This window comes from Amphiprion ocellaris, chromosome 11 (assembly GCF_022539595.1).
Source record: "Amphiprion ocellaris isolate individual 3 ecotype Okinawa chromosome 11, ASM2253959v1, whole genome shotgun sequence".
NCBI lineage: Eukaryota > Metazoa > Chordata > Actinopteri > Pomacentridae > Amphiprion > Amphiprion ocellaris.
The window spans coordinates 10,785,568-10,856,855 of record NC_072776.1 but is presented as its reverse complement, the minus strand read 5'-3'; the positions used below and the strand labels follow the sequence as shown (position 1 = coordinate 10,856,855).

At 39.1% G+C, this 71,288-nt stretch overlaps 4 protein-coding genes and 1 long non-coding RNA gene across 6 annotated transcripts; 2 read left to right on the top strand and 3 right to left on the bottom strand.

The window, feature by feature from the left end:
* The first annotated feature begins 24,493 nt into the window (after positions 1 to 24,493).
* Positions 24,494 to 32,727, top strand: LOC111573307 (polypeptide N-acetylgalactosaminyltransferase 5). The gene is made up of 10 exons (XM_023277400.3): positions 24,494 to 25,845; positions 25,919 to 26,085; positions 27,875 to 27,994; positions 28,976 to 29,111; positions 29,234 to 29,353; positions 29,449 to 29,566; positions 29,659 to 29,988; positions 30,989 to 31,069; positions 31,540 to 31,692; positions 31,884 to 32,727. Exons 1-10 carry the CDS (start codon positions 24,884 to 24,886, stop codon positions 32,019 to 32,021), a joined length of 2,325 nt encoding a protein of 774 aa, XP_023133168.2. The 5' UTR covers positions 24,494 to 24,883; the 3' UTR covers positions 32,022 to 32,727.
* LOC111573321 (uncharacterized) lies at positions 32,725 to 34,553 on the bottom strand. The gene is made up of 2 exons (XM_023277421.3): positions 33,684 to 34,553; positions 32,725 to 33,592 (listed from the first exon to the last, which is right to left on the bottom strand). Exons 1-2 carry the CDS (start codon positions 34,231 to 34,233, stop codon positions 33,192 to 33,194), a joined length of 951 nt encoding a protein of 316 aa, XP_023133189.2. The 5' UTR covers positions 34,234 to 34,553; the 3' UTR covers positions 32,725 to 33,191.
* A 1,675-nt stretch (positions 34,554 to 36,228) lies between these two features.
* On the bottom strand, positions 36,229 to 39,837 carry cytip (cytohesin 1 interacting protein). Its single transcript, XM_023277413.3, has 8 exons — positions 39,255 to 39,837; positions 38,920 to 38,969; positions 38,670 to 38,724; positions 38,432 to 38,534; positions 38,114 to 38,207; positions 37,954 to 38,020; positions 37,630 to 37,696; positions 36,229 to 37,429 (listed from the first exon to the last, which is right to left on the bottom strand). The coding sequence occupies exons 1-8, from the start codon at positions 39,420 to 39,422 to the stop codon at positions 36,951 to 36,953; spliced, it is 1,083 nt and encodes a 360-aa protein (XP_023133181.1). The 5' UTR covers positions 39,423 to 39,837; the 3' UTR covers positions 36,229 to 36,950.
* A 2,798-nt stretch (positions 39,838 to 42,635) lies between these two features.
* On the bottom strand, positions 42,636 to 58,297 carry LOC111573304 (activin receptor type-1C). Its single transcript, XM_023277396.3, has 9 exons — positions 58,036 to 58,297; positions 52,346 to 52,576; positions 48,332 to 48,574; positions 47,977 to 48,207; positions 47,707 to 47,874; positions 47,060 to 47,216; positions 46,385 to 46,509; positions 46,033 to 46,163; positions 42,636 to 45,906 (listed from the first exon to the last, which is right to left on the bottom strand). Exons 1-9 carry the CDS (start codon positions 58,103 to 58,105, stop codon positions 45,781 to 45,783), a joined length of 1,482 nt encoding a protein of 493 aa, XP_023133164.1. The 5' UTR covers positions 58,106 to 58,297; the 3' UTR covers positions 42,636 to 45,780.
* A 1,446-nt stretch (positions 58,298 to 59,743) lies between these two features.
* Positions 59,744 to 64,917, top strand: LOC129349965 (uncharacterized). Of its 2 annotated transcripts, XR_008603139.1 has the most exons (4): positions 59,744 to 59,833; positions 60,737 to 60,837; positions 62,679 to 62,779; positions 64,513 to 64,917. It is a non-coding gene; the product is annotated as an uncharacterized LOC129349965 (long non-coding RNA). The 2 variants fall into 2 exon arrangements; XR_008603138.1 differs by having other exon boundaries at positions 62,679 to 64,917.
* The last annotated feature ends 6,371 nt before the right edge of the window (positions 64,918 to 71,288 follow it).

Genomic DNA, 71,288 nt, shown 5'->3' with positions numbered 1-71,288 from the left:
TTGAACATCTACCTAGCACACTTTCACTTTAATGCAACAGCCAATAAACAACCATTGCCCAAGGCAAAGAGGCTACCTGACTGAGGCTCAACTGGCATTCAGCTCCTGTGTTCTTGGTATGTACTGACCTTATGCAGTGAAACAGCCACAACCTATTGTACAATGCAGTTTATTTATGAAGGAACAAAGCAGCTCTAAACAGGGGAATATCTGCCTTATATTATCACAGACATAAAAAAGCTGAAGAAATGTCATAAAAATACACCCGAAGAAAACCTTGGTTTTGATAATTAAGTGTTTAAGTTGACTTTGACACCTCTTCCTTAGAATATCGTCAATGTCGGAGGAGGTGTTTTATGAGTAAATCTGTAAAATAAGTAGTGTGACAGTACATTGCGTGCGACATGACACAGTAGCAGTGTGCAACAGAGCTCAGCAGCCAGAGCCAGCCGAGCTCTCTGGAGTCCCAGAAGACAATCCCCTGAGAGAAGAAATGCTCAGAGTGGTGACAGCTTAAAGGCAATAAGCCAATAATAAAGACCAGCAAAGTGGCCATGAGAGAGCGTTCTATTCCTGCTACCTTGAAAACAACAGAGCAAACAAGTGTCACTCAAGAGCCTGCAACCAGGTGTACAAAGTTAAAATGGAGTTTTTAAGGTTTCTTTATCTTTGCGACATCTCTGTAATTAATGGAAATGCTGTGTCTTCTCAATTGTGGGAATTTTTTTTTCCTCGTAAATCTCCTTTCATGAGCACGTATGAAGGATGTAATTTTGTCGAGAGTGGCAAACTGACAATTTGTTTTCAGCAGGCCAGCTCTGTTAACCCTTTCAGTATAGGACATAAGTTCATAATGCATTTACGGAGGCACATTGCCAGTATTTTAGAGCTATAATAGCTGTACAATTGCTGCCCTGCTGGGTGTCTATTTGGCTGCATCAAATGCATTGAAATGCCTTCCTACTGTCAGAAACACTCAAAAGGAAATCTTCAGATAGAAAATTGCTCTTAATCTTGCCAAACTTTACTTTATAATGTATGTACCTGGTACAGAAGGTGAAGGTGAATTTATTTCAAAGAAAGCATCGAAAAGGACAAAATAGTGACTTTAATCACAATTATAGAAAATTCTATGTGTGTGACAGAACAAAATGCAATTAGAATAAATAAAAATGTAAAATTCTGCTAAAACATTTATTAAAAACCATGAGGTATTCTCATCTTCCTTGGAAACGCCGTGAAAGAGTGGACAAAGGTAGAAGAAAATGCACTGTAGCCCAATTCCCTCAACCCATCACACCGAACTTTGTCTTTTCATTTGCGTTCTGTGCAATCAACTTTTCTGGTAGAACTTTAGTGGTCGACTCTCACGTTATTCCTGCACTTCAGTGCAGTTGTACACCGGGCTAGTTTGGAGAGAAGAGTGCTGCAGAGGACGGCAGTGGCCAGTCTGCGATGGGGGGGCCAAGCTGTAGGAAACTCATTTGGAATTCAGCACTGCAACATTGCCATCTTTTGGCCAGACTGTATACTCTAAAATCCCCCGCATACGCCATCTCCAGACCCATACTGAGATTCTTAGGTATCTTGACACAAAGGTAGGTAATGGATTTATTCTTTTGCTACAGAGAAAGGGAGCATTATCTTTTGCATGATAATACAAGAAAATAAACCTTCCACATGTTTGTTCTTTCTGGATGTTCTGAGCAAACTTCCAGTCATGCTTTTATTTTGTTTCTTTAAACTACAAGATTATAATCTTTTATAAATTGAATTTTCTCTTTCAAGACCAGCAACCTTAAAATAATTTGAAACACTGTATTCTGCAGCCATGGTGCAACAAAAATCAGAAATTAGACATCACCTTTGGCGCTATTAAGTATTTTAAATATTACACTGACTAATTCAATGTGATGCCTTTAAAAAAACACAAATCTACACAATTTGAATATTCATCCGTCATGTACTCTTCTCATAACAGTAAATTTACTAACACGCCGTGAACAGGAAAGCTTGAGTGGGTCTGCTTATCCTCTACCTGAATAAATATTTGTGTGATGTGGCCGTGCTGTCCTGTTTTCCCACGGTGGTGTATGGGACATCATGGATAAGAGAGAGGATGGGCTCTGACAGAGAGTGACAATTCATCCCTTCATCCCCCCTAACTGACATGTCACATTCTCTGATGACTTTATTGTGCTCCCTGTCACTGCACTTAATCTGTGTGTCAGTCAAGCCGGAGCAGCCCACACCATCACCTCCAGACGGCAAAGCTAATACCCACCCTTTTAATGACATTAGATTTGGAGTAATGCCATTCAGTATAGCACTGATATTATCTTCTATTTGCATCATTCAGCCCAGCGACACAGCCAGAGCTCGGCCGATAGAGAGCTGGTCATTTCCCCATCCATTTCCACTCGGATGACAGATGTCAAGATGGAAACTGACTATTATTTACTGTAGCCATGTTTTTATCACAGACAGACATGATGTCTCACTTTACTCCAGGCTGTCAGCCAATGCATCAAAACCTGTCTTTTTTTTTGTGATATTTGGACTAGAGCCGTGCAAAGTGTACATTAAATTTGATTCTTGTTTTAAAATAAATTATTCATTATGTTATCTCTAACTGTGTCAAATAGCACTGATTGCCTAAATCAGTATTTCCATGACATAATATCTTGTGATAAGCCTTTAAAGCAACAAAGATTGATGATGATATGTTAGTTTTCGCATCTTTCTTGCAGTCTCCCTGTAGGTGAATTAATAATACCTGCTTACACATGCCAAACACCGCTTAGGAAAATATTCCTCCTCTCAATAAACATCTGTACTATCCTCTTCAGGTGCTATGATGACATTGTAATGAACATGCCACAAATGATTTTGAGTGATTCAGATTCCATCTACAGTGTGTTTGGTGCTCCTGTCATTTAGAATGAGTAAGCAGCATTACCAGCCTATCAGCATTAGAGGTAACAAAATCTTTTCTTTTTTTTCTCTCTCTTTACTGACAGTGCATTCTCTTTCCCATCAGAGCTCCCGGTGCCTAATTAAATGTATTTAGCATCATAAATATTCCAGGGGGACAGGTTGACACAATGAATTAATGTCTCGCCTCAATACCAGAGCCTCTCTATTGGCTGTGGAGAGAAAGTTAGCCCGATGCCAGGTAAATGCTGTTGCTTGCATGTCTTGTTATAAATCAGCAGTGCATTTGTTTTCTAATACAGTGAGACCGAAAATACATTGATGCTGATTAAGTATCACTGCTCAGTTGTGGGAGAGGAGCTACTTTTGGATTAACTGCAAGGAGCAGCAGCTGGTTTTGAATTTTTAGGCAATTAAATATTAGCTGTTTGTACTGTTGTGGCAATCCAGTTGAGATTTTTCTTTCCAAATTACTTGTTTTATAGTGCAGGAAAAGGAAAATACATAGGTCACACTTTCTGACATTTTAGGAAATCCTCCTTTTCTCATTTTCAGTTTTGAATTCCACTCTAATATTTGTACTTTTCCATCATTTCCGGTTGTTGTGCTCAACTGAGCTAACTGTTCACTGGCTACAGTTTTATATTTGCTGCAGAAATGCGAGAATAGTGTCAGTCTTTTCATTTAATAGTTGGGAAGAAAGCAAATAAATGCATCTTCCAGTATATTTAAGAGTTATACAAATAAACTTAGCTCCACTGTTCATACTAACAAAGCATGCACAACTGCTTACACAGAAAGTAATTGTGGTATTTCTGGAGATAACAGATGCTGAATGGATTACAAATTAGAAAGAACAAGATTGTATGTTGATTATTGGAATTCTGGCCCCTACAGCTTACAGTTTCATGGTCTTTTCCTGGTGAGCTGCTGAGGCAGAGGGCACCAGCCAAAAGCTGAGGGGGTGTTGGGGTGGTACAGCCCCACCTCACCTTGCTGCTAAATTCACCAGCGTCTTCCGCTCAACAATGCCCTCCACAAATCCTCTAAGCAGACTTGGGGGAATTTTGGACAGCATTCTTGGGGTTTGAAGCTCATTCCAAGCCTTCACCTCTGAAGAGGGAAATGCTTCACAGCTTATTTGCTGCACTTTTTCTTTTACATGAGAAAAAAGGAGGTGGTGTCCTCGTCTGTTAAGCCATGCACCGCAACAAACAGATGTAGCTGCCAAAACTGGGCTGAGGGGGTTGGAGAGGATAGAATTACATGTTATTATGTTCATTTTTAAATGTAGATATTTTTCCTAATTTTCTCACATTTTCTCTTGCCGGTGAAAATGCATAGGCATCACTTTTCTCGCCTCAACACGTGTAATTGCAATTTGCAAGAGCTAAACTAATTTTACGACACAGGAACACCTGTATTCATCTCCATATTAATAGAAAACAGGAAGTATAAATCCCAATTTTCCAACAGCCAGTGTCAGTGAAGATGTTCCTTGAGGGAGAAGGCTGTCTCCTCTCCATTAAAATATTGGTGCTCTCCTCTCGCTTTCTCTCTGGAGCATCCGCTTTATCCTAAATCAGATATCATAATTATGAATGGCACCCAATCTACATCACTGGGCTTGACACTTCTAATATCCATATATGCCAATGCACTTTTAAGTTTCCACTGTTGGGGTGTTCTCTGGGTTGAGTTATAGTGCTGTGTGGCGCCGCTTTAGAATACAGGCCCCTGTGAGTCTCATTTAGCTGTGGAAAAGGGAGGTTTGACTGATAGGCTCATTTGGTTAAAGCACAAGTGCACTGCCCTGAAACATGTTTTAGAAAAGAGGAGAATAAACTTTTACACTACTCTTGAAGCCACTAAAAATCCGTCTCCACCATCCACCTCAGTTGTTAACAAAGGAGCATCAACTAACAGAATGCTAAAGACATTAATGTTTTCCTAATACACATGTCAGTGTTGTCTTGGGGGGTTTTTTTTGTTTGTTTTGTTTAGTTTTTTTTAAGTCTAATGATAATTCAATTTAGAAATGTAACTATTAATGAGTGTGAGCCTCACTTAGGGCTGTATCTGTGTTCCTGCATCCCTCTGTGTGTAAGTCATTACACCGTAGACAGGAAAGCACAGGAGCCTTTGTCAGGTCAGGCTCTACAAAGCTACGGCTGATGTAGGTGGCCCACGTTACCTCATTAGGAACAACGCGTACGGTGGTCTAATGAACTTAAGACAATGCTAATTAATGGAAGAGAACAAAGGCTTAACATTTTTTATAAAGTGTGAAGCACCGCATCTGCTTGTATGACAGCATCTAAGCCACCTTAATCCGCTTGTGATGCAGTGCATGGTGCCTCGACCGCACAGCGCCAGGGCAGGTCAGAGGGAGCAGCTCCATACCTCAGCAGATATAGTCACCTGTGACAATCCTTTATGGGCTGATAAAGTAAGGGAAGTCTCTCAAGGAACAGTGCACTGACTTGGCGGAGGGTCTCCCCGGGGAGCAGGTGTCAGGGTTGTCTATCAGAAGGCTGAAAGGAGAAAAGGGACGTGTTACCGGGCTCTATTGTATCCCGGTTGTCATTGACTGATCGGGTCCATTTAGCTGGCTTTCACTGTGAATGAAACCACCTGAATAGATGAAAGCGAGACAGCCTTCCCGACAAACAAGGAGCCCTGGAATATTCATGGAGGATCTGTGAGGAAAAGATTAATGTATTAGAAATTAAAATGGGGCCCGGACGTATGATCTTGCTCTAACACTTGGCCAGACCTGTGTCACCCACCGCTAGCGCCTGAAGTCGGCACATGCCGCTGCCAAGGTGGAGAGGAATCATTAAACACCCTGCCATTGTGTGAGCAGAATAATCAAACTTCACCCCCTCCCCTCCATTCTTTCCCGCAGCACTGACAATGAATAATTCTGGAGCCATTTGCAATGTTAACGGCACCTATCTGGGCCATCCATGCCTTTATGATAAGAGCACCAAATATGCATTTCAACAGTCTGAACAGAAGCTGCTTCAGCGGCATTTCAAAGGACACCTGTCAGTCATCTGAAAGAGCTGTCAGTCTCTGTCACGCAACGGTGCCAGTGAAATGGCCCAAAAGATAATCTTTACTCTCTCTCTTTCTCTCTCTCCACCTCTCTCTTTCAGATCAGAGCAGTCGCATTTGCAATAGAGTGACAAGTGATTTACACTGGAAAATGGATTGTGTTTAAACTGAAAAAAGGGGGTTTATTCTTTTAGGCTGTGTTATTCTTCGCTAGTGTACAGCTGTATCAAATATGCTATCATAAATGTGATCTGGGCTATACTGAATGTCATTATGTGTGATATCATGAGCACTAGATGGGCTACCGAGCTCAAAGGTGACTTTGATAAACCCTATCTCTCTAAACAGAGCGATGAGCAGTAGGAGCGAGATGGGTGGGATCAAACAGGTTTGTGTTTCCAAAAAGTTTGTTTTTAACTGGAAAGTGTCTTCAAATAAGACCATTTCTCTGTGATTTATCTACAATGCTGGACAAAGCTGCCTGGCCACCTCTTATTGATTTTTGCCTAAATCCAACTTTTCCCAGCACTGACGCTTTGACCAGAAATGCTTCTAACATTTCTTTATTTATTTCCGTGAACTAGTTTGTTTCACATTGTGTATGGCCACATGGTTGACATGGAAAGCAAGAAAAGCCCCTTGCCCCTCCACATGTAAGCCAGGAATTAGTTTAAGCACGACTAACTTGCGTGCCACCAGCTGGTGGTGATATTTACAGCTGAGTGCGGAGGATGCGTTTGGACCGAGGCTTGCCGGTTCCGGGGCAACACTAGATCCAGTCCCACTGCCCTCACAGCCTCTCCAGGGGCAAGGACAGCCATCACTCACAGCACAGACCATGATACCATGAAATCACCATACAGAGGTGCACAGAATGACACGAAACTCAATTTTACATGCCCAGAACAGCTTGCTGGCTCAGCAGGGTGGAGACTATGCCATGTGCTTGGAATACACAGAGAGAGAGACCTTTATGACAAGGGATCCTCTCCAAAATCTCCTCTGTCGCCCTCCAATATGTTCTATCCAATAAAGTAAAGAAGACCCTTAGTACGGACGGCCCAGTTGTTTCCCTGCAGTACACCACCCTCTCAATCATAAAGAGATCACAGCTAAATTATGGAACATTATATCATGCATGCAAGGCATCAGTAGCACATTTCCATCACTGAAGTCCACTACAACTGCCTGAAACTGTCTTCAATGTGCTCCTGGGAACTCTGCCAAGAGCCAGAGTCACTTTAGTTCATCCAGCACAAGCCAATACAAAGCTCTGTAGAAACCCTTATGCTTACCCATTCAAAATTCTTTGTTGTTTTCCAGCGAATCAGGCCTTTTCCACACAGAACAACTAGCAATTTGAGAAGCAATTTGAATTTTGGGCACTCCTCTTTGTCACATAGTTTCCATGCCATGTCCAAACCTCCAACAATCTGTGCATTGTGGCTCAGGGAGGACATGGTTCAAGGAGTGAGTCACTCGATGAATGTTCACGTTCATTTGAGAGTGCAGTAGGATGGCATAATCCCTGATACTGAACCCTGACTCACCAGGTCTTTTTGGGATCTACTGTTCTGTCCTTCTTCCATTGTGAAAAAAAGCACTTGCACTTGCAGTTTCGACTGGATAAAGTTCAGCCACACGCTCGCGAAGGGAAATTACGTGTGTCAGAAAGACAACACGGCCGTTGTGAACACAAACATTACAAGGAAAGCCATGGAAGACAAATGAGCGCACGTTCAAATAATTCACGAGTGAATGAAATGTTAAGAGTTAATCAAATGAAGTGAATAAAGGAACAAAAGAGAGTAGTTATCGTCCACCCCCCCTCCCCCATTTTGAAATCCTCACACAAATGAATGTCAATAGATATGCTTGTACAACAGCTTTCTTACAAATTATTCAGTGACTACAATTTTGCAGTTGAAAAAGTCACACATAGGAAGCCATTTACCTGAGTCACAAATGAGTATGTAATTGAGTCCTTAGGGAAAATAACTCAGCTTAACTACTGGAAATAATGTGTAAATTCAATACACTTCCTAATGAGCTCATTGGAGTTTGCCGCAATTATATTTGCTAGTCTAGGTGCAGATAGGATTCTGCAGCTGAGTTGAGGTGAATAAAAACCACATGTCCCTTGAATTCATTAAAATTAGCATATGGACCTGTCAACACTTCTCAGAGGCGCGTTGTAACAATGCCATTTAGTCCTGCATCAAGCAATGCCAATGAATGAATGAATGCATGCGGTGGGTAAATGCCTCCCCACCCCTAGCGACAAGGGTGGAATAGGACTGGCAGTGCTGGCTCTGACGCACAAAAGAGGCTGCGTTTTAACAGCCAGGCCCTGGCCTCTGACCAGGGGCCATCCACATCAACACAGCTTACACTCCACCATACCTCCCAGCTACCAGCCCAGCCAACCAGCTCTGTGCACACACAGGGAGAGGAGCAAGGAAGGAGGAATGAAGACCACCAATGTGTGAGCATGTGTGTGTGTGTTTATGTGGAGGTGGGCAGATAGTGATGGGAGCAAGGAGCAAAGAGGAAAAATCAGAAATAAATACAGATATGTCTCGAAGTGAGTCTTTGTATTCAAAAGCTGTCATTTGATCTTCCTTGATTTTTGTTTATCTAAATAACAAAGCTAGAACTTAAAACATGAATATTCCCTGTACCAAACCCAGAGTATATCTCTGGATAAACTTTAAAAAATATTCTTATCAAAAGGTTCCAGGAATGAGAGGCCCGTGAAAAGAAAGAGCTCCTTTATTGTTGTTTGTCATCGTTACAGTGAAGCTGCCAGTGAGAGAAGGTATTGTTGCTCAGTGGAGCACACAAGGCCCTAGTTGCATTGTTGTGCCAGGATTTTAAAACAGGTGCGACTTATCAATAGACCACAGACTATTCGACTCACTCAGCTGTGCCTCTCGATACACTTCAGAACCTCGCGCTGAACAGCCAGCCACCATCTCACACAATTGGGCCGTTTTACCGGCAAACACTTTGTTTCCAGATGAATCCAGCTTTATGTCTAATGGATAGACAGTGCTATCATTTCAAAGCCCTCAGCTTCTTCTTTAAGCACATATTCATTATGACCATTATCACTTCAATTAATGAAATCTAATTAGCCTTTTACAGTAATAGTAGTTGCAGTGGATTAAGAGAGAAATAACTTTGCAGTTTGCTTGTGAGGGCAGGAATGGACTTAGTGAATTCAGCCCCGTGAAAGTGGACAGGGAAATAAAAACAGGCTAAGGAGAAGACAAGGCCTCAGCTGTGCTCCGCACTGATCTGCACACTGTGATTACCTGGAGCAGAAAACCGAATGTAAAGGCCTTGGGCTGGCTTTGATATTTCCATCGTTCGTTCGTCTGCTATGACCTGGACTACATCTAACAGACCTAGACTGGAGGTCAGTAGGAATCAAGAGAGAGGAGAGGACAGGAGAGGAGAAGGAGAAGGAGAAGGAGAGGAGGAGGAGAGGAGAGGAGAAGGAAAAGGAGAAGGAGAAGGAGAAGGAGAGGAGAGGAGAGGAGAGGAGAGGAGAGGAGAGGAGAGGAGAGGAGAGGAGAGGAGAGGAGAGGAGAGGAGAGGAGAGGAGAGGAGAGGAGAGGAGAGGAGAGGAGAGGATAAAAAAATCTGAAAAAGGGACAAAAGTGAATATTTCTATTTTCTCTCACATACCAACACTCATTAGGGTGCCATTCCCTCCCCAGCACTAAAAGAACTGAGACCAGCTTTGCTCTGTCAGACTGCTTATTAAAACATTACATATTCACACTTCTGTAGAACAGAGTCTTAATGAGGATGGAGGAAAACTCCTACAGTTTGTCCTCACCTTATGACAAACTATAGGATATAAGGTGTAGCTGAAATAAAAAGGTACCCTATAGTCTGTGCTTAAATTCTCAAGAGACAAGCTTTTGGTGCAGAAAAAAAATAGGATATTGGATTTTAAATACAGCATAATGTGACAAAATACAGAATAAAGATGTCTTTTTTCCTTGATTCTCGTAAACTACACTATGGCCTGGCAGATGGGTTGTTGTTGTAATCACTAGTTCCAGTTTCTCATTTTTTGTCTTGCTTGATGAAAAGTTGAAATTCTACTGTTGGATATCAAAATCAATTTGTTAACAATACTGAAGCCTCTGGAAGATAGTTGTGGCTATTTTCAGTGCTTTATACTTCAGTTTTAGTGTGTTTACAGTTTAAGTGAAAACTTATCAGATAACAGTCAAATCTTTTTAAAAAGTGCCTTACTTCACATCAAAAACAAACATACACACCTTACCAACATTCCCACCAGTAAAGAAAAGTCTGGTGGGTTGTTAGTGTAATTACATCTAAATGAGCTTATCTCATGACAGCTGAACCAACTAGAGATGGAAAGCTGCTTCACAAACAACACAGGGAAAGTGATGACATGAGATCTGTAAAAATCTGCCGCACTGATTCATCAATTGGAGAAAGCAGCTAAGAAGAAGTTAAACAAATGCCCTATTGCAAAAAAACAAAAAGTGATAAAGTTAATGTTAAAATGTAGATAGTTAGGCAGATAAATCGATCTGAATAGACAGATCTTGTTGCTAATGTGCATAATATTTAACTTATGGACTAATTTGTGTAAAGGAACAAATGCAGGGTGATAAAATAAAGAAATGCACTCTAATTGAAACTTGTATAAACGCTATTTAAGCCCCCAAACAAGTGTAGAAAGTTAGTTGATGGATAAAGCTTGGCCACTGCATGGGAATTTAACTGCATTTTAAATGTGCTATAGCTTCCAAAGACAGCTCACAACTGTTTCTCAAAACATGTTTTTGTGTGTAGAGTAATACAGCCAAGCTCAAATTTCTCTCGTCCCTTCAAGCGCAAAATACAAAAGGCCTGGGCTGCCACTACCTGATTCAATCAAGTGTGTTACATTGTATACCCATGGGCAACAAGGCGACTTGTATTTTAATTAATAATGTAATACCCTGGTCTCAAAGGCCTGGCCCTTGGCATTCTTGCTGCTTTTTTTTTTTGTAAATACTCAAAAGATCCCAGCATAGATGCTGGGAGCCTTTTTCTGCACATTCAAACTCATGCAACTGGATTTTGATACATTGTGCTTGAAACAAACACTCCAGCATTTTCAAGCATTATGTGAGTAAAAAGAAACATGTTTTGTTGCATTAGGTGATAGCTCAGGAACCAAGGAAAGTACCCTGTGGCACATGTCATCATTTAGGTATATATGAATAAGAAGAAAAGTGTAAAATTGATCATAAAAAGCAAATGAGAAATAAGTAGAGATGAGACGGGAATAAGAAAATCCTATGTAAGCAGAGTACATGGTATAAATGAAAGTTAATGTTAAGGGCTATGAAAACAGAGACATGGCCGTGGGTGCTATGTTGTGAGGAATAACAAGCACAGTCAAGGGTAAACTCACGCTTCTTTGGAGATTCTGGACCGGAAAGAAGCCTGAGGGAGCTCAAGGGGCTTGTAGGATACAGGCTGTGTTCAACCTTTCTTTGCAGAGACACACACACCAGAACAACAGGGAATGATGGCACTTTTACAGTATCCCATGGGAATTACTGACTCATTTGTTCACACATAAGAAAAATGTTAACTAAACCGATAAAAGAATGCCCTGCCTTTCTCACATTTAGTCAGGGAAAACATCAGAAGAGACTGATGTGCAGCAGTAACGTGTGCTATGTTTTTAGCCACAGTGGTTAAAGATTTCATTTTGATCTAACAGATGTAACTTAAGACAGCAAATATATTTTCATATGCAAGAAAACTCCAAAGGCAAGTCAGTAATCTTCGTCAGCATTTTACCTGTTGTTTTCTTATTTTAATTGTCATATTGTTATGCTATAACAGTTAAGATATTAAAGAAATAACTCTAAAATATATTTTCTTCAATCACAAATGGAATGTTTCTAATAACAAATGTTTTAATTAGCTAACATGAGCACAGCCACAAGTAAATCTAAAGTGATTATTCCTGCCCTCAGAGAAAGGCTGTCTCCCTGTGCTCTGTCAAAAGGTCAATTATGGCCCCAAACCGGCATGCAGTGACAGTGACCTGGAAGCGCTACTGATGACCCCACATCCAGGGGCCCAAAAGAGTTGATCATCTAACATGCAGGCTGCCTGGAGCCATGGAAATCTGACATTTGTCCTTATTCAAATGAACACAAACAATATGCATTTCATGCCTCTACCTAACCTGTGCCAAATCTAAGGCATAGGGACCAGCAGTCTTAATGCATTGTCCTCCAGTCTAAGTTTATGCCCTTCCTTGTGAATCCAGCCGCACAGCAATCACACACAGAGCCTGCAGTAAGAGCAGGCAGCAAAAAGGCACCATCTTCACTGGCAACACTGGTCATTATAGTGGTAGTCTACAGTGCCGGGGTCACAAATTGAAATGAGGTCATACAGAAAAGCAAAATGTTAAGGGTAAGAAGAATTCAAGTCGTTTGCACTGCAAAATAAGTCACGACAATCTTTTCGACATTCTTCAGTTGATTCCAACTGTCACTGAAATTTTTTAATAAATAGAAATCTTTTAAGTGGCTGCAGTCGATATTTTTTATAATAACAAGGGATCAAATGACTATGTGTAATGTTAAAGGGGTCACTTGTAGATATGGACCCACAGAAAATGATAATTCAACTCTTCCAGGAGCCCTCAGCTCTGCAGTGCTTTATAATGTCATTCAGCTCATTGTTTAGATTTTCTACCCCACAGCTTTACTGCTGTGATCCATTCTCACAATGTCTTTTTCAGACAAAGGAGCAGGGAATTGTTTTTAACAAAAAAAGCATTAAAAATGCACCATACACTGCTTTACCAGCACCATATAGGCAGATAAAGCAAGCAACAAGCCAGAGAGCTCATCCAATAAATGCACATTTTTGCTCCCTGGCAGTAGGATACATAAATAGGTAACTGTTAGAAAACTTCACAGTGTCAGAAACTAAGTTTAAGGGTTTAACTGTGATGATTTTCTATTTTTTTCTTACTATGAAGCAATACAATGATAAGACCAACAACTAAAGATGCATTAGCCTCACTTTACTTTCCAACATTCCTTGAAAACTCCTTAGATCTTCAAAAATTAACCACCAAAAATATACATTATAACTGTATAATATCATTTGGAGTTCTAGTGTAGATTTGCAGCACTAGGATAGTTTATGTGATCCTTTCAAAATAAACTGCAGTGCCCATGTTCACACAGCAATGAAGAACCATGTCAAGTGTTGTTGTGGTATGGCTCATTCATGAACAGTTTTTAGACAATAGGGGCGTATTTATAGTGCAGAGGAATAAGCTTTATACCAAGGTTTTTGGACACACTATTCGTATTTGTTGGCTTTAGTGTTTTCACGGGATTTTTGAGAAGAAAATGCAATGGAAAAAGTCACCAGATTCGTAAAATACAAAGAATATCTTTATCCATATATGTATCCTTTTGTGCTGAGTCCAACATGAGTCCATTTACTACACTCAAGTAAAAAGCTTTGCAAAAACACCTCTATAAGAAGGTTATTGCCGTAACACCGGTGTATACACAGTAAATTCCCCCTGAATAGCACTTGCCTGGAGCAACACCTACTGTAGTAAATGTTTATCCATGTGGACTTCCCATCTCATGCTGTTTTGTCTGTGTGTGCAGAAGGTAGTGGCCTGGCCTGGAACTGTATGACACCGAGCAAGGGCTCGCATGTCTTCAGGGTGTTCCACAGAGCATGATCATGAAAAGCAGAAACATGAAGAAAACTGCAAAAGGTTGAGCCGTGGAAACGTCTTTCTTCTGCACGTCAGTTAATTTCCTCTTTTTCCCTTTGGTTCCACATCACTTTTCTATTATGTTTTGAACACAGTGAAAACATAATACAAATCATGCTGCTGGAAGAAATCTAATCATTACACCCTCAAATGAAAAAATGGATACCAGTGAAAAATGTACGGGAATTGTTATTTTTCACATTCTAATTCACATCACAAGGAACCGAAAAGAAACACGTGCTGTATATCAGATTGGTTTGGTGCCTTTTGCCCCAAGCCATGCAGCACACACTGATATTAGTTTTAAATACAGATTGCTGGCAATAATAGAACAGAAGAGTCCATGCCTGCCACATGGGCCTGGTCTGGAAGTGCTTCACATTGCCAGCTTACCAAGACAGCTTCAATCAAAAAGCACAAATAAATGTAGTTCTTTGGGCTCTGTCAACTGTAAACTGTTATTGATCCCAACAAATGAAATTTGTTCACGTTGATCGATCAAACATATTATCTGTGTTTTCCAGTCTATTACCAGCAAGTGGAAACTCAGGAGGCATCAATAAATAGAGTTGGGTCACCCCGGGTAGATTCCTTTCAAGCTAGAAGCGCTGTAAAAACAGGCGACCAAACATAAGTACTTGTACTTAAAGGTAATGGACCTGCATCATGACTAAACGCTAAGTGCCTGGGGTGTCTAGATGTGGAAAGCACTTCTGTAGCACCTTCAAGGTCTAGAGGCACTTGTGTATGTACTGTATACTTGCCCTCATCTCTTCTGCCCCTGCTAATACCCCCCCATCCTCACTCCTCTACATACAAAAGCCTTCCAGCTGGCACCCAATGCCTGTACTTGGCAGGTCGGAGGGAACATGAGAATTAAACCTATATCGCCCCAGTTACCAGTTCTCAAATATCAGTGGAGTCCAGCACTTCACCAGGGACTAGTGAAAGGAAAGCATGTCAGTGGAACAAAAAGCTCCTTCTGGCAATGCTCCACTCAAATGTGCTCACTGCCATTACAGGAGTAAAGTTTTTATGAGGAATTACAGTAGGTACAAACGATCACATGGAGAAGGGATCCGTCTGAAAGTTGGATCATAAAGCAGTGTGCCTTAGATTTGTGTGAGATGCTGTTTCATGGACAACATGTACCTGGAAGGGAAGCAGACAGACATAATCCAGCTGCCTTGCTATTTATTGTTTTTCTGCTGAATTCTGCAGAATTGGTTATGAGAAATGCAGAGAGCTAGTCTTTATCCACTGCACATGAGGAAATGCACTCAAAGTGTATTTAAATAAACTAATGCAACAGGCCTACAATAAATCCAACATTTATGGATGCTATGATGTTTAGTTCAAAATGCTTTCAAGAGGTGCTGAATGAACTTTTTGGCAATGTGGGAGGCTATACTTTGTGGAGTTGCACTGTGTTATTGTGAACAGCTGATAAAAACTGTGAATAAAATCCTAAAAATACACTTCATCATTTATGTCTGTGCAGATTCTCATCATCCAGGTCATGGGAATTGTAGGAGCTTCAGGTAAAGCAACTGGACTTCTCTTTTAGATGGTTTCAGAGCTGAACTAAAAGAGAAGTCCAGTTGATCTTTACTGAAACTCCTAGTGCCTCATCATGGACTTGGAACATGTGTTGGAGTCTTTCCAAAATACCTAACATGAATTGACCTTTTAACCTTAAAGTTACACTCAGTCTTGTAGATATTTTTGGCAAAGACTGTACACATCCTCTTGCTGTTGTGCTGCAGTGAAAATGTGTAAGATCAGGGAAACAACGTGTTTATTCAATCAATACATCTCATAAAACCACTGGTATTTTATATAGGAAATATAATGACATGTGAGATTTCTCTGTTTTCTGAGTTATTATGCTCTATTGTTCCTGTGTGAGATTCAGACACCTGGGCCAAACTTAACAAAACCATTCCCCTCTGTTCTTTCACATTTCTTCAGACTAACAGGAGAGTGACAGCTTGTGCACAAACCAAGGGCAGCCTTACCAGGAATCAGAATATCCACCCCTCTACAGTGATAGAGCAGCTCTGATAGCTCCTTTATTATGGAAAATTATTTTAAACAGCATAAAACGGCGGAGGCTCATTTTTTCCATGTTTCTGCCACTATCACTCCAGCTATTGATAAGATGTCTAAATTTATTGCAGAATAATTCTGCAGGAAAAGAGATAAAAGGTTGCTGAATAAAATATGAGGCGAAGGCTGTAAATTGTAGCAATGCATATCATTTCATTCAAATGTAGGACGCAATTACCATCTGCTACACTCATCAGTCCCCTCCTTTATGACTTAATTATATGTTTAATGCTATCAGATCAAGGAAAGGGCAAAACAGATGAATGAGAGAGAAAGAGAAAAGATTCCGCAACAAGACAAAAGGCAGATGAAAAGTAACATAAAAGGATGGAATTGATTTCATTCACCAGGAAATAGAAAAAGTTAATTTAGATACAATGTTCTCTCATCTCCTGTGCCTTTGTAAGATAATAAACCCCGTGTGTTGCCAATTGGTCCCATACCAGTCAAACAAAAGAAGTCAAGTTCCTCAAAACTGAAAGTCTTCCTGTGTTAATTTGAGAAGATAGCAACTTGGTGGATCATTCAAGTTGTTATATGGTCATTACAATAATTTCATCCCATACAGTTCTCTCCATGACATCGGTGCATTATCTGAGTCATATCAGTCAAGACTGTAGCAGGTTGAGGCTGGTGAGTCATAAAGGCTACATCATAAAACGATGCGTATCACTAGTAACTTCTGTGCTCAAATTTACCATGGAAGATGGAGAGGTTTATGACATTTGCACATTTTATTTACTCTTTCCTTTTGTATTTTATGCAATTCACACTCCTTTGTTTTACCGCAGTAACACTAAACACACCATATTCTTCATTCTGTGTGAGTCCATTGCCGGGGTTAGAATGAAACTTCATAATACTGAAACTTTTTGTTTGGATGCAAATCATGTACGGCAGTGTTCACAAAGAAAACTGGGGTTGTCCAAATGGCTGTGGGGTAAAAAGCTAGCCAGTGGGCATCCCAGGTGCCAGCGGGCACTGTCCTAACTGTGTACCTTTGGCCAGAACTCATTATAGGGTGACATTTAGGACTGCTGCTGTCCATGCCAAGTCAGCCCTCTGGATTGAGACAAATTATGTAGTTATTTTTTATGTCAGACATTAAGCTATATCCAGTGGGAGCCAAATCAGTATCACCTTCATGTCACCTGGAAAAAAAAAATGACAAAGGCTGTGGACTTCTTAAACAGGGACATTATTCAATTTGGTGAAATATTCTGGCTTTACAAATCAAGATTGTAATGGATTATAGCCTGACTTGTAGACCTAAACATCAAACTCACAAAATAGATGATAAAGTGCGAATCAGCTTGATTTTTTTTAATTCAAAATTCTTCTTATGATATTTATTTGTTACTTCTTGAAGACATACTGTGGCTTGAGCAAAATAAAAGTCCCCTTCAGCTGTTTCCAGCCCATTTCTCTTTCTTTGGATCCAAGCAAGACACAGACCTTTAAAAAGCAAATTGTTCACCTCTATGCTCCGGAAGATACCAGTTTTGTCTTTTTACTTTGAGACACTGTCTCTAATTTACCACGGAGAAAAAAAACATTGTGTTTAGAAAATTGCCCAAAAATTACTATAAATTCATTACTAATGGATCACAAGGGCTTTAACAACAAGGACTATACAGGTATCATTGCGATACTTTTCATATTTATCATAATTTAAGAAAAAAAATCAAGACATCTTTTAGAAATAAATACTATTTAGAGGGTGCATGGCAGTACTTTATAGGCTAGATTTGTTTGTGTGTTTATTTCTACTTGTATATGTTCGGAAAAATGAAAACTACAACTAGAGTCCTTGTAGATTCTTTCCTGAAGTCTAGAGGATCATAAGCCCACCACATTGTGCACAACATGAGCAGAACTAAAGCTCCATCTTGTGGGCTAAAACAAGTACAGCAAAAGCACAGTCAAGTGGTTTCCAGGTTTTCCATTTATAGCTTTGACTGTACTTACATTTACATCAACCCTAGAAATAATCAAATACATGAAATATATTTAATGTCAAATAAGACATTCATTAAGTCAGTGAGTAGAATGATACATGTCCTGTCTGAGGAAAATCTAGTAAAGCAATCAGTAAAGGTTTTATGATACTCTCATTTAGTGGCAGAAACAGTAATAATTTGAGAATCCTGTGAATATATCAAACAGCTAAACACAACAATTAAACACAGATGAAGCATACAAAGCATGAAATATATCAAAGATGTTTACCTGCTTTATATTATCAGGCAAATTATGGCTAATTTCTCGTTTGATGTATTGAGAGTAAAGCTTTCCTATGATGCATAAGCCGGGGGTATTTTCCACACAAACTTCAAGATGTAACAAACAGAAATAAACGGGATATAATTGATTATAAGTTAATTGTGCAAAGGTCTCACTGATGGGAACCATCTGTCAAAAAAAGCTGTACATCCACTAATTCTAATCATAATTAATTAAATGGGGAACAAATTACATACATCATAGTTAGTACAGGGGGGAAACTACCGCAGGAACTGTTATGAAACAAATTAGCTTTAACAATGAAAGAAAATTACATCACATAACTAAATATTATACTCGTTTCCGCAAGCCATATTTCTTAATGAATTCTCTAATTAATTTAATTCACACAATGTGCATAATTTGGAGCTGAAAATGTCAGTGGGTCAGACTTAACCATATTGTTGCTGGCTGTCTATTTCAACGAGTGCCATATTAGCACAACATGACCTCTATGGAAATTACACAGACCAACTGTTGTAATTTTAATTCCAGGGTCTAATTAACATGTTCCAAAGATATCATACAAGTACATTTAGCTCATTTTACACATGCCGGTGTCAATGTAAGATTTCCATTTGCCTTAATTTTGTGTAATCCCTTTGATGGGAAACGTCATGTCAGCTTATGCTACAGATGTCAGTTATGACAAAAAGGCTATTATTTTTTCATGCTTCTTCTATTAAGTGCTGAACTTTCTTGTCAGGGTGACTCACCGCTCTCAAAACTCTGGACTGGTGGAGATGCGAGCGTTCACAGACACCATGACTGAGCTCATTCAGCGAGCACTTACATGTAAATTACAACGCTGTTTCTAACAGAGGCGGGCATTTTTAGCTTCCGCTTAGATTTTTCATCCCAATTACTCACTCTGTTGTATTGAGGTCAACAGGCACAATCAAAGTTAGAGTATGTCAACTCTAGAGTGAAAGAATATCCCATAGTTCAACATTAATGATCTTAAGCAGTGGAGGACTGCGGCTGGGATCATTTTCAAGAGGGGTTTTCACTCTGTAAAGAATATTTTTTACCCTCAGAGACCCTCTGAAGGACCATCTGCTTTAGGGTGCAGGGGCAACACAAAATATATCAACTCAATGCAGTGAATGTTTAAGCTACAGATATGAAATTAAATAGAAATTATCACTTACAAAGGCTTAACTGTTGAGAATTAGGGCTTCAATTAGTGCCAACTTTCATTATTAATTAATTTGCTGATAATCTTCTCAACTCATTAATTAACTGTTGGTCTAAATGTCTGATAATATTGAAAAAGTCAACCACAGTTTGTTTTTCTGACCCACAAACACACAGCCAATCCTCATATTTGAAAGGCTTCAATGAGAGAGCAGCATTTGTGCTTCTAATTGTATTTGAAACAGCTGATAAATTATCAGAATTCTTGTAGGTTTTCTGTCCACTGATCAATTCGTGGACTGCTCTGCTGTGTGTTTTACATGCGAGACACACACAGACCTGTTTGTGTGCCTATTGTTTCACTACAGGTACTGTCTATCACCTCTATATTGCTAGTGCTTCCTATTTAGTTCAGATGAAATACAATCAAATTTACCAAATGATGCCATCGTGAGTGTGACTGCAGAAATCGGTGCATAAATGAATAAATTGCCCAGTGGAGGGAGCATATAAGCTTGCACATGCATTGCAAGGCTCGGGGGCTATCCTGAGGCCAATCATTTAGCTAACACGCTAATGAAAGTGTGTGTAGTGTGGCTAAGGGCAGCCACCATGGGAGGTACCACTCCCCTCCCTGCTCATGTTGGGGACTGTTAATAGGCTGGATGGAGCCAATGGTACTCCCAAGAGAGGCCTGCTGATGAAGAGGAAAACCTGTCGTTGCCTCCACTAATCACTGCCTAATGGCCGCAGGAACACAGGTTTAACAAATGTGATTGCACATGTGTGTGCCGGCACACCGCGGAAATACTGCAGTTTTAGGGTATTGGTAGTCTCAATAAAATGTTCACTGGGGAATGTATTCAGTTTCTGTTCTGTTCTTTGCGGCCAATGATATTTGGCAAAATTGAAATTTGTTTGTTTGCTTTTTTCCATGTCTTTAAGGTACAATCTATAATCTAAATGTAAATTGAACTGGAATCTGCTGTCACTCTCAGGCTAAATGTCTTGTTTTTAGGCCTGCCTGAACAAAAAAAAACTTCAAAACCTTGTGAACTGCTTTGATAATCGGTTTATAATTTCAGTGATTCTTTGAGCAAAACTGCCAACAATTTCCCTGGTTCTAGCTTTTCCAATTCTGCTTTTTGTTGTTTCATATCCCAGTGCTGAATATGTTTTAGTTATGACCTGTTGGCAGCGCAAAGGCATTGGTTTATTTTCATCAAATAAACCAATAATGAAAAAACTTTTAGAGCCCTAAAATAGATGCAGCATGTAATATTTTATGAAATTCTATTTGTCCTTCCTAACACAGGGATTGAATAAGTACTTGTTACTCCAACACACAGCATCTTTACAACAGAATGGACATTATAAAGCAACCGAGTAGGCTACATACAGTATTGAAAATGATGATGGGCAGATGGAGAATGCGATCATAGACCAGAAACCCCAACCTAGTCTCTCAACCAAGTCACATATCTGCAATGCATAGAGTTACTGAGGTTGTCGATGCTTGTGGACAGTTGCCTCACTCTTCCTGAAGGTTTTGGCAAAGTTTAGGGGACGGGATCACATTATTGGACACGTCCACGTCCTTTCTACAGCCTTAACTGACATGCCAACATCATCATCTTCACCATCATCAGTGGCATTATGTCATTTTAAGCTGAATTTAAAGGCAGCCTTTTGTCCTCACTGATCACATCACTGTGTGTCTGTGTACTGGTCACTGTGAGATCACTGTCCTCTAAAGCCACACCTGATCAGGGTGTGGATAAACTCAACTGTGGTTGAGAGTTGGTCACCAGCTGGACAACACAAAAAAATGTTGTTTTGTTGTCTTGTCTCATCATGATGACAGAAAGGGAAGAGGAAAAAGGAGTTTGCATGATCAGTGCGAATGTTTTAATTTTCCTTTAGTGGTCATGCAATAAATATATAATAATATATATAATAATGCTTCAATTATGTCAATTCAAAACAACTTTTTATTAAAAGAACAACAACCTGGAGTTAGCGTATGAATTGAACAAGTCAACTTTGGGTTCAGTGACCAAACAGTGTAAAGAGAATTTATGAGAGGTAGGCTCTAACTATCACCACTGACGTTGTCTTAAATAATTTATCACGATGCGTATTGTAAAAAATAAGCTCTATATTCATGGATCATCTAAACTGAATACAAGCTTGGCCACAGTAGGAATGTTGTTTGACAACAGCGCCTGTACACTTGAGATTAAACGCAGTAGTAAATCCCGTTCTGCATTTTAAGGTGTGTCACACAAGACATACCTGCTTTTGATAGTGGAACTTCAATAGCGCATGATCTTAGACCAGTCCTCTCAATAAAAGGTTAAAAAAAAAAAACTATGATGTAAGAACCACAACTAAGTCAATGTCAAACTGCACATTCATTTTATCCTGTAGGTTCCACTGATTGTTCTGTTTGGTTGTAATTTTCAAGTGTAAAGTGAATATGTAACCCAGAGTTACATATTCTGAGTTATCTGTTTAAGACCTCCTAGTTCTTCTTAAAGATATTTTGATGCAATAATCAAACTGAAGTCTTCACTCTGAAGACATGTCCAAAACAAAAGTCAAATAAAGGTATGCTCAGTTGCTTTTGACATAAAATGTTTATTCACATCACACGGTCCTCGTACACACATTGCTTCAGTTGCCATGGAAATGTGGCTGGTTGAACTTTCCATGACCTTGGACTTTATTTTCATCTAATTCTGGAGCTTTTCAGAACTCTTGGCCTTGGAAACAACAGCTGATACGGAAATTTAGAGCCTTTAGCCGTATCACACTGTACCAAACAGCAGGATGTCTCCAGAATGATATCTAATAAGGAAACAACTTGAACTAAATGTACTCAGAATCAAGTTTGAATGTCTGTTTCCATGGCAGTCTACAAATATGGAACGTGTAATTTGTTCAAAAACTCCAGAGGAGTGTGTGGGCCTTAAGCTGAGATTGTGTTTCCAGAAACTTCGAAACAGCGGTTAAAAAACAAACTCACAGCAAGGTTCCTTTAGTAGCTGTTCTGGATCTATTGCAGATGTTCCAATGAAAGAAACAATCAATATGTATAGTATGCATATTAGTAGCCATTACATGGGTAAACCTATTTCAATGTGATGCATATTACTTTACATATACTGGAATTACAATAACTGATGCATCTTAATATTGCAGCTGCTAAAGCTGGGGTTTTGTTGCTTTATTTACTGCTGGGATTATATCCTAGGGATCAATAAATAAATAAAGCCCAACCTTAGCATATAATGATACATCATCATTTATTTATTGATCTAATTAATATTATAATCTCAGTCTTTTAAGTAAAGTTACCATAGACTATGAAAGTTACCAGAAAATGGTAGTAGAGTAAAATGTAGCTATAATATGTAGTTGAAAATTTACCCACTGACCAAAACAGACTGTTTGGGACGTGGACACCGGAGCTGTAGAGGAGATAGTGGCAGTGGATCCTTTGGGTTCTGTAGGATGCTGAGATTGGGGCCTAGACAGTGCACTGGGATCTTGTTCATGTTCCTTGAGCTGTCCCTGAGCAGATTTTGGAAAAACCAGCACCTTCGATTGTAAGCATTGCCATAGGAGGACTTGCTCAGCTTGCTATAGTTTGTAGATGGGTGTTCAAAGTAACAGCAAAACATTGCAGTAAAAGGAAATGATCAATGTTATTCTTTTTACCTGTCAGTGGTTTTTAATACTGTGGCTCTTTGGTGTATATTCAAGTAAAGTACCTAAAAGTTGTAAACACAGTAGCTTACTTGAATACATCAGAATCAGATCAGAACTAGTTTTAGCCCCGAGTTGATTTTTTACAAGCTTTGCTGCATAACAGTAAACACTAGCATATAGTAAAACTTTTTGAAGAAGGATAAAACATAAAAAGGAAGTGTAACTCTTACTGTTTACCGAAAATAGACAGTAAGAGCTGCACAACCAAAAGGAGCAAGTGTACCAAATCTAAGCACTTAAAAAAAGTAATAAAAAGTATTTGAAATATTTCCAGTGTGCAGGAATATGTAAATTATTCACCTGAGAACAATAGTAAAATGTACTTTGTGGATACAGCTAAAATAGAAAAAGCACAAAAAATAGCATATCATGTTAAAGAAAAAGAAGATGTAAAATAAAAAATAGAGGGTAAAACCATAAAAACAAGGTCAATAATAATAACAACAAAAATAATTTAAAAAGTAAATAAAAACAATAAATTAATAAAATAAATAAGTAATTAAATAGGGGTAAATAACAGAGAATAAAACAGGTGAATTAAGTATGCTATCACATCGAAGCATGAAATAAAATAAATCAATATAACAAGCACCAATGGATACAGAAAAACTGGCAAAAGCACAAAAAATTCCATATCAAAATAAAGAAAAAGAACAAGTAGAATGAAAGAAAATAGAGGACAAAACCATAAAACAAGATTAACTATAATAATAATAATAATAATAATAATAATAATAATAATAATAATAATAATAATAATAATAATAATAATAATAATAATAATATATTAATAATAATAAGTAATAGTAAATCAATGAAACAAATAAAAAATAAAGGTAAAGAAGAGAAAATAAAACAGACAAATTAAATAGACAATATCCCATAGAAGCAATAAATAAAATAAATTTGTATAACAAGCACCAATGGATACAAATAAAATAGCAAAAGCACCAAAAATGCCTTATCATATTTTTTAAAAAGTGCAAAAAAAGAAATTTGAGGGTAAAATTATTTTAAAAATATTACTAATATCATAAATAATAATAACAAGAAGTAATAGTAAATCAGCTAAATAAATAAGGGTAAAACAGAATAAAATTGAGAATTAAACAGACACATAACAGCAAGTAATAAAAATGGGTTTTAAAAAGTGAACGTACAACAACGCATTTTTTAACTCTTACTGTAATTTTCCGCTACATCCTGCTGTTCAATGTGAGAAAACGATTAAAACTAGAATTTTTTTGTTATTCTGTATCAACCTAAAACTTTACCTGATCCGCCTCTACCTCCACGCCTCCTCCTCCTCCTCCTCCTCCTCCTCCTCCTCCTCCATGTGTCGTCTCGTGTACTTCTTCCTGTCCGTCCGTCCAATCAGCTGCCGGCCTGACTGGAAGTCTCTTGCTACGTCCTCAAACCAAACCGTGTCAGTCAGAGTTAAAGTTGTGGCGTGGACGGTTCCTGTGACGACGCTGACAACTTTTGGCTAAACTTTCTTCCTTTTCTCTTACCGAGGAGGGAATTCTTCGACAGACGTGATGTCTCCGGGCGGCTGGACGTGACCCGGTATGGAAACATTGTCCTGTGCTTCTGCGGAGCTCCACGGGACCCCGCTGTGGCTCTGATTGACACCGACTACCACCGCTGCTGCCCCGGGTAGTATCTGTAGCATGCCACGCAGGCAGCTAACTTCTCTAGAAGCTAGAAAAGTTTGCCTGCAGCTGAAAAGTATGACTCTTTGAGGTGTTTTTATGGGTTTGTTGTTGTAAAAAGGTGAGAATGATGAAGGTTAGAAGATACTTGAGGGGCAGTGGGAGGGTCCTGGCGTTTGTGTTCGTCGCCTCTGTCATCTGGCTGCTGTTTGACATGGCCGCACTCCGGCTGTCAATAAACGACGTGAACAGCCAGCTGCTCAAGGAGCGAGTCATAAGGGAAAGAGAGGTGCTCAAGCAGGAGTCCAAAGTGACACACCTCATGAAGAGGGGCTTCAGACACCCTGTGCAGAGGGTGGACTGGACGGTCGCACAGGATGGGAAAGAAGCCCTCAACTCCAGCATCAAACTGGCCCAAGTGTACAGACACAAAGGCAGAAACTCTGCCAAAGAACAAAGAGCAGTTTCTAAACCTACTCATGCCCTAAATCATAGTGTCACGCCAAAGCAGGCCGCTCCTGCTAAGAAAAAAGCAGTAAACCTGGATCTAAATGTAACCCAAGTGCCACCAGGTGTTCAGGAAAACAAAGCAACCTCAAAGATTGGACTCCATAAAATTGCTCTGGACAGAAAGGATTTAACGATAAAAGACGAAGGTGAACCTGCCAAGAATGGAACAAAAGTGAGCCAGCTTCAGGCCGAGGAGTCACGCCCTGTTAAAACAATGCCTCACCAATCTCCCAACAAGGATGTGAACATAAAGAAGGAAAAAATAGACAAGGGGCAGGTCAGGATGACTGACAACAGTAATCTGAATGCACAGAGGGATTCCCTGAAGCCTACAATCAGTGCCAAAGCAGGGAATAACTCCTCCGCTGTCAGGGAACCAGGTGTCCACAAAGTGCTTTCTCTGGATGTGACTTGGGCTCCTAGAGATGCTAACGCTGTGGGCCAGTTTGGTCAGGCAGCGCTGGTTAATAGCAACGAAGACGCAGAGGTGAGGAGGAGATGGGACGAAGGCCATTTTAACGTCTACCTCAGCGACCAGATCCCGGTGGACCGAGCCATCCCAGACACCAGGCCGGAGATGTGAGTCTTCTCCCTGCATGTTTCATCTCAAGCCGCTCTGAACGCAACGCTGAGCTGTACTTGTGTTTTCCAGGTGTGCGCAGAATATGGTCCACGATGACTTACCTTCCACCAGCGTGATTTTCTGTTTTGTGGATGAGGTGTGGTCGACGCTGCTGCGCTCCGTACACAGCGTGCTCAACAGATCTCCTCCACACCTCCTCAAAGAGATCATTCTGGTGGATGACTTCAGCACTAAAGGTAACAGTGTTCTGAAGGCTTCATATGGAAATGGGGTCAACACGAGGTGAAAAACTGTCTTGACGCTGATTGTCACGAATTCGCATCATACCACTTTCATTCAGACTGCAGCTGAGATAGCGCATGCCTTCTCCAGGTTTGTGCATATTCAATACATACCTTGGAACATTTTACAAGCACTGGTTTCTCATAGGACTGGTTGGAGCAAGTATTATATATCTGTTATTATTGTTATATATCTGTTCAATATGTAATAGACAAATTAACAATACCCACTTAATTTAGCATCAGCTGGAAAGCAAAAGCACATAAAATTATATTTTTTATATAATTGTAAATAAATTCGTGCGTAAAGGCGTTAATGACCAACCAACTGAATGACCTGTCTTTTTATTTATATTAGTCGTATTCGGTATGCCAAAATTTGATCAAAACTACCAGCATAATCTGCAAAATGATCCTCCAATTCATCATTCAACCTAAACACAGAAGCCAAATTACTGTAGTGTTATTCATAACTGGCTAGTAATTACAATTCTGTCTTTTTGTGATGAGCTGTTTCTGCAAACTGTTAGGAAGTTTTTGTTAAATCGATGCTTTATATCCATAATGAATAATGAATCATTGATGATTCAATTATATATCGAATAGAATAGAATAGAATAGAATAATACTTTATTAATTCTTTACAGGAAATGACTTTGTTACAGCAACATGTTAACACACAGACAGCCCACAAACCTGACAGAACACCATCAGTATGACCATATACATAGTATATAAGTTAGAAAAAATTCACAAAGTTAAAACATATGCACAGCATTTAAATCATAGGTTAAAATATTAATATGAATTGGAAAGCCTGAGTGCATCTGGTAAGAAGGACTTCCTGCTGCACTCAGACCTGCACTGAAGGGGGATGAGTCTGTGGCTGAATGTACTCAGCTAAAACACCTCCAGACTGTTTAGTGGGTGAGAAGCATCGCTCATAATAGAGTTCAGTTTCCTGAGCATTCTCACCCCAACCACCTGTTGTTAACAACTGGTAACATTGTTAGCTTCCAATCGTCCATATTAGGTTCTATTTGGTATCTTAAAACTGGTTTCTGGTACTGCAGCTCAGATTTCTTGTAATTGATTTATCTGTTAAATACTCCTCTGATTAAGCAACAAACTGTTTAGTGCATGACATAGTACAATTGAACAGTGCTGAAGTCAAAGACACTGCAGAGAAATGTAAAATACAAGATGTCTACTTACACTTATCATCGGGACAGAGTGAGATTTGAACAACTCCAGCACAAATTTACATTTTACTTATGTCAAATCCAAATTAAATAGTAGCTGCAACTCTACCAAATTAAATGCAACACAAAAGAAGCACAACAGAAAGTAAAATGCAACAAATGCGATGTTTTTTTAATCATAGTAGTACCAGGTGGTCTCTTTATTGAATACATTACACAAGGTGCACTAGTCTTGTTTATACAGATACAGCATGGTCATGGCAAGCTCCTCTGGGGTGGAAGAGGATATTATTGGTAAAATCATTGATTCATTTACTGTAATTAATCGATAATTCCTCCGGTTGTTTCAGCTCTACTGAACACACACACAAGCTATTATCAGAGATCCTCTCATTATTTGAAACTTGGTACTTGACACAAATGTAGCCTCCATGTTAATGCTGATTATTATATTCACTCCTATGCGTTATTCTTTTAACCATTTCTCTGCTAACAGTGAAACTCGCTTGCAGTAGTTTTAATACTTGCTTTCATTTTGGCAGATTATCTGAAGGAGCAGCTGGATAAATACATGTCCCAGTTTCCAAAAGTGCGAATCATCCGTCTCAAGGAACGTCAGGGTCTGATCAGGGCCAGGCTGGCTGGAGCTGCTGTTGCCAAAGGTAAGCACAGTCAAGCTGTGTCTCGAGTATGTATAAAGGTAAAAAATAAAAAAAGGACATGAATGAAAGGATGTGTCCCACAAGAAAGACAGATGTAGACAATAACAAAATTGATACGACTATGGCAAAACTTGCGTACTACACTGTAAAGAACTGCTCATTATTTATATTTATGTACATTCCTATATGTCCATACACAGGGTTAATAAACTACATACCTGGGTTCAAATGTCAATAGCTAAAAGAGGCTGATACTGTAAAACTGAGTCACTTAAAGGCAGATATATTCATTGTATATCCATCTGGTATCTCCTTGTGAGTTGTCGGCTGTATGTAGAGGAACATGCAGTTTATGGGCTATGTTTGTTCAGCTTTTGTACTTCCAGATGAGCCAATGACATAAGTCGTATGTAAATATCTAAGTTGAAGAATTATTTACAGACCTCTAGATGGAGAAGAGTCGTGTGGGCTAGAAATAATGAAATAAAAGCAGAGTAGCATTGTCACGTCAACATCCATTCGCTATGAAGTTAAAACATGTTCCGTCACGCTGTAGAAATGTATGTTTATATTTGGGTTGTTATCTCAGTTGTCACATTTTCTGAAATTCAAGATTGGCACCATTAAATGCATAAAATAGGTCAAAAGTACATGAAGTCTATGATCCAATCTCTGTATCTGCTAGCGAGGTTGTTACAGCTACATTTTCAACACCTGTTATTAGACAATTGACGGATTCTTAAAGTACATATATGTCATAACCTGCCTTATAGCATATAAACTGCTGAAGCATGAGAAAAATAACACTACCTACCCATTCTTAAATGTGCACCTGTTCATTCTTTTTGTGTAGGCTCTTTACAAAATCAACAAACATGCCCTTCAGCTAGCTCTTTTAGAGTCATGAAGGGTTGCACTGCTAATTTACAGATGTGGTTATTGGTTTAACTGCAACAGGATGTTTGCTTTCCTGTAATGTAGGCAAGGTTCTCACCTTCCTCGATTCCCATGTTGAATGTAATGTGGGATGGCTGGAGCCGCTCCTAGAGAGGGTCTATCTGGATCGCAAGAAGGTGCCCTGTCCAGTTATTGACGTTATCAGTGATAAGGACATGAGGTGACTGAGTAATACTGTTTTTAAATAACAGATACGCCAAATATTTTGAATAATGCCGAATATTAAAAATCAGCAAATACCATTTTGACATCGTTTGTTGTGTTTTGGGTTATTGTTGTCAGTTACATGCTGGTTGACAACTTCCAAAGAGGTATTTTCAAATGGCCTTTGGTGTTTGGCTGGAGTGCAGTACCAGAAGAGTACATTAAGAAGAACAACATGACCATTGCAGATCCAATCAGGTACTCTCTTCACCACCACCTTTTATATTCATTTTACCTCTTTATCTAAACTCATGGTTGATGCTTATTTTTAATATATTTTTTGAATCTTGCAGATGTCCAGTTATGGCAGGAGGCCTTTTCTCCATAGACAGAAAGTACTTCTTTGAGCTTGGGTCCTATGATCCTGGTCTGGATGTGTGGGGTGGAGAGAACATGGAGATTTCATTTAAGGTATATCGCTCATCTAATTCATTGCTGGGTACTTGCCAACTTCCCAGAGCTGTTTTTCATATGACTGCTAATACACGTTGCCCTTTGAGCAGATTTGGATGTGTGGAGGAGAAATCGAGATCATGCCCTGCTCTCGAGTGGGTCACATTTTCCGAGGGCAGAATCCCTACAAGTTCCCCAAGGACAGGCAGAAGACGGTGGAGCGTAACCTGGCGAGGGTGGCCGAAGTGTGGCTGGATGAGTACAAGGACCTTTTCTATGGCCACGGCTACCACCACCTGCTCAATAAAAAGGTCACTGACATTGGCAACCTCACAGAGCAGATTGAGCTGAGGAAGAGGCTCAAGTGCAGGAGCTTCAGGTGGTACCTGGACAACGTGTATCCGGACATGGATGCTCCTTTAGTCAAAGCTGAGGGCCTGGTATGTAGATGTTTTAACTGATTACCTCTAGTATGTGTTTTTCTCTTGCAACTCACTATGTTCTTGTGTTCACTTTAACCATCTGATTCCCAAGCAGTCTCTCTGTCACATTTTTACTCACTGTGTCACTGTGAACTCATTTTTCAAAACGATATGAAGTGCTGCACTTCTGTGGAAACAACGCAACCATGGCTAGAAGTAGGGAGAGCTCAAGAATATCTTTTGTGCAGTATGACACACTTAAAGTTTCATTAATCATAAAAAGAAAAAAACAAGTGTTAAAGCCCTTTGATTATATATTTAAAAACAAAAACATTCATTCAGATGTCAAGAGTTGTTACAATACTAGAAAGAAATATTTTTTACTATAAATATTTTTAATTTGCCTCCATAATTGTCTTCTATTTGCTCTGTGTAAACACAGTCTGCAGTTTAGCTGAAAACGTGTGAATTTTTTTCTTTCTTACATAATCTGTTTTGTGCAAACCATCTATTTGAAGAATAAAGTGATTAAGATGAAATACCGTGATTATAAACTCAAATATGGTCATGTTTTCTGATGAAACTGAATGTGACAGATTGCCTTGTGGACCCTCAGAAAGCTGAAACTTCTGTTTTAACAGATCTGGCTTTGATAAATGGTGTAATGTTAACTTCCAAGCCTGCCAGCTGGTTTTGGGGTCCAGAGGGTTAAACACTGTGTACATTTTCCTAAATGATAGGTTAAAATGAGAGCTTGTTATGCTTTTCCACTATGAAGCTATTGTTTCTTTACTGAAACCCTCCAAACAAAATCTTCCCAAACACAGGCTCTAGTTGTGCTCTTCTATAACAAAGAATCGCTGTTCATTAAAGTTGGTGACAGCACTCTGTCAGGATCCATTACAACAAGGACCATTTCATGTGCTAAATCAGCTAACCAATGTTTGCTACATTGCAGTTTCACTTGTAAATTTTCCTTTTTTGGATTTTTAAAAAAATCATTTTATGTTTTTTGTAGGTCTTCAATCGTGGTTTAAGAAAATGCCTCGCTGTGCAGAAAGGTTCTTTGTCCTTTGAGAGATGTGATCTGAGCAAGCAGGTAGGTTCTATTTTATTTTATTGGACAATAAAACTAAACTAATTGTTTGCAAAAGTTCTATTTTATTTTATATATATATATATATATATATATATATATATATATATATATATATATATATATATATATATATTTTTTTTTTTTTTTTTTTTTTTTTTTTTTTTTTTTTAAAGTCTTCCCAAAGAAAATACGCAGATAATCTGCAAGTTTGTGGCCATGACTGTGGTAATTATCGGGGGGGTGTAACAAAAATATCCAGAAATAGATCTACACCAGTGCAACTGCAGCCTGAGACAGGACCCAAGCCACAATAAACAAGGGTGGAGTTCAAGACGCCAAGTCTTTGGAAATGTGGTGTTTTTGGATTAAGATCAGCCCCACTGATGGCTTCCTTTAAAATCTTATCTTGTTCGTGACATGCAGCATAATTACATGCTGGTTGCTCTCTCCCTCTTCTCTCTGGCATTCAGAGTCAGCACTTTAATTACACCTGGATGAGGCATGTTAGGCAGCAGGACCTGTGTGTTGCTCCTCAAGGCAAGGGCAGCAGCTTTGCCTTACTATCATGTGACAACACCAAGCCCGAGCTCCGCTGGTTCCACAAATCCTCCACCTCCGCTTTAGTAAGTTGACTCTGGGTGTGCCGTTTGCTTTGTGTAATAACTTTGTGCTTCACTCCCTTGACTGTCATAAATCTGTCATTTCATAAATTAAAATGACCTGTAAGACATCCTTTTAAAAACGAGTGTAGTGGAATCAAGGAGTGTTTAGATGCTAAAGCTCGGTTCATTAATTATGTTTTGTCTTTGTCAAGGCGGAGCACCTCATAGCAGAGTTTGTTTCCCACCACATGTGCCTGGAGGCAGAACCTCAGAGTGACACACTTCGTCTCAACCCATGTGAACCTAGCAACACCTTCCAAAAGTGGCAGTTCACGCACTACAACATTTAGTGAAGAGACTAAATTGAGTTTTTTATGTTAAACATGCACTACAGAAACCTCCAGTGGCCTCACACTACACTGTGGTCTGCGGTCTCACCCCGAAACACGCCTGTCCAGAGGAAGAAGGGAAGGCTTTGGTGGCAGTAGCGTGTGTCATATAAAGTAGACTATGTCGAACTGTGTGCCAGAGGAATATTTATCTATTCAAGAGGACTTTGTAATTGTAGAAAATATCATCTGCGCTGGCATTTGAGGAAAAGTGCCTGAGACGACTGTTTAAGAACTGGAATTCAGATGGATGTCTAAAGAAGAACACTCCATCTGATGAGTTTAGTCTAACATATGCAAAGATTAAAGGTTTAACGGTATGGGACCTATTGGGAGTGAATGAGTTAAACTGCATGTAGTGTCATTTTGTTTAAAACATGTCGCATATTTTCGGTGAGACGTTCCTTTTTCAAGATGCATTTTTATGTTTGACGTGCCACTTTGGGTAAAACGGCTGCTTCTGTGGTTTTAAATGCTGCATTCTTTCGGTCGGGGTTTTGTTGTGAAAGTGATCCCTTTGGTATGATTTTCTTTTTGTCACTAGAGGGAAGTGTTGTTTCAAAACACTCGATAAACCTGTGCTGTGATTTCATGACTTTTTTTCATCAAACCTTTTAAAGAGAAACTGATGAACATGCAGTAAAAAGAAATAAAATAATGAAGGTAACGATTGATTTCTTTATTTTTTCCTCATCAACTACTCATTCGGCGTTGTAAGTATGTATGTTTAGATAATCTCTTGAAAATACTTAACTCTAACAGTTTAGCTTCTTATAATCTATCCAGAGGTTAAGCTACTGAAGCTCTAATACTAAACAACATCGTAGTTATTATAGCTAATAACATTACAAAGCATTGAGCTTCACATTTGCTTACTCTGTTGCACAAATGCCTGTTTTCATTCCAAAATCATCAAATTAAAAGTACCAAGTACTTCTTAGATGTGAAATACAATGCAAATACAAACCAACCTTTCATTCAGATATATTGTATGTGAGGTTTATGTGACCCTGGAAGATACATCAGAGATTCAATCCTAGTGAAAGGTAGATTTTAGAACAAACAAATGTGTGAACTGCACAGATGACATAGATGTTTTGTGAGTTATGCCCACAAACAGGACCATGAAGCCTACTTATTCATCATCATGTACTCAAACTCCTTTATCTTCTGGCGAGTGTTGCCCCTGCAGATCTTGCGATAGGACACGGTGCTGTATTTGGAAGAAGTGAGGTGGTCGAAGGGGTTCTGCTGGGTGGCGCTGCTGCCAGGTTTCTTCAACAGAGGCAGGGTGAAGGAACCTGGACTGGGTTTTTGATGAAATCCAGCGTTAAAGCTGTGGTCCCGCTCAGCTTTCCGGTCAACGTCAGGCTGCCTGTCGCCTGATATCTGGCGTCCAGCACTAGACAGCTGTTTTGGGACTTTTGCCTCCCCGTTCACCCTCGTATAACTCTCATTAAATACTTCAAAGGGGTCGGGGTTTGGTGTCTGAGCCTCTAGGGTCACTTCTTCCTGCTTACTTTGTCGATTTGCTGAAAAGGAAAGGAAACAATCTGTTTTGCACGCTGTCAACAAAGGCCTCTTTTAATATCTCACTACACAATAATACTAAATTCATCTTACCTGGTTCTGTTGATATTTTTTGCTCAGATTGAGTTTGCATGTCCACAGTTGTGCTGGTTGATTGCAGAAGTTCTCCACAAGTTCTCACTAAGTCTTCTGGAGTTAGAGCAGACTCTGGGTCTGGTTTTCTGGGGTTCGATGAATGCATTTGTTCAGTTTTTGGTGTCTGGAGCTTTTGGCATTCCTCTTCAGTCCAAATGACCTGCTGGCTTGTTTTCATCTCCATCTCTGAATTCTGTTCGTTAATAATGACTTTTTCTCCTGGATCATCCTCCCTCTGCTGACTAGGCTCAACAGCTGCCTCGCTGTTGACTCGCTGTTTGCACTTGTTGGCATCTGTTTTGCCCTGGTGAGGTTGCTCCTCATCACTGTAAAACACAGAGTCATCTCCCTCCTCCATTGACCACAAATCTCTCTCATCAGGCCCCTCCAGAGTCTTTAAGGCCTCGAGAGTGATCCCACCAATGATCTCCAGGACCTGGGATGCCATTGCATCTTCATCTTCTGATCTGAGTGTTGGAGTATTTGGATGCATCGTGCTCGTCTCCATTTGTCTTGTTTTCTTCCTCTGTGATCCTGAGGAAAGTACAAATGGTTGTATAGTGATGCTCTTGGCTGGTTCTCTGTAGCATCAAAAGCTAAGGCTTGTCACATCGTCTGCACTACTGCTCCAGCTGCGTTGTTCATATACTTCGCTGTCAAAGCTCGATGAAAGAATCCATCCTGCTTTTCCAGTCAGTAGTGCAAAATCAGCTTCAGTAGTGTGCTTTCTAGCGGTGGTACCATGTAAATCTGTGTGTGTGTTGAGTCCCTGAAGAACAGTGGTTTTGTTGTGGGCCCAACAAAGCTTCATTGTCACTCTGGCATCTGCATATGAAGTGATTGTACTCATGTTTTAAATCTCTGCTCGGCGTCCACCTTCTTTCTGTAGCATTTTCAGTCTGGATTAACATTCTCCTATAGGTTTTCTCTCTGTTGTTTTACTTCCTGAACCAGCAATGGTTTTGCACATGGAGCGGAGCAAAGCCCTGTTATGTCTTGAGGATTAAGACCATAAAGACTTTAAGGTCTTTAAGATACCTGAGCTGCTGATATAACATTCTGAAAACTTACAGTATACGCAACAAAATCACTTCTGGGGTTCTCTCCATGCGGTGGTAGAAAGTACAGTTTTTAGGTACTCGAAGATTGAATATGTCATGTTATATGAATATGTTTTATAACACATGGTTTATTTTCAGTGGGAAATTTTGCATTGAAACATCATCACAAGCTCATAATTGTCAAAAATTAAACCAGTGGTTTTTAGCTTTATGGGCCTGTGATCTCTAGTTAACCCTTTGATGCACAATATGGGTCAAAAGTGACCCAAATCCAATAGAAAATGGGTGTCTCCTGACTCACAGTGTGCATCAAAGGGTTAAAATATATTATTTAAAAAAAAAAAAAATTTAAACTATGGCTAATTTGGTGATAGTTTAGTTTTTGAGGCACAAAGAGTCCAAAATTAGAAACAAATCTAGTCTAACAAAAGCAAATGTTGAAAGAATCATATTATATATATTATATTAAAGATTTGTGGCAAAGAACTTCTTTCATTTCCTACCAGTGATCACAGTTCCTCAGATTCATCTTGTGATCCTATGGAGGAACCTGACCTCAGTGTTATAAACCACTGCGCTGTGCTTCTTAACTTTATACATATAAAGTAGCTGGAAGTAGCTACAAATTAACCAAATACAGCAGTAAAAAAGCTGTAAAACTAGTCAAAAGTTTGGACACACCTTCTCATTCAATGCTTTTTATTTAATTATTTTGTACACTGTAGATTAATACTGAAGACATCAAAACTATAAAAGAATGCTTATGGAATTATTTTGTAAACAAAGAATTGATAATCTTTAGTATTAATCTACAATGTAGAAAATAATACAAATAAATAAAAAACACTGAATGAGAAAGTGTGTCCAAACTTTTGACTGGTTGTGTACATATAGTCATATATCTAGAAGCATATTTTAGAAATAAAGTATTTTTCCATAGTTAAAGGATGTCAATGCTGTCTACATGTAGAGCAACTTGTTTTTATAAATTATCTCCTTTAAAGAATATTATCGTCTTATTGCAAAATGATAAAGAACACTGGTATATCTTTAAATGACCTCATCATGAATTTTAATTACTATTTGCAGGAAAATTCGGTTTACATTATTAAAATTTCATTGTGCCTAGTTGTCGTGAGTAGGTGTCTTTATGTTTAGCAGCAGCAGGAAACCACAGAAGTCAGACTTTTTCCAGGAAATAGGTGAGGTCTCTATACTCTACTTATGTTTATCTTAAAACTTTATTTTTGCAACACCCTGTGCTTTTCTCAACATAACAGTAACATCTATTTATGAGTAAACAGACACGGAATGTGTAATATCTGCATCATCAACAGAAATCTTCAGTGTACGTCACTCAGATGTTTCATCATTCTGTTGAAGTTAGAACTTTGAGTGTGCATTAATCACTGGGATCTGAAGGAAAACACCTGAAGGGTGTATAACAGTTTACAAGTTTATTTTTTTTTCATTTCAAAGCTTTTTGTACATATAATTTTGATTTAATTTGCAGAAGCTAAGGCATAGATCAAAAAACACAATCTTTGCAAAGTTGCGTTTTCTTCCCACTGAAAGTAAAACATGCAATTTTCAGCACATTCAGAATCTACAAGAAACTGTTTCAGTGTTTCTGAACACTGAAACTAAGCTGCATATAGTCTGAAGGTAATTTTGGAAATGAAATAAACATTTAAGTAGTATGTCAAAGCCACATCCTGTTTTGAGCTGAGCAGACATCTATATGGTTTAGAGGTTTGGTTTTGGTTTTGAGCACCTGAGAATCATAAGTGCTGCTTCAATGTTAATCTCACTAAAATATATATGATTTTAATGTAATTTACATCACAGTGGTCTTAAGTGCTACGTCAACACTGAATCTGCCCTGATTAATGCTAGTCATGCTCTGCGTTTAGGGCATGGGGAAAAACAGTTTTATTCAAGTTAGTAGGATACACATTTCTTCTGTTACTTTACAATCTGTTATCTGTACATTCATTCAACTGTTGTTCATCTTCATAATGCTTTTGTGCATTAAGCCAAACAGTGAGCCAGGCTCACCCAAAGGCTCAGGAACCATCTCTAAATGTCTGTCTTCCCATGAAGCGGTAAATCCTTTCAGCGTCTATTTCTTTCTGCCACCTGTTTGGAGCATATGGACATTAAGTCACTGAGTGTTCGTTCCAGTCTCCTCCTCTTCAACTGATCGCTGGAGTCCAGGGATTAACTTGAAGATGTGTTTGCGAACACTGGCTCTCCTGCCTTTCCTGGGCAGCGTCCCAAACAAGGATGAGATCCTGGTCTCCTCCCAGGAAGGAGAGAGGGAGCTGCTGCTGCCGGCCAGGCTGGAGCTGCTGGAGCGGCTGAGGGCTTGGTGCTGCCGGCTGGAGCTCAGTGAGAACCTGCCCGAGCTGTCCTGTGAAGGAAAGTCTCTGGAGAAGAAGCAGCTTTCATCTGTGGTGCTGGCTGCACTGAAGGGACTGGGGGAGCTCAGATCCCCAAACACACTGGCCAGGTCACTGTCATCTGACACCCCACTCCTGTAGCTACTGTCACTGGAAAAACGCCGGCCACAGCGGCCCACTGGGGAGTTCAGAACTTCTGAGGAATCCATCGAGAGGTGGAGACTGCTATCGTTTAAGTTACCTGAAAACACAACAAAGCCCCAGTTGGTAGAAGTCGCAGCTGGCAAGAAATTTGCAACAGGAAGTTCGTCAGCAGCTTCCAGTGAATGTTCGTTTCTCTGGGGATTACGCTTCAATTCACATCACAAAGGGTGCTGCTTTAGAGAAAATATAATGGCTGAGAAAGGAAGTGCTGTGGTCTGACAGCTGAGCAAAACTCACCTCGCATTAGACGTTTTTCCTGTAATGTGAGCGCTTGCAGCTCCACCAATTTCTCACGTAGTGATTGCTGTATGGGCAGAAAATATCACGTATGCTTTCAGTAAAGTGTCATGCACTGAGAGCAGTTTCCTACAAAGACAGTATCTTGTAGTATGACAGCAAATACCGTCTCAAGTGTGGTTTCAGTTGAGTAATGCAGCAGAATAGGCATTTTTCAGATCAACCTGCTATCAACTACAATGTGGCAGTTTTGTGCTTCCACTATTATGGATAGATCTGCATGCTACCTGCTGCAGCTTCAGTATTGCAAACCAAGACACACACCTTAAGTTGGTTCATCTTCTTCTCCAACTCAATCTTCTTTACAATGTTTCCACATACAGTCTCCATCCTGGAACGACAGAATAACACATAATTACACACTTTTACTCCAAAAAAGTGTTATTTTTCCATCATCATGTGTAATTTTATTGCTGTAACTCACATTAGACTGTTGGTTGATTCTCTTATAAGATCAAGTACCCGTTGATGAGATGATCCTTCAATGCTGGCCCCATTTATGGTGAGGATAACATCGCCTATTACAAATGAGGATGCAAAAAAAACAGGAACTAGTAAGTTACGAGAAGACAAGATGGGTAAACATTGCATTTCTGCATTATTGTTTAGGTGTGTGGGCGTTCATGGGTGGTAAGCGATAACTGTCACATTTTATCTAACAGAAAGGTGGAACAAGGTCACTTCTGTGAAGCATATATGAAAGTGTGGAGACTATAGGGTGGAGAGGATGTGGGTGGTTCACCTGCGGTCAGGCCAGCACTCTCAGCTGCGCTGTCCTCCTGCACCTTGCACACAAACGTGCACATCTCCACTGCAGAGCTGTTTTTCAGCTGCAGGCCATAAGTCTGCAGCAAGAGACGGGTTTGTCACAAAACTTGGCAAAACAGTACTTTTCTACAACACATTATCTTGGACATGAAGCGGATCTCAAAACCACTCTTACGTGCTTCATTTTGATGTGAAAATGCAATGTGGCTCACCTGAATTTCAAAACCGAATGTTTCATTGTCTTGCTTTTCCAGTACAATTGTGGTCCTGTGCAAAGGAAAAGCAGCAAAAAAGACAGATAGTTAAACATTAAAGGAAGGCTTTAAAAACAACAACAAAAAAAAAACAAGCCTAGTTCTTTTTTAGCAGACTATTAGTTGAGATAAAATATAGTAACATATAGTAATGCTAAAGGTAAAACGTGTTCTATGGGAAATAGCACATCAGTTCTGCCATATTTACCTTTGTGGGTCAGTGTAATCAACCAGTGAGTTGGAGTTGGTTTGCTTGAGCTGCAAAAGGAGAAATGCAATCAGTTCCCCTTTAAAACAATTTAACCTTAAGCTTTGAAACTCTCAGGAACCTATATATGCAGTTTAAGTAAAAACATGTTGATCCTGTAATGTTGCATAACCTCAGAGATTTAAATAGTTTAAAGGCTTTTGTCCAGTGGCAAGGAGCTGCTGCATTTTTGTTACACAGTTGGCAATAAATCAGTGAACTTTGACTTCATTTGCAGAAGTGTAAGCATTTATGCTTTATTGTGCCTATTTGTTGCACTTGAGTTATTGTCTCACCTTGCGTACTCTGGGCAGAGAGCCTGTGTTCTGCCGGTGCCGGTCACTGCTCCCCCTCAGCGAACGCCGGTACCACAGAGAGCTCTTCTTCTTCTGAGTATTATCCAGAATGTAATTGTCTTGGCTGGCCTGGCGTTGAAGTCCAGTGAAATTCATGGTGGACTGCATGGTAGAGTAGTCCTTTAAAGCACCATCATGTCCTGCAGCTGCAGCTCTTCAGTGATTGTGTGGCCCTGCCCTGCCGTGCAGCTAAATGCAAAATGTGTCAAAGCGGAAATCCACGTCATGTGATGTTGTGGTGGACCTGCATCTGCAGATCACAGCCTCGTATACCTAATTTCCTGTTATCCCCCTTTAACTTTTTCTTTTTGTTCTCTTTCTTGAGAAGTGCTGGTCTGCTGTTCTCAAAAGAAAAGAAAGGAGAATGCTGAAGTTTTTTTGTATAATTCCCCTCCGAACAGTCCCTTTCCTTTTTGCAGTCTTAGCAATTCGATTTATGGTCTGTCAGAAATCAGCAATGCATGAAAAACTGCCACCTCACTCCTCCACCAGCACCTGCTTCCAGCCTCTCTCACTCTCAGTTTCTCAATGGACTAAGCTTCAGTCTGAGTCCTGTGTTCTGCCAAGCAGGGAGACTTGTCTTATGAGGACAGACAAAAGGCTGATTTAGCTCGAGGCCAGTGTCACGCTCCCCAAACAGACAGCACGGGTCATTGGGCTGAAGGCATCAGACATGGTTGGATCAAAAGAAAAATCACACACACGGGCAGTCTAAGCCATTGGGGAGACAATAGCTGACGGGATAAAGAAAACTGAACCACAAACTCTCTCCCACTGCAACACACGTGCCTTCAGAGTGCACAGTGTTGACCTGGTAAAAAGAGAATATCATCTTTTACAATATGCAAAAACTTAATTCTTTCACACTCTTGTAGAATCAGAAAATCCTTCCAGTACAGTACAGTCTATAAACGCAGTGGAAAGATTCCTTTACTAACAGATTGCTTCACAGCAATCCACTCTGCCCCACTGACCCCCAGCAGCTCCATTGGCCAACTAACCACGGGACCGTCTGGAACACAGATATCCCATTTCAGCAGACATTGCAAATCCCCATCCACGTTTTTGTACAACGTGTACACAACATTTTCAGATGCTTACAAGTTTTCCACATTTTTTTATGATTCATTCTCATTTTAAATGAGAATTAAGTCCATTTTTAAATCATCAATCTACACGCAATGCTCCACAATGACCAAGTAACAACAGGGTTTTGGAGTGTTTTGTAAATTTATTGAAAATAAAAGTCCAGAAGATTCCATTTATGTGAGCATTCAGTCTGTTCACTTAGTATTTGTTTAAAGCAACTTCAGCAGCAATGACAACCTCAGCTGTTCTTGGGAATTATCCTGCAAGCTTGAGTTTCTAACATTCTTCTTTGTCAAATCATTCAAGCTCTAATAGGTTGGATAGGGAGCGTTATTTCACAGCTGATATCAGATCTTTCCAAAGATTCTCTACTGGGTTCAGGTCTGGACTCTGGTTGAAGCAGTCCTGAATTTTCACAGAGGTTTCCCAAAGCCACTTCTATGTTTCTTGGCGGTATGTTTCACATTGTCATCTTTCTGAAATATAAAGCTTTGCCACAATCTGAGATCCAAAACACTCATGATTGCTTAATATTTTCGTCATCCATCTTTCCTCTATCCTGATGTGTCTCTCTGTTCCTACAACATGATGCTGCCACCAGGAGGTGATGTTCGGTGTCCAGTTTCATCAATGTGCCATTGGGAATTGTGGCCAGATAATTCTGTCTTGGTTTTATCAGACCAGAGGATTTTGCTTCTCTTGGTCTGAGAGTCATTCAAGTGCTGTTTGACAAACTCCTAGCTGGATGTCATGCACTATTAAGTGAGAAATAGCTTCCGTCTGGCCACTCAGTCATTCTTAGTGACTATTGGGTCACCAGGCCCATCTTCCATTTGTACTCAGTATGGCAGACATAGAAAGACAGCTGGTGGTTTGAAAAATCCTGTCTGGCAGGTCTGTGGACAGTTCTCTCTACTTCATGGCTCAGTTCTCACTCTGACATACATCATTAACTTTGTAGCCTTATATAGACAGGTATATAATAAGTTAAAATACTCGCAGGTGAACTCTACTCAAGTTCTTATAGGTATCTCAAGGAACACTGATAGTGTAGCTTTCACCAGAGGAGCTTTTCATTATGCTAGCTTGTCTCCTCGCTTTCCCCACTCATCTCTCTTCTTTGCATCCTCGTTCCTCCCAGCGAGGATGTAAAACGAAAGGATATAGCTCTGTTTTCTCATTCTAAGCTCCTCCAAAAGCTTCCTCTTTCCTCACTCTCCATCTCCTGCCATCTCCAGCAGCATTAATGGGACTGAAAGATCCTCCTCAACAGTGAAGGGAAATGATTTCCAGGTCAAGGGGGGAATGTGGACATGAGGAAGCATAAGTAGCAGGTTAAAAAGCGTTTCAGAGCGCCACTGTGAGTGTCATAACTGAGTCTGAATACTTATGTAGATGTGATATTTCAGAGATTATTTTATAGTAAACAAATCATAACAAAAAAGCACTCCCAAAACCAGTTTTTACTTTGTCAAGCAAGGTGTATTGCATCCAGTTTAAGATGAATCTGAAATCTAAAAATGTGGAAATTCTATATGTGGTGTACAGAAAAGTATTCATCTGACAACCACCCATTCGGTCCCAGATTAAAATATAGAAACAAAACAACAGTATTAGGGAGTATAATGTATAAAAATGGGAAAAATAGAAATTTTAAATACATTTTAAAATGCTACTACATGAACAGTATTGTTTATGCACTCAGAGTTATGGTCTTAATCCTAGCACAAAAGTAAAAATACTTCCACAGTTGAAATAATGTGAGAATTTTTGCTGGAGTACATCTTTTTAAAGTGGATGAAATACTTTATTAGAAAGGCGAAAACTTAAATAATTCTGCCTTTTTAATGTGTCTCATAAATCTCAACCAAGTGACACTATGTAACCTTCTTCTGTGTGACAAGCATCACGTTAAAATCAGTTAAAGCACCTGAAAGCGCAACGTTGAGGCATTGACTCATCTGTGAAGTACTGATGGCTTCAGGGTTACAGCTTTATTTCCTCTGTCTAACGGACACTGACAGCATCAGCGCAAAGAGAGCGGCTGAAAGCGGAGATGAGTCAAGTCAGTTGAAGTAGTGCTCAGTGTGACGGGGGAGATAAAAGTTACTTGATAAGTTGTTTCGGGAAATTCTGACCTACATGCAGTAACCAGCACAGCTCTGCACAGTCAGTGCTTTCAGAACTACTACTGCAAGATAGCACATTTTGTACCAAAAAAAAAAAAAATAGTCCTTGAAAAACAGTTTATTGACCCACTGATATCACATTTCTACACAGAATAAATAGTGCAAGACAAAAGATACCATGCAGTTGAATGAAATCCACATCTGAGCAACAACACAAAACAGTGTTACGGAAAACAAATGTGTGAAACTAAATGAGTGGAGGGTTTGAAAATCAGATGGAGGTCCTATTATATGAAAGCTGTATCACGTTTGTGTATATTCAATCATATCATATACAATATATTAAAAAAGACACCAGTCAGAAATTGCACATGGTGATCACTCCTCTTTGGAATGACTGATAAGTCTTTCACATGCTTTGCTCACAGCTTTCACCACGTCATTCTTCTGATTCTTGAAGAAGCAGAAATGACACAATCGACCACATTGGCTCAGCACAGATGCGACTTCAGATAAACAACTAACATACCTATATTATAGGTATTTTTCAATGGACAGAGGCAGGGCCAGTCAGTTTGATGAACCATTTTAAACATTTCCTATCTTTATTCTCTGCAACACAGTCAGATAATAATCATCTCACAGAATAAAATACATGAAGACTTCCAAAATTAACCCTCCTGTCGTCATGCGGGACAAATTGACCCGTTTTAAAGTTTTAAAATGTGGGACAAAATATCTATTTTCACAGTGACAACTTCCACATTTTCAACATTTTGGGGAAATTTTTGAACATTTTTTGGTGGAAAAAAATGTTTTAAAAAAAATAAATAAATGTTTCTTTAAGAGCATTCAGGAAAAAATCGACCAAAATCCAGTGAATTTCGCTGGATTTTGGTAGATTTTTTTCTGAATGTTCTTAAAGAACATATTGGAAGTTTTACTGATATATATGAAATCACTTTAGATATTTTTAGGATTTTTTTGGAAGATTTTTATTCATTTTTTAAAATTATTTGCAATTTAATTTTTTTTTATTTTTTACATTTTTATTTCTTGCCAAATTTGGGAATTTTTTATTTATTTATTTATTTTTTTTTTTTTTAAATAAAACTTTTAAGGGAAACTTTTCAGGAAGTTTTGGAATTTTCTCCCTGAAGATTTTGCAAATTTTTTTGCTGAATTTTTGGATTTTTTTCAAACAAAGGAACAATATTTTTGCTGCCCATGAATGAAGACAACAGGAGGGTTAACTGATATCTGCAAATACAGCAACAGGCTATTGTACGTAGCTTGTTTTCGAGGAGCTGCTGATGCTACATATCATTCAATAATTACTACACCTTGGTAACAGGAATACTGTTAAACTGTAACACTGATACCAAGCAGCTATATGGAAGTATGTCACTTCCTTTAGCAACTAAAATAACATGAACATGTGATAGGGAGCTACAGCTGAACAGAAAGCCTTGGTGTATGTACATGTTCTCATCCAAAGCACCAGTTTCACAGTTAGACTGCAATGATCAATCAGATTCACATCTTTGAGTACAGGGTCACTTCACATGATATGAAACACACACACACACACAGACACACAGGCACACCTGCGCACACACACACTCTGGTCCATACAAGCACACACTGCACTTTCCCTAAGCCTGTTATGTCAAGGCTTTATAGGCCACGTCAGACAGTGGCATTAGTGATCCTAATGTGGACCAATCACTCAAACTGTGCTCCCCTAGTGAAAAGCTGATTTACCACCAGTGTTAATGTACACAGTTAACACAGTGTCATTTTGTGCTACTTTTGCTTCTACATCAGCCTTTTTGGATCTTTTTTTTTTGTATATTGTCATCATTTTCTTGCTGTACAATTGTACCTTTTTAGATTTATCTTTTTGTCATCTTTTTTCTGTGATACAATAGGAAACCTGCTGCAAAAGTGAGTAAGCTTCATAACATTATACACGTAAATACCATTATATGATACTTTTCCCTCTTTATAAAAATAAAAACACCTGTTGCCAAAGTTAACAATACTGAAATGAAGTTCAAATCCATGAATACATATACAAAAACTATCATACAGCTATCAGAGAGCAGCGCTTTCCAATAACCAAAAGCTTTATGTGCAAAATATATATATTAGGAATTTATAGATTTACTTATCTTTATATCAAGAATAATATTTAAATGTTTGAAGCACTAGCTGTGCCATGAAGGCTCTTTAAAAGGACGTGTTTGCAACTAGTCAGTCAAAAAAAATAAACATCTAGCCTGAGAGTAGTGCCAGAAAAAAGGTCAGGTTGTAATGCAAATCAAAACATGTTACCATGATCATTTAAAAACAGACCAAGACTAAACTCTGGTTTGTCAGGCTCAGCTTTCATTAGTTCAAGCTGTGCTCTGTGAGCCTCAGCTGCATGTATCGCGTGGCTGTGGTGGTGGCAGATGAAAAGTCCAGTCATTGGAGGTCTCCTGGGGACTATGAATGTCTGTATCTCGTAGTTGTGGAGGTATTTAGACCAACAAACAAATTGTTCAATGGGCTGACAGTCATCCATCTCTATAGAGACATCCTGAATAATCAATACTCAGAAATAGAGCATGGTTTATTAAAAAGTTGTGGATATATTTAGCTAAAGATTCTCTGCCAGTTGTAAATGCACAGCTGTTTTCCTGCTAAGTGTGGAGGAAACCACCCAGAGTTTTCAACAAAACATTGACGTACTTCAATGCTGGTCAAACTATGCAAAAGTATCTAAAATATTTTTGTCAGGGACAGGTAATGTATGTCATTAAAAATCAGACAAACCCTACTGGGGATTTTAATCCAGTATTCTCTGTGATTGTCATTTAGCACACAACCTTCCCAGCAGTACTGCATTTGCTGCAAGATATGGCACAAAACACAAAACAATGTGCAACTTCAAGCTTTGGGCACTTAAAATACTGAGGTAGCAAAACAATCTCTATATACATCACATATTTCATATGGCTCTTCCTACCAAAAGTGTAGCATTTTGGTTAAAATGTCGGTCGATTAGGTGCCTCAGAGCTTCCACTGACACCTCCTACAATACTTTGGCACCAACAACAACCTGATGAAGCTCTCTAAAGGTGTGATTGCGTCCTGAAGAGGGCAGCCTCAGGCAGTAAGAGAGGACAGTTTCTCCCCGTTTTCTCCCAGTCCGTCATGTCGCACCAGCGCCCGCACCAGTACTGATCTGCACGGCAACAAATCTAATCTTTGATGTCCTTGATAACAGACAGCTGAGACACCGTTTTCTTGACCCGCAGAGCAGTGAGCCGTGCAGCAGAGTTGGCGTACCAGCACTCTCTCATCAGTTTGCCCATCACACGCAGAGCCTGGAGTATCAGCCAGGAGGCAATGTTGAAATAAAACACTCCAAATATCAAATCTTATTAGTTAGTATCATAGCACTGACTACCTTACATGACAATACATTCAATTTATTTTGTTTTCCATCTCACCTCACAGCTCTGCCACTGATTGGGAACGTTGGGTCTGAGTTTCTGATCACAAACCACCTTCCTCATGTCCTCAATGGACGGATCTGAAGGCACCATGTCATAATAAGGCAGCTGAAAGTCTTCATTAAGTCCTGTGAGAATGACAAAAAATGTAGTTTATTCTCATCGTTTACTTTCTGAAGTGTACAGAAAAATATATTATACAAATGGCCGTAAACCATAAGTACCCCTAAATCACAGTTTTATCATTTATGTCATGTACGTGCTGATAAGGCCACAGTGCAGTTTTGCTGAGGACTTATCTATTAAATATTCCTACTGATAAACAAGTGGGAGTGTGTGTTTAAGTTACCCCTAACGGAGCATCGTCTGGCCAGTTCCCAGAACACCAGGCCCAGCGAATAAATATCCGCCCGCTTGAATGACTCAAAGCAGCCCATATTGATTGTCTCATCCAGGATTTCTGGAGCCATGTACCTGCAGAGGACAAACTGGTTAAAGCCTAATGGAATAAAAAGCCCACTACCTGTTGGAATATTTGCCTAATTAATTTGTGCGTGTGGGTGTGCAGGAAATCGTTGTTCCATGTTCTCTGAATGACTCGTTGCATCACTGTTGCATCAGTCCTGTTTGCTCTACACCAAACAGCCAGAGGTCTCATGACTTTTGTTCAGTGTTTTTCTCAAAAGACCTTCAACAACACACTCAATAAGTCATTATTTCACTTTTGCACTATGTACACACATTATTGTCTTAACAAACAAAACTAATTATTTCTGGAGTCACTAATGGGATTCAATGTGCATGACACATGGAAGCCCTTGTTTGAGATTATGGATTCTGCTTTACTCACAGAAGACGATGCCTAGGCAGCTGTTTTCTTTCACATTGTGAGTCAATTATAGTATTTGGCAAATTCACTCAAAACACACTAACTTTAGAAAAAGCCCAAGTTATAGGTCACTTCAGTGTCACTGCAAATGTCTATTTTGTGTGTGTTAACTGTGTGTTGTGACAGAAATCCAACCTCTTAGTTCCCACTCTGTGGTTTGACGGTATGTCTATGGTGTTTGTGCTGGAATCGTGTTTTACAGCCAAGCCCAAATCTGCAATGACTGCTGTCCCGTTCTTCTTGACCAGCACATTTTTAGACTTCAGGTCTCTGTGAGCAATGGCAGGCTTCCCTAGAAGCAAGAAGGTAACAAATAAAGTCACAGGCCCAAAAATGTTGTTTACATTATGACAAGATGTTTGACATCTTTCAGAGATGGATGAAAATGAAGAGACTTTTCTGAGCATAGGGTTGTATATTGTCATCATATCAGAGCAGGTTTTACTGTGTAGTTACTCTAACTTTGAGTTTTTAAGAGCAGAAAATAGTTGTAAGAAATTAGTTTTGATAGTTGCAGCTTCTCCAAAGTTTGGAATTGCTGCTTTTCTCTGTTTTGCATTATGTTTTATCATGAGACAGTCAAGCTGCCACCTTTGGATTCTGGGAAAGATTTTTTTCTCTTCTGGTATACTATTTTTTGACTTCATATATTCCAAATGCCAAATTGATTAATAGAGAAACTAACTGATTGATAAATAAACAGAATAAGCTTTAACTTTCACAGGAAGTTTACGTATGAATCCTTATGTATGAAGTCAGATTCTTCATTTACTACTTCGTACCCTGTGTGCCAATGATTTCCATGTGGAGATGTGCCAGTCCACTGGCTATGGACAAAGCGAGAACCACCATGCCTTCCATCGAGACCGTGTACCTGTTCAGGTAATCGTACAGAGAGCCATGCTCATGGTACTCTGACACCAACCAGAGCTGAGTCCATGAGCCATTATCTGCAGAATAAAACACAATTACACAGTCATAGATTGGCTCGTTGATCTCACAACTGCAATTTGCACTTGACTAAATGAAGCTGGAATATCTACTTCTAACACCTTTGTTATCAGCTGCAATAAATCCCAGGATGTTCTCATGCCTGAGCATGATAGTCTGATAAATCTCTGCCTCACGGAACCACGACCTCTCGTCTCTGGAGGAGAAGATCTTCACTGCCACGTCCTCTCCTCTCCACTTGCCCCGCCACACCTCACCAAACCGGCCTTTTCCGATGGTCTCCTGCAGGACGATGGTTCGAGCTATGGTTCGCTGGACCAGCAGTGGCAGCCCTGAAACACACAATGTACATATTTCCAAAACTAAGACAAACAAAACTCAACAAAACTCATTTGTAAATCTGCAAAAGTTCCTGATATTTATTTGTGAGAGCAAATGATTGAGCTTTTCTCTCACCTGATCCTGAGCCTGAGGTGCTCATGTCATAGATGAGATCTTTGAGGCATTTGTCCGGTGACATTAGCATCTGGTCATCCAGAATCTCCTCCGGGTCTTTCTTGTGTGCTCGTCTGTAGGCACAACGGTGGCCGTGCACAACAAACAAGCCCAGCAGAATCCCCACACAGAGCAGGCAGGAGGGCACCACGATCACCACGGCCAGCTGCAGCCTGCTCCAGCCAGGTTCTTCTGAAGGCCTCTCTGATGACACACATGCACAAACACAAGTATAACCAACAATCTTAGCACTTCATTGTTTCCCAATGTCCTCACAGGGTTCTTAGTAGAAGGAATCAATAGAATTTGCAGGTATGTTCATTCTCTGATCTCCCTGTTACTGCTGCACCCCCTTGTGGCTGTTGCTCAACATGACACCACTGTGGTGAAATAATAATCTCTCTTGGATAATAATATTCTCAGCGGTAGAAAACAAATGCTTAAATGTACAGACAGCCTTGTCTGACGGGCTAAATTGCGGAGGAACACTCTAGAAAGTCTTGGCATGATTAAGACATCACTCAGTGCACACTCCAAAACTTTAAAGAGCTGGAAATTGTACATTTGGCAGTTGCAAAGCTTTGTCCTCCAAAAACCTTGTTTCTCCAGGGTGCCAAAAAATTTAATCACTGCCCATTTATGCCATTAATCAAAAGCAATAAAGGGATCAACTTTAGTGCTCCACAGAGGGAAAATCATTTTGTCAACATGCTTGTTCATTTAAAATAGGGGAGATCAAAAGCAGGTGCGTTGTTGGTTTAGGAAAACACTTGACAATTATATCTCTGACCTTCATTCTGTCTGTGGGTGGACAGAGGGAACCTGGACACAAACAAAAACAGCACAGCAGGTGGGTGCTGTGATAATATGGGATTTACAGATGCTTGTAAAAATAATGCGCGGAGAGCAGTGCTAAAACATAGTACTACAAGTGAACGATTTGTCTGGGGAAAAACAGAGAGAGGGTGTGTTGTAACTTTGATTTGGCCAGCTTAGAGGCCTCACACTAACTTCGGGAATGATTGCAGGAGCTATGCACTCTTTCAACATACACATGCACTTGTAATAACGCGTGCTTGAAAAATACAAATCTGATAAAGCATTTCGATCATCTGAAGCTCCCCAAGCGTGAAATGTCCTCACCAGGAGATCCTCAAACATGCAACATCTGCAGATGACCCAATGTGCAAAGCAGCACATTGTGAACTAAACCACAGTTTCTTAAGACATCTTTAGCCCTTTACCTAAATACATATCCTGCCATGGGGGCAAGTGGAGCTGAGCAGATATGGCGCAAAAACAAGACCTTGCTCTCCTCTGGCTGAGTGGCACAACACCTTCAATAAACTGACTTTGCATGGGTCAGCAACAAACTCTCAGCATTAATTTCTGCCTTTGAAATGTTTCTTTCACACTACATCTAAATAAATGTATAGAAATTTAGCATGGAGGTGTACAGAGGTTATCCCAGTCCACGAGAACACACACAACTGTACATCTATGGCTCTACAGCAGCAGAAAACCACTAATCACTATGTCTACAACGGTAAAACTGTAAACACATTCCATCTTTTAGGCCTGTGTAGAAGTCACAGTAAGGGCATGAATGAACATAAAGTCTGTATGTATGAAAAGTAACACACTGGATATGCTCACATGCTGACACTTAGCAGAGCAACAGAACAGATTGATTGCTGTGTCCTCATTCGCAGTCGACACCATCACAGCCTCAGGGTCCTGCTCTGACCCGCCTCATCAGCAGTGTGCAACACTTTAAACCTGCCGCACGGCATCTATATGTTATGAAAGTGAGCGCAGTTGGATAATGCCATCGAAGTTGGATTATTTCTAATGAATAAATCAGAGTGGGGGAAACAGTGAGCCTTCTTTGTCGTTGTGTCATTTGGTGTCAGAAATTAGGAATGGAATAATGTTTATTTCAAAGAGAGGCAGGAAATGTAGACCTAATGAGGCTGGGGGTCAAAATATCAACGACGTATTGGATCATCTTATGGATACAGCGACACCTAATATTGATGTTTTAGTTCTAAACTGATTCCCACAGCCAATTCAGCTAACTAGTCACAATTTCATGACTTAATATGGTGACACTTCATGTCAAATGAATAAGTAACAAGAAGAACAAACTCACAGGAGGGAAAATGGTTAACAGAGGGGCAAAGCAGATCTGAGAACTAAATAACTGAAGTGACACATTCTTAAAATTGAATAATAATGTTAGCACACACACATGGTAGCAGCACAATTAAGTAAAAATATATACACATTTCCTGTTTTGTTCTGTTTTTTGCCTTTTTGGTGGTATTTTTTTCTTCCTGAGTTACATATATTGTGATATATCACAACATATATCGCATAATCATGGCAGATGACTGTTGTGCAATGTCTTCACAACCAGAATTTTCTCATTTTTCTTTAGTCCAGTTGATTTTGGTGTCACATCTAAATAGATTTGTCTTGTATTTTTGTATTCTACTTTTCAAAAGTCTGTGCAAATCTTTAAAAATTAGTTTAATGTTTTAGTTATTCAACTGTTAATCTGTAACTGTTCAAGTCATCTTTTAAACAAACCTTGCAATAGTGACCATTTTTCTGCATTTTTTAAAATTAATTTGTTTGCCTTTTTTTTTTTTTTTTTTTTACAGTTTATCAATAGCAACTGATTTATGAACAAATAGTTGTTAATCAAGCAATTGCAGCTAAAATGGTGTATTCATGTGCAATTTAAAAGGTTCGAATAAAAACAATCAATTATGTGTTTGCAAGCACGGGAATAAAGAGAAATGCATTACGCTGTTTTAAATGTAATACTTAACCTAATACAACTGCTGTTCTGTAAAAGAGAATCCAGCTCATCATCCAAACCAGGATCATTAGAAGCCAGTCCATACTGGGCACTGTGATGCTGTAACAAATAAACGCTTCTTTTTGCTTTTCTGAAAGTTACACTTCATGAATATTAGTTCAGACGGCCTGCATTATGTGCAAAGGCTGGCTTGGTGACACAGATAATCAGAACCTCACACTGCAGTTTTTCTCAGCTTCAGGGGGAAGTTGAGCATTTTTCAGTTCATTTGTTTTGTTTGTGATGGTTCTCTCTCATTAACCGCAGCAGCAGCAGCAGCAGCAGCAGCAGCAGCAGCAGCAGCAGCAGCAGCAGCAGCAGGCAAACTGCTCTGATACACCCACTGTACTGAACCCTGGCAGCACCGAGCAGCAGACACATAAAGTTAGCAGCCAGCTGGTGAACATTTAGCGGCTAAAAGGACAACAGAGCCACGAGGACAGAAACACAACTCTAAATCAATGCTAATGTTATTCATGTCAATTATACAAGGCCTCAGCATGTCATATAGGTGTATTGTCGGGTTGTTATGAAGTTCAGGCCCCAACTGGCTAAAAAAAGATCAATGCAGCTTTAACAACAGTTTTAGATCCTTTCTGAATAAGCTAATTTACATGAACATATTAATTAATTGGGAATGTTTCAAATGAACACAGCAAAATGACAATGAACCACCATGCTAACCCGAACCAAGCAGACCCATGAGAGGCTTTTAGGGCTACAATCCTGACAAAGTATTTATTTATAAATCGGTGGAGGGAGGGGGAGGATCACTGACCGCCGTCCCACAGCCTCTGCCAGATTTGTTATGTCACAGGATCTAGGAGGATCAGCATCCGCCTCGTCTAGCCGGGACTAGAATGAATGGGAAATCCCACACAGATTGGGTTCGCGTTGCTGTCGACTGAATGTTGCTGAAAACTACACAGCAGGGCAAAAGCAACAGACTGTCTGAGAGGTTAAATCCATTTTTCATCCCTTTCATGTGTGTCTTTTTTCTTTTCCACCACCTGCATTATTGGTGTAAATGAAAATACGTTTATTAAAAAGGAACAAAAACACAATAGTGATGAGGCAGCATCAGTTCAGAAGCATCATGTCGGCTGTACCTGTGAGTAGGTGCAGAGTCTCGTTGTTGCAGAAGTCAGTGAAGCAGCAGCTCCTCTTGGAGACGTTTCTGGAGCTGTAGCAGAACACCTGGCCCTTCATCTCGGAGGGCGACAGGCAGGACTTGACCGTCTCTTCCTTCCCGTCAATCAGCATCACGGAGTTCCAGCAGGCGCCGTCAGCCGTCGTCTCACAGGTGTGGTTGGCGCACAGCTGGCACACACACTTCAGACCTGAATCACATAGCACCACTCAGAAGGGTTAGGCGGCCGTTTTCACCACGCTTTCCGGTAGGCACGGGTTAATTCATTGATTTGTGAAAGCGCTGAAGGGGAAAAGGGACATGAGATAAACAGTTTGACTCACAGACTAGCACAGCCAGTGGTCTTTAACTCTTTAGAAGCAGGATGCTGCTGTTATATAAGGAGGCCTGTGCTCTTAAATGGCTGGAGGTGGAAGAACCAGAGTAATGCCTCTTAGTTTAACACCTACATAATCTTGTGTTCTACTTGGAGCTGCTGTCATGCTTTGCTCGATAAGCCGTTGAGGGATTGATAAGCAAGATTGCGCTGCGTATGCTCACTAGAAAAACATGGAAATGACTGTGTAAACATTGCATATTATTTGACTGTGCTATTTCTGAGATATCTTCGGTTTAAGTAGAAATGAAGGTCTCTACAGAATATACATATAAAGCACATTATGTAAGAGTAAAATTTTTGATACATTAGAGTATTTTTTGAGTATTAATCTCTGAACCCCAAGCAATTTCTGTGTTTTTCTGTTTGTTTGTTGTTGTTTTTTTGTTCATTGTGGGCCCATTTTTCACTACAATGTAAAACCCTGCACCCTTTTGGAAACAGCACAATCCTGACTAGAATTTGACAGAACGCAAAAATGCTTTCTGTCCACTATGATACAGTTTTAATGGCATTTATCATTTAAATATGAGAAAAGAATGAATTCCTTCAATTATTTATTCCAAAAATATATTTATTTAAAAAAATACAATCAATATATCCAAAATTTTTCCATGTGCCCACAGGTGGTACAAACACTAGAACACATCTGGCTCTACACGCTATAGATAATTTACTACTTTGTTTCCATACATGTGTCCTATCTGCTTTGTGTAAACAGAGCCTGCAGTTATATATTAAAGCCCAAGTCCATGATGGTTTCACTGTTGCATTCAAAAGTGCAGCTTTTTTTTCTTTTCTTTTCTTTTTTAACAGAATCAGCTTAATGCAGACCTTTAATTTTTGATGGATTTTCAAATCACACGCATAGAATAAAGTGACAAAAAAAAATCACAATTCTGAGCTTAGATTTCAGGAAATTTTCCAAAGGAACAGTATGCCATAAATGAGTACTTCAATGGCTGTTGGAAAGGTGAAAATCTGATGATTTTTTTCAGTTGTACAGTTTCTGACTCTGATAAACTGTGTCATTTTGGGATTTTTTTTTTTTTTTTTTTAAAGCAAATGTGCTTTTTGGAGTCCAGAGACTTAAACATCAACCTCTTCAGTAAATGATAATGAAAATTAACATATTTTTGTACAGTTTAGTGAATCTTTATGGTTGCCTTTATACATTTAAATAAACACTTGTATTTATGATGTGTAAACAGATGAGCGAAACTACTTTAGGTAAAATAACTTGTAAAGACCTAGATTGACAATTGCAATCAGCTCCTGCTTGATTTGTGATGAAACTAGGACGCTTGAACACAGTCCATCTTTAGACACACGTTGTGACAGACTCTTGTTTTTTCTGGTCCATCAAAAACCTCCAAGAAGGCCAATCCATTTTTAATCGATTTTGTGTTGTTTACTGCTGAATCACAAGTGTATGACTCACTTGGCCGATTTCCAACGAGTCCTCATGAAGACTATCTGGAAAGTAAACTTTATTTTGCATGTCAAACACATGCTATACTGTGCTTAAGAACTGGAAGGGTGAAAAAATCTCATTGGGTAAACAGAAATATTACAAAATAAAGCCTATATGATAGAAATGTTCTTTGTAAATATCTTGCAACCTTATCAGTGAAGTACAACAAATTTGTTCTGGTGCAAAATATAAGCAGAATGAAAATAAATTCCATCTCAGGAGCTTGTAGCAGTCGATTTTAAGCCCATTTGTATCGACTGAAGATGTTTAAGACTATGTCACAAATCATTTTTGAAATAACTCAGCGATGTTCTTGTAATAATAAACAAATGCTACCCGTAAAAGGGATTAAAAAGGGGATATCTGGGCACTGCATTCAGTCAAAAGTGCATTTGGTTCACCCAAAGATGGTGATGGACTGACACAAAATAAATAACAGTGCCTGTGTTTATTTTAATGAAGGAACATGGCACCCAATGTGTGGTATAAATCTTAGCAGGAAGACTTCCTTTTTTATTATTAGGATTTATTGACAGTTCAAGAACACAGCCTCATCTTTTAAATAGTTTCTTCTCAGCAGTGAGAAAAAAAAACACCTCGACAAAATCAGCAGGCAGCAGAAGAGATCAGGACCTCAGTTCAGGGAAAAGTTTTTCCTTTCACAGCACACCTGGGAGTTGCTTAGTAACAACCTCCTCAAGGACTATTATAAAGACAATTGAAATACACTGTTCACACTGTTGGAATGACAAGATTTCCCTTTCTTACAGCAGATGAATGACTGAGCAGTGGTATGTATGTTTAATGGTTTCTATAAGAGGCAACATGTTATTGTTTTCTCCACTGCTGAAAATGATTTCAGAAAAATTGCCTTGTTTGAGGAATGGATGCAATAACCACCAAAACTGTGTTGAGCTCTCAAAACATGACTATTATCAAAAGTTGTCTTTAAAAAAAATGCTGGAAAAACAACTTTTTCAACAACAGTGTCAAGAAAAATAAGTTTCTTTTTCAATTCAATGATGTTTGCCGCTCCACATGTTCCCCCGCATCAGATCTACTGTGATATTTCCCTAAATCCTTGTGTGACAAATCCAGCATTGGCATCCCTCTTCTCTGCAGCCTTTCCCCTCTGTGGGTCTAACATGAAATTTGCATTTGTAGCCTTTCCAATAGCAAAACTAATACACATTTCCCTCTATAAAGGAAAGGGGGATGAGACGTCCTGGTGCCAGACACAACCAGGCACTGTTTTTAAAGTCGTGGCTAAATCGACATTTGTAAGGTAGATTTTTTGATATTCTTGGATGGAACTAGATCCTTATCTGCAGGATGTACTACTGTCTGACTGAACCCCACACAATCTGTTATCACGCTATAAAAACAAAGTTATGAAACTGTTGCCTCTCCATTGAATTTTGCACATTCTAGTAAATGCACTGAAGTTAACAACACAGTTCAACAATGGACGGCAACAGGTACGAAACTGGAGCAATAAATACATTCTCATTTGAAATCATCGCTTTAGCAGTTGCTTGTCTGTGTTTTGTGCATTGTGGAAAAAATCCAGACCACAAAAAGAAGCTGAACAGTGAATCTGACGCAGCTTCTTGTTATTTTACATCAAACATTCCTCATATTTCCACACAAGCTGGAACGTAGGCGCATGTTTCCTATCATTCTCCAAGATCTAGTAACAGGTTCAGATAGCTCTGCAGCTCCCCTCAGACCTGCACTAAGAGTCAGGTAGATGTGAATTTCTTTGCTAAGATGCTCAATGAAAAATTAGTGAAGAAGGAAGTGAGGATGGAAGGAAGATCTTATGTGTTTGTGAGTCTGTGACTTCTGTCGTGGAAATTTTACACACGGTTCTAACAGTTCTAACCCTAAATAATATACCAAAAACACAAATTTAATAATGTTTACAATAAGGAGATGAATGTATATCATTAGAGCTGCGAAGAGACCACACTTGTCTTTCCCCCAAAGAAGAAGCACAAATGGAACAGCTTTTATAGTGAACACAAACTCGTTTCCTATTGGCTCGTTGTAAATAGGTTGTAAGCGTAAACCTCATGGTAAGAAATGCTGAGTCCATCTTTCCAAAGACAAAAACCTATAGGGGTGTAAACATATCTTCTCTGGTTGGCCTCAAACATTAGCCTTTTGACCCCCAGGAAAGTCTTCCATCTGAGCTGCAGGGAAGTTACTCTACTAACATGAAATAGTTCCCCAACAACAAACATACATGTCCATAAAATGGGCCTTTCTACGTCTCTTAATTAAATCTGACTTAACTGACTTAAAAAGAGCATCATAGAAAAGGTTGCCAACCACCGAGGAAAGACACTTGGAACTATGAAACCAACAATTAGTGCATAATAGCAAAGATCAGGCAAGGAAGATCAGGCAAGGGCACAACGCAACACTACTCAAACCAAGAATCATTTAATGTAAAGAATGTAGCTACATTGTTTTATATTAAATAATCTGCCTTTTCTGGTTGTAGGATGGACTGATTTTTCTATTCATTTTAATTAATAATTCAGATGCAATTCCAGTTTAGAGAAGTACAGACCTGAGAGGCTTCCAGCAGAACTTAACTTTAGAGGCATTAAGCAGTTATTGATTGTTTTGAAGAGTATTACTCGCTATATGGAGACATTGAATGCAACATAGTATCTACAGGTACTGCGCAATATTTTTCATGTGACGCCTCTGTTATTGATTTACATATAGTTTGAGTGTTCAGTTATATTTAACTGAAAAACAGCATCCATGTCTGTCATTTGTTGTGTGTAACACAAGGAATGACATCTTCAAACCTGATTAACATTTAACGCACCTTCCCGTTTCCTCCTGTGGAAATAAAACAAATCGTACACGTGGCTGTCAAATATGTTTCACTTTCCAAACTGGAGTTTTGTTCTAGTAGTTCTATTTATGAAGCAAAACCTGTTAAGAGTTCAGGTTTGGTCCTATATATCTCTAAGAAAAAGCAGCAAATCCCCACATTATAAAGAAAGGTCAACCGCAGAAAGGTCAGTGTGTTTCCTTGAAAAATTTATGAAACAAGTAATCAAATACAAAAATAGCTCTAGATTAATTCTGCATCAACTAATTGCTTCAGCCCTTGAAATGAATTATGTCAAAATATCTTTTTATTTTTCATCAAACAAACAACTTTAATCTAGGTTTATACAGACATAAGTTAAATATAGCTCTAGACTAGATGTTTGAATGAGAAACAGAGATCCTAGTGCATGGACCAAGTTTGAAGTTGTGTCTGAAAACACCACAACCTCTCCACAGCAAAACTGACAATATTTTTATACAGTTTTAAAAATTCTGTTTACCCTGCAGCTCTGCTACATTGATTTGTTTTCATTTTAAGTGGGCTATTTCGGACACCTTAAAACAGGCTGTCTATTAACACCTCCAGGTTACATGTGGGAGGTAAGTTTCTATTTTCTTTACATAACTGATTTTTGCACTAAAGGCGTTAACAAAAACAGATAATGACAAAAAAGTAAGTCATGTGAACTTTTAGATGCTCTTTGATTTGACATCTGTTGGTGTAAAGTCACTCAAAATAACTCAGTTCATGCTGTTTGATGCCATAATTCTTCTGTTTGGTTAACTTCCTGAGAAGACACAATGAGCGATTTAAAAAGTGAGCTGAATTAAATATCTGCTAAACGACGCTGTGAGGAGTAGGAGGCAGTGAATTCGCGTAAAATCTTTAAAACGTTGCATTGAACGTCTGATTTGTGTGATGCGCACGGAGAAAGTGCTGTACCTGCAGTCAGCTGGGCGACAGACAGGAGGATCAACGCCGCCTGGAGGCTCCGCTTCCCGGGACTGGTCATGGTGAGAGCCGCATTTGCTCGGACGCACCGTTTTTTACGCAGCTACTCTGCACAAAACACCCAAATCGTACATGTTGCGGTAAAGTCCATCGGCCGTGGCACCCCGACACGAGTGTCTCACACAGTAAGTGACCGGGGGAGGAAACTGTAAACCGCAATTTGCTCCGCCTCTGTTGACTGGAATTTAAGAGGATTACTGCTGCAGACCTCTGATAAAGACATGTGAATGGGAGCCAGAGAGAAAGTGCGCTGCACATCCATTTAACTGTAAACATCACCCCCTGTCTGCATGCTGGGTATGGAAATGACCTCTGTGCGCTAAATATGAAGTCTAACTAGGTTGATGAGTTTCACAAGAGCCACAGAATTACAGTATCACACCCCTGAGCTCCTTATTGAGCACAACAGACAAGGGAAAATAAATATCCCAGTGACTTTTTCCCCAGCACTCCATGTGTTCACAACCTGCTGGTGGACCAATAAACTGTCTATAACAACATGCATTAGTTTTCAGGGGACAGTTGCTAAGCTGCTTGGAGTCCCTGGGGCACAAAAATGTGTTGCTGTCACTCTGTTGTGTATGTACTCTATTGTTTTTCCTTGTAATTAGTGCCAGTTAGTTCACACTAATTGTTATTATGACTAACCAGAATTTTATTGCTGAATATGCACCATGTCAACTCAATATAAAGTAAAATAATGTGAGTTTAAACACACATCCATGTTACAAGACATAATTTCTTAATGCTGCAGGTCCCACATTTGCTAATAATGTACTTTAAAGGTGCAAATTCCCAGCCAAATCTGCAGATAATCAGATTACCAAATCAAGTTTGGTGTCCCCGTTGCCCACTTTCCCAGTTTGGTAATCCAGCAAGCTGCCTGTCTTGTCCTCCTCTTGCAGTTCCCCTCCCTGGATGACAGCAAAAACTGAAGAAATCCCTAACATGCCTCCCAGCCAAGCAGAGAGTAAACACTTTCAGGTGGAGAATTGTGAATGAGTTTGCTGTATGTTCACCTGTGGTGGAAAGCTCGACTCACCTGCATGCAAGAAGCTATTTACAGCCGGCCATATGTGACCAAGTGGCATTTCTGCCTCACAGGCCCCATAGCAACTAAGGGTGCCAGTGTCACCAGGGTGGGTGAAAGAGTGACCCCAGCTTAATCTGCAGGATGGATCAAATGACACTGAATATGAAGACTGTCTACACAGAAAGTCTGACAGCTGTTGATAAATGGTCCGTGTATATTGTGGCAATTCGATTTTCCGTTCTGAAACGGGTATTGAAAAACAAAAAACGAGTGGCTATTTGATTTTCGTTTTAGAATACAAAAAATTAAATTGAAATACAAGGCGTTTTTCCTTTTCATGATTAAAAGGGGATATACAAAGTTTTTAAAATGCTTTGATTTTCAATTTATATTTAGAATAACAAAAAAATAAAATCAGTAAGAGACAGAAACGAAAAAGGTCCGTTTTTTCATTTTCTGAGACCGGAAGTGGTCATCAGCAAGTATGGAGCCAAACGACAACAAGATTCTCAGAGGGCGGAGCCAGAGAGCAGTGATTGGTCAGACTGACTGAGAGCCAGAGAGCAGTGATTGGTCAGACCATACATAATATAGAAGACAGGGCGCTCGCGGATCTAGTCTGGTATATATATCTGTGGTCGGCACGTCTGGTAGCATCTCTGGCTGCTGTTGACTTTGTTATTGGAGTAAAACACGGTAAGAAGATAAATACTTGTAACCAGTAGCGTTGTTTTGTTGTACGTTAAGTCAGCGACTTGTAAAGAGTTGTATTTTGTCGTGTTTGAGCAGTTGGTCTGGACGCGTTAGCAAGCTAAGCGGCTAAGTTAGCTAGCGGGCTAATCAACACAGGTGGCTAACTTACCGCTGAACACCTGTGTTAGTTGCTGCTGCAGTTGTCCGTCATTATTAGAATGACCCAACCTGTATTTCTCTGCTGTGTATTTTAGCTTTTAAAAAAGGTATTTTACTTTAAGGTTAACTGAAACCCGTTGAGCTGCACTGAAGTTTAACATTCAGCTGGTTTGAATTAAACCGCGCTTAACTTAACATTGCGCAACATTACCTCTCTGAATCTCCATAATTTCATTAAATTCCTTCTTTCTTTCACTGCTCAAGTTCAATCCAGTATATAAAGTGACAATAATAGTGAATAAACTAACAACCAGCTGTTGTATTTATTTATTAATGCATGTATTTGTAGTAAAACATGAGATGAAACATCCTACTTTTGGATCTAGAACTGCACAAGCCGTTCATTTTCAGTCACCTGATGAGTTAAACTCCCCTTTTTATGTGAGGTTGAAGCAGAAAGTCTGAGTTAACAAAGAAAGTTGTTTATAATTTGCGATACCTGTTATCTCTGACTGAAGCTTTAGTTTTTGTTGAGCTGATTTACATGCAGAAACTTTGTTCAGGAAAATTTCTCAGTAGCTCAGAGGACAGGCTGCTTTTTACACAACCTTGTAAGAGAATGTTTGTCAACGCTTTCAGCAGAATTTAAAAACACAACACTTCCTAAACAGATATTTTGAGGCTGTGAGGTTGAACGTTTGAGAGTATATCAGTGTGTGTGTTTGTTTGTGGTCTTTCTGTTTCTAGGTGGAAGCTGAATTAGTGAGGATGACTCCTGCTCCTGTCATCTCTAAGCTCCTCACACATCTTTACCTGCACATGAGGAAAATCACTCCTGTAGAATGCAGGTATGTTTGTCATTATTATAAAAAGATGTTGCCTGGTGACCTGTCAGAAACCCACTATACAGAGTCAGCTAAAATAATGTCTACACACATCAGGAAAAGAAAAACTTGCAGAAATATTTCAATACCAAATTTATTCAGACATCACGAGATTAATAAAAGTTATCTTTGGCCTCTACAATTACAAGAGGTGCTCAAAGTGGTGGCCACTGGCTTCCAGACATTTCTGTTGTGTTGTAGACGTCACTTGTTGATGCTCCATTCATGAGGGTAGCGCCATCTGTTGGGAGAACATCGTACAACAGGACACAGAGTTGTCATGATTTGATCAAACTTAGAAAGAGGTATCTTTATGTATAGAAGTACTTATACAAATGAAATATTTATAAAAGTTTTTCTTTTCCTGATGTGTGTAAATTATTTTGGCTGACTCTGAACTTAATGAGAACAAAACTGTCATTTAATTGTTGCTTTGAAAGCTTCTTTAGTGAAAACCAGCTGGTGTTCTGCTTTGAAACAAACTGCTGTTGAGGTCTGTGTTTTTAGGTTTAACCCCACAGTTTCTGAATGAACTGATAGTTGTTTTTTTTCCTGATCAATGTGGACGTTATAATTGATGGTAACATTTACTGATCATATAAACAGCATGACAATATAACAGTATAACCTTATGACCATCTGACTAATACTGTGTTGGTCCCTTTATGCTGCTAAAACTCCTCTGACCCAGTGGTTCATCAGAACCTCTGGGGATCCTGTGGATTCTGTGGATCCTGTGGGTTGCAGTGTGGGTCCTACCTAGACCAGGCTGATCCTGGACCATCCCACAGATGCTCCATCAGATCTGGATGTGGGGAGTGTGGAACCCAGGTGAACAGCTTAGCTCTGTCGTGTTCCTCGGACCACTCCTGAGCAGTTTTAATTTGTCCTGCTGAGGGTGGCAGCTGGCATCAAGGACTGCTGTTGCCATGGAGACTAGGGGGTTGTTTGTCCTGCAGTGTTTAGGTGGTGGTACATGTCAAACATCCACATGAATGTCAAGGTTTCCCAGCAGAACGTTGCATTAGAACAAGATGATGGATGTTGTTCTCTTCAGCTGTCAGTGGTCAGAATGTTGTGGCTGATCGGTGGATCTGTCTGCCTTTACTCTGACATCCAGAGTCATACAAAAGTGTAGAATGTGTGCAGTGCAGAAGAGATTTACTTTATTGTATGCAGTTTTTTTTTTTTAAGGGAGAGCATTTTTTTTATCCACCTGAAGAAGACCTAATCTTTCCCTTCAAAGGATAGTTAATTGTTACTACAGCTTCCATAGTGGTCCCATCAGAGAAAATCATATCCACATACAGATTTTTATTAATTCCAGGGCTGGTTCAGTAAAGATTATAATAATAACTACATCAGATAATTCTTTGTTGCAGTTGGAATTTTGCAGCCTGAGAGATGGTTGAGAAGGTTTGCAGTTCTTGTTTTAGCAAAATATGTTATAATAGAAGATCTTTATTGTCATTGTACATGAAATTATCTGCAAACCAGCAAAGTGTATCAGTCTGAGGTATCTAAAAATAAGTAAAGAAAAATGCTTCTAAAGCCAATAATAAACAGAATATTTTGAGGGAATAGTCTAAAAAGGAAAGAAAAGCTCCATTCTCACTCCTCTCAGGATAAACTGTCATTACAATTGACTTTAAATTTAGCTTCAACACGAGTTAAAAACATTTACTGTCATTACTGATGTTGTCAAGTTTTAATAAAGTTCATGCTACTTTTATAAAATGATGAAAGTGAATAAATTGTATTTCTGTGATCTGTGTTTGATTTCTGTCTTTTCTCCTGTCATCCAGATGTTCAGAGGGAGATGATGCCACATCTGGTCCAGCTGATGGAAGGTCTTGAAGTTCTCTGACTGGCCTCGACTGAAGATGGTCGTCTCACTGGATTTAAGGTTCAGATGCTCAGTAACAAACTCCACCAATGAGCCAACAGGGAAGCTTTAGGTTTATTAAATGTTGCTATGAAGGTATCGCTGTTTTTCTTTGTGAATGCAATGTGCTCCAACTGAAACTTGAATTAGAACTTAGAAGTAAATCCTTCCATCTAAAAGGATTTAGTTGCATTAATAACCTCATAACATTCTAATTTTTATTCCAGTCTTGGTTGGAAATAGAATCTCTGTATTGATTCAAGTAAAAACTGAACTTCACAGCATGTTGGAGCAAAACAACCAGATGAAAACTGTGATGGTGTTGGATTGTCAGACCGTAATGTTGCAGCTCAAAGCAGCTTTTCTAGCTCAGTTCATTCTGACATTCAGCTATGAATCAACACAGCAGATGGTGATCCATGCTGTGGAAGTCTCACATCTCCTGATTTAATGGAGCTGCTTTGCACTTTTTACACTGTTTATTCACCAACACTTTATTTAATAAAAGTCCCATTTAGTTTTCATGAGGAATGTGATGTTTTAATTTCTCTTTGAATAACTGCAGTCTAATGCAACAGTTGGAGTTGTAACATCTGTCCTGATATTGATCATGAAGTATTGATCAGAATACTTATGGTCAGCAGTCATCCCTGAAGTTTTACATTAAACTCTTTACTTGTGTTGTGAACTTTGGTAAGAAGCAGAAATGTTAGCGTTGCCATGGATACATGAGTGTTAAATTCTGTCCATGTTTCCATTTTGGGAAATTCAGTCCAGCAGATGAGTTTGTTTTTACTGCCAGCTACCATTCAGTCTGAGATATTAAGAATAAATAAATGTGCATAATGTGGAAATGAACAGATTTCATTTTTATTTATTCCTACAACTGCAACAGGTAAAGTTCCAAAATGTGTAGGAATTTAGTCTCACAATCACAGACAACAAATATTATCTGAAAGTCGGGTTATTGTTGTTTATCAGCACAATACAAAAAGATTAATGTTAGACATATTTCAGTTCAGACTCTAGAATATCATGATTTATGTAAATTTACCTCAATAATATGAATGTTCAGGTTAAGATTGTGCAGTGATATTTATTATGTAAGTTTAGCTGATTAAAGTTTATGACTCTGCACTAAAATATTATTTAAATTGACATCATTATTATAATATTTAGGGTCAGACCCTACAGTATTGAGATTAAGAAGTCAAATATTCTATAAAATGTAAATACACTGAACTCATTTGGATATATTTGAGTGAGACTCTACAATATTATAATGACACAAATCTATATAAATCGAAATTTTAATCATTTTTACTCCAAACATTTACTGGACTGATTTGAAAATTTAAATCACTCCTTTCTAATCCTCTGCTGTACGTTCAAACCTGAGGCCTTAAATAGAAACACACAAGTATCTGTTTGAAGGAACTTCTGCAGAGTCCTGGTTCCAGAACATGATGATAGAATTATAGACAAACTTTAACAAAAGCTGCCTGAGAATTTACAGGTTTTTATGTTGGATTTCTTCAGTAATTTAATGAGAGTTATCAGCAATCATCAAGTGTTCATTTGATGAACTTCATTTCCTAAAACATCCAGAATTGGAGCTCATATCTTTGGCAGCTGTAAAGTTTCTGCTCCTTCAAAGTTCACAACACAATGAATTAATTCCTAAAACAGTCTCAATGCTGGAGAACGTTTGTGATGCTGAAGCAGTGATCAGTTTTTCTGTTTCTTCTCTGGAGATGCACAATGAGGGACGTCTGCAGCGACTGAGAAAGAGTCTCACCACATCCTGACATGAGGAAAAAGACTTTACTGAAGACTACAATGAGAAAAACTATCAGACAGCAGACGGCTGCATTCAAGGTGAGCTCTGAACATTTGATCTGGAACAGGAATTCAATAACAGCAGCATGAGCTTCATTTCAGTCTGTAGCTGCTGAATTCATGGATGAATCATCTGGCACTAGAGAGGAAGACCATCAAACATCCACGTCAGCTGATGGAGGTCCAAGAGTCTCACTGAACAACCAACCTACAGAGTGAAGACCTCTAACCTGATTGGACGGCCTCCTATTCAGCCACATGTGTGAACAAATGCCTCTAAGCTGATTTGTTTTCTAAAATAAATCTAGTTTGAGTCCTAATCTATGCCTGTGTGTTTGCTTCTTTACACCGCTGTTAACAGTTTAGGCTGTTAGATTGTTCCAGATAAGACAAGTACAAGATTCTTCAGAGCTGTTCTACCACGAGCCTGACAGGAAGAACTCCAACAGCTACTGAATGTTCCTGTGATTCCCTCAAGGCTACAGGAGGAGCCCTACGAGGACGAGCCGGTCCACCTGATGGTGGCCAGTCGCTGCGGTTCAAAGTCAACACCGACTACGTGGACTTCTACTGGAACACACAGAGGCCTTCAAACCGGACCAACAAGTTCAGCGACTCCCCGACTCGTGGGTCTGAGGACGCCGCTGAGCCTCGGCCCAGCCGGCCTCCTGTCTGTGGGTGTTTGAGTGCTGAGAGGTTTGTGGATGCATGTGAACATGTCTGTGTTGAAACAGCAGCTTTGGACTCAGTAACGCCGGGAAAAACCAAGAGCTCCTTTATTTGTGACTTCCACCAACCTTTTAGGTAAATGTTCCAGGATGTTGGGTAGAATATACCATCAGATAAACCTTTTAGGTCTACATTGGAAGATTTTAGAGTAGAATATTACTCCAAACCATCCTTTAGGTCTACATTTAAGGTGGAATACTCCTTTACACCAAGATTTTTTGGTCTACATTGAAGGATTTTAGGTGGAATATTCCTTTGAACTTTTTAAGTTTATGTTCAAGGATGTTGGGTGGAATATACCATCAGACCAACCTCCAAGGTCTACAGTAGTCAATTTTAGGTGGAATATATCATTAAACTCACCCTTTAGGTCTACATTGGAGGATTTTAGGTGGAATTTTCTTCCAAACCGTCTTTCAGTCTACATGCAAGGATGTTTATTCTTCCAAACCAACTTCTCAGGTCTACATTTCAGGTGGAATATTCCTCCATACTAACTTTTTTGGTCTACATTGAAGGATTTTTTCTAAACCACAGGACAGGAACTCTTACCTTCTGGACAACCAACGTTGGTTCACAAACAAGAATACAGAATGTGTCTGACCAAAAACCTCTAAAGACTCACTACAGCCAAGATAAAGACACAACTCAGCTGCACCAAACCCATTAATCACTGCGCACATCACTAAACCATATTTGAGGTTTTAGGTGGAATATTCCTTTTAACCAGCCCCTCAGGTCTCTTTGAGGATTTTGAATGGAATACTCGGTTAAACCAACATTTTAGGTGCATGTCCAAGGATTTTTGGTGGAATGTTCCTTTAAGGTGGATGTGTGAGGACCTTGTAGGTGGAACACTTCCTGAAACCAACCTTTTAGGTCAACATTCAAAGATTTAAGGTGAAATATTTCTTTAAACCAACCTAAATTTCATGTTTTGATCATTATCAAGTGAGAAACCTCAATCCAGACTCCTCATAATGACGTTTGAGATTTATGCTGCTGTTATTTGTTTAGTCCAGACTAAATGACAGAAATCCACAACTGTAATTTTATTTCAGGACTCAGTTATGAAATGCCAAAACAATGTGACTCTAAAAACTCAACAGCTTTACAAACTCTAAGATTAAACTCTCCACAAGGATCCAAAATAAGATGGACTTCTACATGAGGGCTTTAATTATTCTTCATCTACTTCCTGAAAAGTTTGGTCAATAAAAAAAGACAAAAACTAATATTTTCAGCTGAACTAAAGACAGACTGTGATTTTTCTGCTCACATGTTGTGTTGTTGTAAACTTACTCTTTCAAATAAATAGCTGCCTAACCCCCTGGAAACCAGCGTTTGTCCTGTTTTTGTGTTGCTCCTCGGCGACCCTAGACAGCCGGGTCCTAATGTTTTTTGAGCAACACACCATACTATGACGTTTTTACAATGATGGTTCTACTATGAAACCAGTTTGACATGTTCAGGTGTTCTTTGTGTGAAAACTCAGAGATTTCAGGTATCAGAAGGTGGTTTTCAACTTTCTTTGTTAACTTTCTGCTTCAACTTTAAACTAAATTTCCTTCACTAAGCCAGCCCTCTGGACTTCCAGTAAGCTGTGTTCCTATTGGCTGTCCAGGTGGCTGCTTGGTGTTATCAGGAACACCTGAGCAGCTCAGTGTCTTCCTGCTTTATTTAGCTGCAGACAAACATTTCCTCTGCTTCTCTTCACCACTGAACCGGGTTTGGCTCCATTGCTTTAGTTTGTTATTTAGGCGTTGGCTTGCAGCTTCCAGCAGTAAAATCCTCTTTAATGTGTTTCTTGGTGTGTTTTAGGGCTTTGTACTGGATAGTTGTCTTGGTAAATGTGGTTCTTTAGCCACAGTTAGCACATGGTGCAAATGTGTGCAGTGATTAGTGGATTTGGTGCAGCTGAGTTGTGTCTTTATCTTGGCTGTAGTGAGTCTTTAGAGGTTTTTGGTCAGACACATTTTGTATTCTTGTTTGAGAACCAACGTTGGTTGTCCAGAAGGTAAGAGTTCCTGTCCTGATTCTCTGTTCTCAGAGCTTCTCTGGTAGGCTGCAGGAGACTTTAGCGTTTGGGTTGTGCTAGTTCGATTTTTGTACGGTTTCATTTGGATGACTATCTTGAGGCCCCTCCATGTGGTTTAGTGAGGTTTTCTGTAACAGTTCTACAAAGCAACCTGCAGCAGAAGACACTTTGAGAGTTTTAAGGAAGTTCTGGAGACCAGACTTTAGAGCAGCAGAAACATTTGTCAGCAGTTTGAGCAGGAGAAGGTGATCTTCAGAGTAGAAATGAGACGGAAACCTTCTTGACCCGTGTGGTGAGGTCCTGTACCAAGAGTTTGAGCAGGTTGTGAAGAGTCTGTAGTTCTTTGGTCTGAAAGCACAAGAAGAGTCGACTCATTAAAGGAGAAAACAGGAGATATTGTTGGTTCTTCTGTCGCTCTGCAGTTTCCTTAGACTGAATATCGAGTTAATATTTTAAATGATTTACCATGTGAGCCCAAGAAGACTTCAATAAACTCCCTCCATCCCCTGGACACATATTTTATTGTTAAATCTTTTTTGTTTTTTTAAATGTGTTATCGAGTTTCAATCATAGTTTTAGCATAGTTTTTTCTCTTTGCTTGTTTAGTTTTGTCATCTGTGTGGAAGGTGCTCAACAAATAAAGTTGAATTGATAAACTGAATAATTGATTAACTCATGATTGTGACAACAGAAGTATTTTCATTGTGATTTAAGGGTTTGTTTCATTTCTAAGGTTGGGGTTAAAATCTTGACAGAAAAAAATAATAAAGAAACAAACTACATTAAATAAGCAATTAAATCAAAGGAAAAAAACATTTAATACCAAACTTTTAGCAAGAAAATTAAAGACAATTAAATTATATTAAACAGACAAAATATTTAATTAGATAATTGAACAGAAGCTACAAAGCATGTAATTATGAAATTAAACAAAAATGTTTTAAACAAAAATATTAAACATTAAAGATGAAATATTTTAGATAATTAAACATTTAAAAAATATAATTAAACAGGAAGAATATTAAACATTCTAAAAAAAATACAAAACATTTAATTAAAAAATTAAATGTTTAATTCAAAAATTAAATATTAAAGACAATAAAACTTTAAATAGGAATTAAACAGAAAATGCAATGAAACATTTAAAAAGAAAATTAAACATTAAAAGGTGGTAAAATATTTAAAAAGAAAAACCTTAAAGATTTAATCGAAAAATTAAACATTGGGAAAGAAAAGGAAATTTTTCAAACAAGCCGATAAAACATTTGAAAAAACAAACATTAAAAAGACAAAACATTTCGAAATCAAATCAGACATGAGAAAAGAATAAAAAGTGAGAAAAGCGCAAAACTAAGCATTTAAGAAGAATCAAACTAAAGACAAAACATTTGAAAAGACACCAGTTAAACTTTAGACGATCAAATTAAACAGAAGAGACAATAAAACGATCAAAAAGAGCAAAAACAGATGAAGGTCTTAAAGTGTTTTCTAGTCTGAAATGAAAACATCAAGTTGTTTCTTCAAACATTTCCTCTTTCTATGTTCTTGGTTTGATTGTGGACAGATTTACTAAGAACTCATTTAAGAAAACTGCTTTCCAGATAAAGTCTACTAGTAGTTGAAGGCATTGATCAAACTAATGTTACCTTCTGATCTCCACAAACTTTAGTGTTCAGTGAAGAGAATCAAAGTTTGTTCAGGATTTCTAAAAAACCCACAGGTGAAGGTCTGAGAAGACCTCAGATGGATGGTCTAAATAAAATCAAGACTCATGGTCACAAGTTTTAAGGCTTCTGTTAACCAGAAAGTTCAAACTAACAGAGAAGTACTGAGAAACTTTTAAAACTTCAGTCCTCAGACTGTCTGAAGGTTCAAACTATCAGAGAAGTACTCAGGAACTTAGAGGATATCAGTCCTTGGACTGTCTGAAAGTTAAATCTAACAGAGAACTACTGTGGGACTGAGAAAATTTCAGCCCTCAGACTGTCTGAAGGTTCAAACTAACAGAGAACTACTCAGGAACTTAGAAGATATCAGTCCTTGGACTGTCTGAAAGTTAAATCTAACAGAGAACTACTGTGGGACTTAGAAAATTTCAGCCCTCAGACTGTGTGAAAGCTCAGGTCCTGAGGACTCGGGAGGTGTGGAGGCTTTGGAAAGTCTTGGAACTGAGGGTTCCACCCTCCAGCACAAAGGCTGAAGTCCAACCTCCTGACAAAAACGGTCGAGTCGAGACTCGAATTAAAAAAAAACCTCGAAAATGACAAAACATAGATGATAAATGCGCAAAAACCAGAAGAATTAGTATCTGAGCGAGTAGCTCAGGGGATAAGAAGAAGGACTACCAAGCGGAGGGTCGCAGGTTCAAGACCCACCACCGGCCTTTTTCTTTCTTTGTCTTTGTCAGAATTTTGAGAAAATTTAAGAAGTGTCTGGTCTTGAACCAGCGACCTGCTGCTCCATAGGCAAATCCTTAACTCACTGAGCTACAGATCAGTTAAAAAGAAATAATTTCGTCGTCCCTTTGGCATCGTAGTTCCTGAAGTGACCACATGGGCAGAGCCAAGGCGGAGTCTGGGTGGAGTCAGGGCGGAGAGTAGGCGGGGAGGTGGGTGGCGGCCTCCCCCCTCTACTCCCCCACCTCCCCCCACCGCCCACCACACCTTCCCCCGCCCGACGAGTTCTTCGAGTCTCCACGAGTTCTTCGAGTCTCCACGGGTTTTCCCGAGTTTCTTGAGTTTCCACGAGGTCGGAGGCAGAACAAGTTGTCATGAAGAGGTGTTGAAGTCGGCCAGGATGGACTGACTTTTTATAGCGACTAGAAGGAAGACGACTAGAAGAGCAGGTCTTTAACCACCATCCATAAAATCCATGGAGTCGCTCCAGAGACATGAAGGGAAGTCAACTTTTATCAACCTCCATCCAGATGTTCAACTTGATATCTTTGCTTTGACATTTTTAACACCACAAACCTTTAGTATCACACTTTATTATCATTTATTAGGACTTTAATGGAATCCATCAGCAGATTTAGTTTTTCTTGACAAACTTTATTCTTGTCGTCGTGGGACTGCAGTATTGAACTGTTCCTTCTATTTGACCTCATGTTTATTAGTTTTAGTGGAGAAAGTTATTTTAGTTGTCCATTAGTCTCTTAAAAACCAAATAATAAATTGGATTAGTCAAGAGGTTTAAATTTCTTACTTTGTCATATTTTAAATATAACAAAAAATTTAAAAATAAAGCCTCTTGAGACAATTTGACCTGTAAGTGGCGTTATACAAATAAAATTGAATTAAAATTGCATGTAACTTGTAATGTTGGAGTAATTCAGCCATATATGTTAGAAAACACATTTTCTTTGACCATTAATCTGTTGATTGTTTTCTCCAGTAATTCATTTTTTGTTTTGCTTTATAAAATGTCAAACTCAAATATATTCAGTTTACTGTCATGAAAACCAAAAAGATTTACATTCATGATGCAGGAATCAGGCGATTTTTCCCTTTTTATCTTAGTTTAGTCAGAAAGATAGTTGATAATGTGTGAATTGTTACAGCTTGTGAGCCGAAAAAGATTTTAATCTTTGAGGCCGAGTGTCAAAAAACATTTAGAAACCAACATCAACAAAACACTCAAAGATTTGAACATCATTGAAGGGAAATCCAACTGTTGCATGACAATGTCTCATTAAAGGACATTTATTTCCAACATAAATGTGTGATATTCATCCTCTGGAGCTTTCTCTTCACATCGTCTTCCACCTGGACTGGTTTGGTCGGGAGAATGTGCAACAAACATTTGAAAAACTGCACTTTAACATCAATGAATGACACAGAAGTAATCTCTACATAAATGAGACTGAGTCTGGATGTGCTGCTCTGTCTTTAACTCCTAAGTTTAGGGAAAGTTCAAACAAAAGAG

Excerpts from the sequence above, each read along its gene's own strand:
- LOC111573321 (XM_023277421.3), bottom strand. The coding sequence starts at position 34,233 with ATGGAGACGAGCACGATGCATCCAAATACTCCAACACTCAGATCAGAA. Across the intron at positions 33,593-33,683 it reads AAAAATATCAACAGAACCAG|CAAATCGACAAAGTAAGCAG; the intron begins GTAAGATGAATT and ends TTTCCTTTTCAG.
- LOC111573304 (XM_023277396.3), bottom strand. The coding sequence starts at position 58,105 with ATGACCAGTCCCGGGAAGCGGAGCCTCCAGGCGGCGTTGATCCTCCTG. Across the intron at positions 48,575-52,345 it reads GACTCTGCACCTACTCACAG|AGAGGCCTTCAGAAGAACCT; the intron begins GTACAGCCGACA and ends GTGTGTCATCAG. Across the intron at positions 45,907-46,032 it reads ATCAGTGGCAGAGCTGTGAG|GCTCTGCGTGTGATGGGCAA; the intron begins GTGAGATGGAAA and ends CTGATACTCCAG.
- cytip (XM_023277413.3), bottom strand. The coding sequence starts at position 39,422 with ATGCAGTCCACCATGAATTTCACTGGACTTCAACGCCAGGCCAGCCAA. Across the intron at positions 38,725-38,919 it reads GATTACACTGACCCACAAAG|GACCACAATTGTACTGGAAA; the intron begins GTAAATATGGCA and ends TCCTTTGCACAG. Across the intron at positions 38,021-38,113 it reads GAATCAACCAACAGTCTAAT|GATGGAGACTGTATGTGGAA; the intron begins GTGAGTTACAGC and ends CTGTCGTTCCAG.
- LOC111573307 (XM_023277400.3), top strand. The coding sequence starts at position 24,884 with ATGATGAAGGTTAGAAGATACTTGAGGGGCAGTGGGAGGGTCCTGGCG. Across the intron at positions 26,086-27,874 it reads GGATGACTTCAGCACTAAAG|ATTATCTGAAGGAGCAGCTG; the intron begins GTAACAGTGTTC and ends TCATTTTGGCAG. Across the intron at positions 31,693-31,883 it reads AATCCTCCACCTCCGCTTTA|GCGGAGCACCTCATAGCAGA; the intron begins GTAAGTTGACTC and ends GTCTTTGTCAAG.